This window comes from Acomys russatus, chromosome 28 (assembly GCF_903995435.1).
Source record: "Acomys russatus chromosome 28, mAcoRus1.1, whole genome shotgun sequence".
NCBI classification, from domain to species: Eukaryota; Metazoa; Chordata; class Mammalia; order Rodentia; family Muridae; genus Acomys; species Acomys russatus.
Window position 1 is genome coordinate 18,135,375 of NC_067164.1, and position 67,162 is coordinate 18,202,536.

Sequence of the window (67,162 nt, forward strand, 5' to 3'; positions counted from 1 at the left end):
TGCTTTGAGTTTCTTTCTATTTAGGCTGGCATTGGTCTTGAGCTTGCTCTAAACTGCCTTTATTGTCTTTAGGTATGTCCCTCGTATCCCTAATCTCTTCAGGACTTTTATCATGAAGGGCTGTTCGGTGTTGTCAAAAAAAAAAAAAAAAAAAAAAAGCCTTTTCTGCATCTAACGAGCCTGTCGTGTCTTTTAGCTGTGTCATGGTGGATCGCCCTTCTTGCTTTTCTCTATTGAACCATCTCTGCATCTCTAGGCTGCTCTAGGATTCTGTTTGGAAGCATTTTATTGAGAGCTTTCACACCTATGTTCATGACGGGAGAACTGGTCTGTAACTCTCCTTCTTTGTTGGATCTTTGCATGGTGTAGGGATCAGAGAAATTGGCAATGGTTCTCCCGTTTACATTTTGTAGACTAATTTGAGGAGTATTGGGGTTAATTCTTTTTCGAAAGCTTAGTAGAATGCTGCACTGAAACCACCTGGCCTTGGGATTTTGGGGGTGCTGGTGGTGGCATGGTTGGACGCTTTCAATGACTGCTTCTGTTTCACTAGGTGTTATAGGTCCAAGTATGTGCTCAGTTTTGTAGAAAGTTCCATGAGCTTCTGAGAAAGCGGTGTATTCCTTTGAGTAGATGAAATGTTCTGTGACTATCTGCTAGGTCCATTTGGTTTATGGTGTCACTTAGCCCTAGCATGTCTCTACATAGTTTTATCTGGATGCTCTGTCTATTGGCGAGAGTGTGATATGAAAGTCTCCCACTGTCAACGTGTGAGGGTCAATATGTGATTTTAGCTGTAATAATGTTTCTCTTATGAACATGGGTGCCCTTGTGTTTTGGTGCATGTTAAGACTGCAATGTTCTCTTGTTAAGTGTGTAACTTCCTCGTCTCTTCTGATTAGTTTTAGCTTGAAGTCTAATTTTGTTAACTATTAAAATAGCTATACAAGTTTATTTCCTAGGTCTGTTAGCTTGGAATATTTTTCCCATGCCTATCCTGATGCAGCAGAAGGATTGATGCTGGTTTTTAATCCCATCTGTAAGTTTGTGTCTTTTTTTTTTTTTTTCTCTTCAAGATTTATTTATTATTATGTATACAGTGCTCTGCCTGCATGTACTCCTGTAGGCCAGAAGAGGGCGCCACATCACATTACGGATGGTTGTGAACCACTATGTGGTGGCTGGGAACTGAACTCAGAACCTCTGGAAGAGCAGCCAGTGCTCTTAACCACTGAGCCATCTCTCCAGCCCTAGTCTGTGTCTTTTTATTGAGGAATTGAGACCATCGGTGGGGAGAGTTACCGGTGGGCAGTGTTTGTTGATTTCCGTTTTTGGATTTGGCCTCTTCAGTTTGCCAGATTTCCTGGATGTTTTGTGTTAGGAGTTTTTGAAAATTCAACATTTTCTTTGGCTGAAATATCCGTGTCTTCTATACCTGAGATGCTCTCTTCTCTCTCTTGTATTCTATTGGTGAACCTTGCCTCTGAGTTTCCTGTTCAAGTTCCTAAATTTTCCATTTCCAGTTTTAACTCTATTTGGGCTATCTTTCTTTTTTTAAATTGTATTTCCACTTGTAAGTCCTGAATTGTTTTCTTCATTTTGTGCCATTGTTTGCTTGTGTGTTTTTTTTTTTTTCATAGATTTCTTTAAAGGATTTATTAATATCCTATTCAAGGACATCTAGCATATTCATAAAGGTTATTTTGATGTCTGATGCCTCAACTATATAGCATTTCTCAGGACCGGCTATGGTAGAGGTGCTGGCCTCTAATGGAGATATCTGGTCCTGATGTTACTGTGTTTTTACCCTGAAGTCTTGGCATCTGGATTTGGGATGAATCTAATTCTAGGTGCTGATGTCTGGTCTTGTCTTTGTTGGGTTGGTGGTCCACTTCTTGGTTTCTGTTGCCCTCTCTGGGTCTTAGGAGGGTGTAGTGGCTATGTGCTGCCTGGTAGGGAGTGCTTCTGAGTCCCTGCAAGTGTGGTCATTGGGAGTACCAACTAGAATGCGTTTCTTGGTGTTAGGAGCTGACTGTGGGCTGTCTGTGGGCTAGAAGGAGGGTGGAGAGTGGGGTGTGGCACCCGGATCTGCTTGTTCCTCCTGGGAATGGGGGTACAAAGGAAGGAGGGGCACAGCAGGCGGTCTGCTATAGAGCTGAGGCTGTGATTGGGTGGTTGAGTGGGAGGGAGGGGGGAGAGTGAAGATGTAAATATTGCCTGTCTCCTTCCCTGGGGTGGTTGGTGGGTTCCAAGGGAATTCCTATAGGAGTTGGCAGTCAAAGGCGTGGGGGTGGCGGTGGGGGAGCCCATAGGAGAGGGCCTGCTAGAGATGGGGGCAGAGAGGAAGGAGGGGCATAACAGATGGTCTGTTACAATCTGGGGATGAGACTGGGGGATCAGAGAGAGAAGGAAATTGTCCACCCCCACCTCTACCCCCTATCTCCCCATCCCCCACCCCCCATCCCCTCCACTCCATCCCCACTCCCCTACCCCCTCCACCCCTCAAAACCCCCTACCCCCAGCTCTTCCATCCCCACCCCCTTAAACCCTACCCCCACCCTACTTTCACCCCTACCCCAGCCCCCTACCGCCTCCACCCTCACCCCTACCCCCTCCACCCTCACCCCTACCCTCTCCACCCTCAGCCCTACCCCCTCCACCCTCACCCCTACCCTCTCCACCCTCACCCCTACTCTCACCCACCTGCTTCCTTGGCCAGCACAGCTGCTGGATTCCCCGGGGACTCTCCATCCTGTGAGCCTTGCAAAGGTGGCCCGCAGAGCCAGCTTCCTACCTGTGAGAAGATGACCAGCGAGGAGAGGGAACTTGTGTAGCGTTTATGGGACAGCACCTGATGTGAGCTTGAGGGGGAATGAGAGATAGGTTTTCCCTTTGAATTCCCAGTGTGGGGAGGCTGTAATGAGGGCATTTACAGGAGGGTACCCAGCCAGAATCTGTACAAAACATTCAGAGTTTGAGCCCGCCATTAAATGTCGCCATGCAGAGAGTAGGCTAACATCCAGACCACAGGAAACAAATTAGTTTTCTCAACTATCAGAGCGGCACAAGGTTGATTTGATGGGAGGCCATGTGCAAAATGGAAGCTATGTTTCTCTGTATTGAAATCAGCTCAGTTCAGAAACCTCCTTGTCCACTAATGCTAAAAACATGGATTTTCCCAATGAAAATGTAGTTAAGTGAGACAGTCTGATTTTTTGTTGTTTTTTTTTTTTTTTTTTTTTTTTTTTAGGTTTTTTGTTTGTTTGTTTTTGTTTTGGGACAAGGTTTTTCTGTGTAACAGCCCTGACTGTCTTAGACATGCTTTGTAGACTAGGCTGGCCTTGAACCCACAGAGATCCTCCTGCCTCTGCCTCCCAAGTGCTGGGATTAAAGGCGTGAGCCACTACCCCCTGCCTAGGTGAGACAGTCTTGAAAACTTAAATTCAGAGGGTTTTCTAAGAGTAGAGCCAAAGAGTCCAGTCATTGGAGAGACGGCTCAGAGGTTAAGAGCACCGGCTGCTTTTTCAAAGGTCCTGAGTTCAACTCCCAGCAGCCACATGGTGGCTCACAACCATCTGTAATGAGATCTAGTGTCGTCTTCTTCTGTGCAGGTGTACATGAAGGCAAAACACCATATACATAATAAATAAATAAATCTTAAAAAAAAAAAAAAAGTAAGAAATGGACCTATTGTGTCCTGGTGCTGCCCTCTGGTGGTCACTGGCATATGTACATGCCATGGCATACCCATGTGTGTGCGTTCACACACTAATGGTAAATAAAATAAATACACAGTTTTTTAAAAACAGTTTTTTGAGATAATATTCACACAGCATAAAATTTACCTAATTAAAAATGTATAGTTCTAGGCTAGGCGTGGTGGCACACACCTTTAATCTCAGCACCAGCACTTGGGAGGCAGAGGCAGGCAGATCGCTGTGAGTTCGAGGCTAGCCTGGTCTAAAAAGCGAGTCTAGGACAGCCAAGGCTACACAGAGAAACCCTGTCTTGAAAAACCAAAATAAATAAATAAATAAATAAATAAATAAATAAATAAATAAATAAAAAAGTATAGTTCTGAACTGGGCATAGTGGCATATGCCTGTAAACCTAGCACTTGGGATGGACGCAGGGGGATTGTGAATTTGAGGCCAGCGTGGGCTGGCCAGTGCATTTGAGTCTACTGAAGAATAGCACGTGTGCATTTCAAAGCATTAGGTCGGCTAGAAAGGCAATCCCCAAAGACCGCACGGTGGGTTCTATGATAATATTTAAGTGGCACAGCAGAGAAAGGCACAGCGGTGGTGACAGGGAGTAGATGTGCGATTGGCGGGGTCTTCGGTCGGGGGGAGGTGGATGCAGAATTCATAAGGAACCTCCTCCCTTCGCTGCTGCTTTCATGGCTCCGGAAAGGAGCCCACACTCAGCAGTTTCCTTGCTTCCCTCTCACCCCTTTAGAGACATGCTGTCTCCATGCTCCGCTGCTGCAGGTATTTTCGTACAGTGTAAACGCGTCAGCACTTGTTATGTCATAACAGTTGAACAATGCTCTGTTTGCTTATCCATTCCTTAGAGGGTGGACACTGCAGCTGAAATGTAGAATTACAAATATTATTATAAATAGTGTTGCTGTCATAAATAACACTGCTATTAAGAGAGAGGAACAAGGGTGAGTGAATGAGGTATATTAAGGTGTCACAATGAAGCCAGTTATATTATTCATATTGCTGCTTAACTTTTTACCACCACCTCCACCAATACCAGGTTTAAACTAAAGCCCACCAAGAAAAGCCTGACTGGTTTTTGTGTGCATGCACACGTGTGTGTGTGTGTGTGTGTGTGTGTGTGTGTGTGTGTGTGTGAGAGAGAGAGAGAGAGAGAGAGAGAGAGAGAGAAGAGAGAGAGAGAGAGAGAGAGAGAGAGAGATTTTTTCAGTGGGCCTCAGAAACTTTCTTTTGAAAAGCCTGCCTTCTCTCCCGAGTGTGTACTTTAGTTTACAGTAAGCCGCTCTCGGCTGGGCGGTGGCAGTGCATGCCTTTAATCCCAGCACTTGGAAGGCAGCAGCTCAGAAGGCAGAGACAGGAGGATCTCTGTGAGTTCGAGGCCAGTCTGGTCAACAGAGTAATTGCAGGACAGCCAAGGCTACACAGAGAAACCCTGTCTCAAAAAAAATCACAAAAAAACCCAAAACCAATAAGGCTGTCTCCCGTCTGGGCACGGCAGCTTGTCATATTGTAGATGTCACTCTAGCATGTTTCTTTTTTTTCATTTTTTATTTTTTTGGTTTTTTTGGTTTTTTGAGACAGGGTTTCTCTGTGTAGCCTTGGCTGTCCTGGACTCACTTTGTAGACCAGGCTGGCCTCGAACTCACAGCGATCTGCCAGCCTCTGCCTCCCAAGTGCTGGGATTACAGGGGTGCGCCACCACACCCGGCTTTAGCATCATTCTTACATAACCATCTTTACAACATGCTTCTCTTGGGGCCTGACAGCTTATTGTTGTAATACTCTTAGCGAGGCCTTTGGCTTCTTGGCAAGGTCTGAACTACACCAAGTGGGGAAAGCGCTGGGAGGTTTTATATGAGTTTGTATTTTTGTTTTGTTTTGTTTTGTTTTGTTTTGTTTTGTTTTTTTGAGACAGGGTTTCTCTGTGTAGCCCTGGCTGTCCTGGACTCACTTTGTAGACTAGGCTGCTCTTGAACTCACAGCAATCCGCCTGCCTCTGCCTTTCATGTGCTGGGATTAAAGGCGTGCGCCACCACGCCCAGCAGTTCGTATGTTTCTTAATAACACACCAGTTACGACTGATCATTTCATTAATGTCGGATGCAGAGACTTCAGTACATGCGGATGTGCCTGTGTCTGACCAGAGTCGGACGTGCATTTTACTCTGTGAAATAGGTGTATAGTTGTGTTTAGCTGGGCTCTGCAGACACTTCATCTGCCCTCAACCATTTGCTTTTTTAAAATAATATTTGGTAGCTAGAAGCTGAGGAGATGGCCTAGTGGTAAAGCACTTCCTGTAAAAGCATAAGAGGCCTTGAGTATGTATTCCCAGCTCCCATCTAAGAAGCCAGGCATGGTGTTTTGTGCCTGTAAACCCTCGCCATGGGAAGGTAGAGGCAGGAGGTCCCCTGGGACATGCCAGCCAGCTAGCTGGATGCACCGGCCCCGGGTTTCCCAAGAGATCTTCTCTCAAAAGATAAAGTAGTGAGAGAAATTGAGGAAAACACTTGACATCAACCCCTGGTCTACATACACACGCACACACATATGCACAAACACAGAGACAGAGGCAGAGGCATAGAGACACAGGAAAAAAAAAAAACCACGCATATAGCTTCTTTGTTGCTTTCTTGAAGTCAGGTACCAATTCTTCAAATTAAAAAAAAAATCTTTACAAATCTGGATGTAATAATTTATATAAATACTTTATTTGTACATCCTGGGAAGGTTTTATCCTAGACACTGAGTACAAAGCTTATTGCTTACTACAGCTGGATTAAGTAAACATGAAGCCGGAGCTGGTGCCTGAGTTGAAGCTGCCCCTCTTCTTGTCTCCTTTGCCACCAGCTCCAACTCTGTATCCCAAGGGTGCTGTTGCTTCTTCTTTAGAACGGATACCTCAGCCTGTATAGAGTATTACGGTATGAGCTGTTCCACCTCAATAGCAGCAAATGCTATTTTAACATTAAATTTACAGAACACACAGCTAACTAAATTTCTTACCGGAAAAGGAATCAAAGGTGAAGGAATGAGTTTGGTTCAGGAGTTGCCTCAAGAGGTCTCCCCTCAAGAGGTCTCCCCTCAAGTCACAATGGAAATCAAGCAAAGGTGGGGCACACCTTTAGTCTCAGCGAGTGAGTTCAAGACATCCCTGGGGGTGGGAGGGTGGGGGGAAGGGGTGGGAGGGGTGGGGCTGGGGGGGGATGAGAGGGTGGAGGGGTGGGAGGGGGTGAGGGGGTGGGGGAATAGCTGTGGAATGTGGGCCCCTTTGTTCCCTGCTCACATTGTCTTTGCTAAAACTGAATGTTATAGTTTATATAAATGCTTTATTTGTACATTCTGGGAGGGTTTTAGCTGTCTGTTCCCAAGGGCAACCCTCTTTGGTCTCTGAAAGTAAGGGTCTGGCTTAAATCAGAATACCAAATCACACCAATAAACAGAGGAGTCACACACATCAGCCCTATGCCACAGAGGAGAATGGCAGTTTCTATGTGGTCACAGGTGACAAATCAGGTATAAGAAGTTAAGGTAGCAAGCATGCAAAGTCTGAACCAATGCACCAAATAAATGAAAAGCAAGGTGCAAATTTAGTGTCATTATATACTCTGCAATTTTCCCTTACTTGGGACAAAATTAAGTAGTATAGCTATAAATTACAGTGCTGATAAATAATTTAAAGACTGGTTTCTGGTTTGTTTGTTTGTTTAAGTTTTAATGTACATACACATAATAATGTGCATGCAGTACCCTTGGAGGCCAGAAGAGGGCATCAGATCCTCTGGGCCTTAAGTTACAAATGGTTGTTGGTCTTAGTTAAATTTTCACTCAGTGACAAAACGCCATGACCAGGGCAATGTATAAAAGAAAAAAATTTGATTTGGATTCCAAAGGGTTAGAGTCCGTGGTGGGGGGCATGGCAGCAGGGGGCCAGTCGTGGTGCTGGGGCAGAGGCTGAGAAACTCACATCTGATGCACAAGCATTGAGCAGAGAGACTGGGCCTGGGGTAAACTCTGGAAACCTCAAAGCCCACCCTCCAGTGACACACCTCCCCCAGTAAGGCCATGCCTCCTAGTCCTTTGAAAGGCTTCCACCAACCAGGGATCGAGCACTCAAATAGATGACTCTACTGGGGCCGTCTCCTTCAGACCACCAACGACGGCCATGTGGGTGCTGGGAATCGAACCCATGTCCTCTGGAAGAGCAGCCAGTGCTCTTAACTGCTGAGCCATCTCTCTAGTCCCAAAGACCCAACCCCACCCCCAGCCCCCCGGGTTTGCTGTGTAAGTGCAAAGTTCAGAGTTCAGCTTTCCAGCCCAGGTAGAAATCCAGGAGTGGTGGTGTGCACCTGCAAATCCCAGCACAGGAGAGACAGGGACAGGAGAGTCCCTGGAATGTGCTGGCCAGCCTTCCTGGCCATGTCATTTTAGGTTCAGTGAGGGGCCCTGTCTCAAAAAGTGAAATGGAGAGTGGTTGAGGATGGCACCTGGGTCCTACGCAAGAGCAGCAAGAGCCCCTAACCACTGAGCCATCTTTCCATACTCATTTTCTCTGCCTTTTAAACGCTCTATTAGTCATGTATTGTGTACATGCTTGTGTCTTGTGTCAAATTTTGTTTTTGAGATTTGCCTACATAGTTATATATGTGAGAGTTTATTCTTTGTGTTGAGACAAGGTTTCTCTGTGTGGCCTTGGCTATCCTGAAACTCACTCTGTAGACCAGGCTGGCCTTGAACTCAAAGATCCACCTGCCTCTGCCTCCCGAGTGCTGGGATTGCAGGCATGTGCCACCATTCCTGGCTGAGTTTATTCATTTTAAATATGATGTCAAATTCCAGTACTTATATTTCACAGTTCATTCCATTTGGAGATATTCCAAGCAGGTCATTGTCAGCATTCTAGTCATGTATCTCAATGCAAATATACATTAATTTCCGAGGTCATCTGTGCTGGATGATTTTATGTCTTGACAGTTATGGTCATCTGAGAGGAGGGACCTCAAATGGGGGGAAAAAAACACTGCCTCTATAAGATGGGGCTGTCAGCAAGCCTGCAGGGCATTTTCCTAATTGGTGACTGATGGGAGGGGTCAACCCACCCCCCACTGTGGGTGGTGCCATCCCTGGGCTGCTGGTCCTGAGCTGTATAAGTCCTGGGCAGTCTGAGCAAGCCATGAGGAACAAGCCAACAAGCAACATCCCTCGGCATCAGCTCCTGCCTTCAGGTTCCTGCCCTGCTTGAGTTCCTGTCCTGATGATGAACAGGGATCTAGAAGTGTAAGCCAAATAAACCCTTTCCTCTCCAGGTTCCCTTTGGTCATGGTATTTCTTCACAGCAATAGAAACTCTAAACAAGACAACATCTCAAGGGGTTTTTTTTTGTTTTTTTGGTTTTTTTTATTCCTAGTCACCGAGGGTCGGACATATCCTTTGGCATTGTTGACTTGGCCATGACTGCTGTTTAGTTAGGGTTTCTGTTGCTGTGGGGAAAAAAAAAATCAGGAAAAGCAACTTGGGGAGGAAAGGGTTTATTTCATTTCATACTTGCAAGAACACTATGTTACTAATGGAATTTAGGGCAACAACTTAAGCAGGGCAGGAACCTGGAGGCAGGAGCTGATACAGAGGCCATGGAGGAGTGCTGCTTGCTGGCTTGTTCCTCATGGCTTGCTGCTCAGCCTGCTTTTCTTTCTTTCTTCCTTTTTGGTTTTTTTGTTTTGTTTTGTTTTGTTTTTTGAGACAGGTTTTCTTTTTGTCATCTTGGCTATCCTGGACTCACTTGGTAGACTGGGCTGGCCTCGAACTCACAGTGATCCACCTGCCTCTACCTCCCTGAGTGCTGGGATTAAAGGCGGGCGCCACCACTGCTTTCTTACAGAAGCCAGGACCACCAGCTCCAGGGATAGTACCACTCACAGGCGTCTGGGCCTTCCCACAGCAGTCAAGAAAATGCTCTACAGGCCAGTCTTGTGGGGGAGTTTTTCCGATTTAGGTTTCCTCTTGCAAAATGACTCTAGTGTGTGTCAAGTTGGCAAAACTAGCCAGCGCCTGTGCCTTAGTCAAAAGCGTTTTAGATGCAGGCATTACCAATTCCCTCCCTTGTCAGCATTCTCATAGGGCCTCCATTGGGCTTTGCTTACTCTGAGCAGCTGTTAGCTGCTTGTGTTTGGGTACATACGTATACTGGTTTATTTTCTCAGATTGTGGACGCTCTTCAGTTCTTTATCTGCCTGTTTGGGTATCTGAGCACCTGGACGGTTCCTGACATATAGTCAGCCAGTCCAGCGAGTGGTGACAGTGTTTAACAGGTGAGCCTGTTCACTATGGCTGTCACCTAAAAAAGGACAGGCCAGCCTTGCCTCTGAGTATCGGAGGGTCAGTGTTGGAAAGTAACTTCTCTCTCTAAAGGGAGTCCCGGGTGGGGGGGGGGGGTTGGGCTCAGATCTGAGTGTGCTTCGCATGTCAGGGGCCTTTGCTGCGGATTCACAGGCCTCTTGGAGGTTTAAAGCGTTAACAGCGGTGGTTCCAGGGCAGTGTGGGGACCAGATATAAATAGCAGAGCACAAGTGGGGTAATGTGCCACTGCCAAGCTACCGCTAGGGGTGTTATAAAAGGAAAAGCAGTCCCAGTCAGCTCTCACTGTCAACAACATCCCCTCTTGGAGGGAAGAAGGTCGCCAAGTCTGAGTGGAGACCGGCTGGGGACTGGGCATCATTTAAACCTCCTGCAAAGGCATACACACCAGGTAAACATTTTGATTTATTTGCAGCCAACCTATGGAAATGGAGGCAGGGAAACCCTGGCTCACCGCTGGCTTGACACATGCTGCCTGTGTTGTGTCCCTTACACTTTTTTTTTTTTTTTTTTTTTGAGAAGGAAGTTTGACACAGAGTAGCATTTTAAAACAGCTACAGATGTTTTAATAGTATTGATTATAAAATAGTATTGGTGTTTTATTTTATTTATTTATTTTTGATTTTTCGAGACAGGGTCTCTCTGTGTTAGCCTTGGCTGTCCTGGACTTGCTTTGTAGACCAGGTTGGCCTTAAACTCACAGCAATCCACCTGCCTCTGCCTCCCGAATGCTGGGATTAAAGGCGTGCACCACCACCGCCCGGCTGGTATTTTTAATAATAAAAGAACTTCTTGGAACCTGGATCCAAAATGAGCTATAGACAGAAAAGCTGTCCTTCCTTCCCCTATGCCATTCATTTCCTCTTTCAGAATCTAGACTATGATGATTGGTAAAAATAGAGGAAAATAAAGGTTTTATTTGTGTTACCGCAACGCCAGCTTTGTTTGGAGCACATGTATGTGAGCGACTGGGGGCCAAGAGCCTGCATCACTTACAACCGAGCAGGTTAACGGCTCTGAATGGCTTCGGCTGTGAGGATTCTTGCCCTCCCCGTCTTAAGTATCGGAATGGATATCGGACGCCCCGCCAGTAGAATGATCGCATCTTGTTAAAATTCACTGCCTTCCCTGGGCTCCTTAATCTGTTCCTAACTCCAGAAAGTTACGCACCGGCTTAACCTCTGGCTTCTGCTGGTTGAGAAGAGTTGGAGGAAGGAGGTCACCTCAGGCAGGCAGCTCCGCGCTGCTGCTGACCTCGTATCTCCGCTCCCACCCCTACGGGCATGCTCTAACTTGCAAAGCAGGTGGAGGGAATGGAAACTGCACTTGGGAAAGCTTCTAGACAGTTCTTAGAAACTGGGCGCCCAGGGAAGCAGTTGGAGAACGCGGCGGGGGGGGGGGGTGGAGGGTGACGGGACGGGGGGGTTAAGTTTGTTTCCTGCGCATGCTCAGGAGAGATTTAGAGATTGGAAAAAAATGTGCCTAGGCATGAGTGACTGTGGTGGGAGAGATGTGTCTAGAGCCGGAGGTGGACAGATTGATCTTGGAAGCGTGAAAGTTCTCTGAGGTTTCACGTCCTTGTCTCTAGAATGAAGTGTTAGGCCTCTAGATAAAAAGCCAATGGCTTTTGCAGCCATAGGAATGTGTTTGATAATCACTCCAACCATCACAGTATCTACCCAGAATGAAAAAAAAATGTGTATATATATGTACACACATATATACCATCATGTTATCTTGCTCTGTTTCCCTAAACCTCTTTGTAAGTCTACTGAATTAAAATTTTCATTCTAGTTTAGAAGAGAAAAATGAAGATGGAACATTTTGAAATGGTCACCACGCTGCTGGCAGCCATGCTCCTAATGGACGCCTTCCAGGTATGCTGGGAACGGAAAGCGCGTGCTCAGAGGGATGGGAGCCCTGTTGTAACCCTGCCCGAGGCATCTCTGTGGACCCGCAGATGCCAGGCTAGGCAAGCTAACTTGTTGTGAGTAGCTTTTCCTTCATTTGGCAGGTGACACATATGTCAAGTGTAGAAAGTTAAGGAATTAAAATTAAGCAAAGAGGACAGAAAAATTCAACCATGAAGTCCCTCACTCAGAGGAAGAGCTCTTAGGGGATCGTGTGGAGAGCCTACAGGCCTTCTCTCTGTGTGTATAGATTTATTCTATATATAGTGCTTTTCACCTTGCCCTCAAGTAATACGTCACATTTCCATGCCAATAAATATTCTGGAAACACCATGTGTTCTCCAAATAATGCCACAGTGTTTGACTGTATGTTTGTTATTCAACTATGTAATGACTATATCCTTGTCTTGTTGTTGTTGTTGGTTTGGCTTGGTTTGGTTTGGTTTGGTTTGGTTTTTCAAGACAGGGTCTCTCTATGTAGCCTTAGCTGCCCTGGACTCGCTTTGTAGACCAGGCTGGCCTCAAACTCACAGCGGTCCCCCTGCCTCTGCCTCCCAAGTGCTGGGATTAAAGGCGTGTGCCACCACGCCCAGTTCCTTGTTGTCTTTTTACTGACAGAAATTTTATCATTTTATTTGCTATTTAAAAACTGTAACACGCTTTATGTGCCTATGGTAACCTCCGTCACCTACACACTGCGGTGTTGGTTCCTTTACTTGAGACATAAAATGGAGATACCCGTAAAGACATTTGAGACCACACACCTCCTCGGATGTTAGCATCCATATGGTGCTATCCAACAGCAACTTTGGACTCGCCCAGCGCCTTCCATGCTCTCTAAAGAAGTGCTTTGCTTATTGGAAGTTAGCGCCACTTCCTGTCTCCCATTCTCTGGCAACCAGTGAGGTTTGTGGACATCCCGGCAGAGTGGAATCTTACAGCACACGGCCTTTGGTGCTTGCTTCCTTTGCTTTCAGAGCCCGTTCATGTTGCAGAGAATGTTTTCATAGTGACACCAATAGCAGGGCTGTGGCACATCTTCTGTATCCATAAGGCATTTGGGTTGTTCCGCTTTAAAGCAACTAGTATTGTCATGAACGTCTGTGCATGGGTTTCTGTGTGAACGTTTTTGACTCTTTTGGGACAGCTCTTGCTCTCTGGGGACCTATACAAGCACTATTGCTAGCCTTATGCAGTAGTTACATAGCTAGTGCTACCTATGTAAGTGAACATGAATTAGCCAGGGCTGCGTGCTACCTTGTGCGGCAGAATTGTGCATTATTGTGAACACGCGTTTCACTTGAGTGTGAATCTAGAGTAGTGTCACTGGGTCATGTCATAACTTCATGTTTAACTCCTTGCAGTACTGCTGAGGAGCCTTCCATGTAGACTGCACTCTACAACACTCCCCACCCTCCCCCCCCCCCCCCCCCGCCCAGCATGGACCAGAGCCCCTGTTCAGCTGCCTCCTGCTGGCTTGTGATTTTCCAGTTTTACCCTAGTTTTTGTTTCGTCATTATTTTCATTGGGGTGGCTATGAAGTGGTGTCTTGGGTGGTTTTCATTTGCCTTTTGTTTGTTTGTTCTATTTTTTCGAGACAGGGTTGCTCTGTGTAGCCTTGGCTGTCCTGGACTCACTTTGTAGACCAGGCTGGCCTCGAACTCACAGAGATCCGCCTGCCTCTGCCTCCCAAGTGCTGGGGTTAAAGGTGTGTGCCACCACGCCCGGCTTCATTTGCCTTTTAAGTGTTGGTTTGCAACACATCATTTTAACACACTTCTTTTATTAATGTTTTTCGGTTTAGTCGGTTCCTCTTCGGAAATGCCAAGATCGTGTCCACTTATTTGAAATGAACGTGTGGCCATTGAATTTTGTTGCTATGAGCTTTTGCTTAGGTCGCTTCGTCAGAGGAAGGCAGGAGCATCAGCTGACTCACCCAGTCTGTACCTGCGCCTTCTCAGCCATTCATTTGCCCTGGGTGGCGATGGCATTCGGAGCTTTGCCACTGCAAGGCACGCACTGTACAGAACACACAATCAGCTACGGTGTCTGGCTAGAGCGGCTTGCTGTCTAAAATTAGACATGTGAAGACTGCTTTGAGGCGTAGGGAAAAGACAGGAACACATTGGATCAAGTCTGATAGGGTGTGAGGAATGCGGGAGGCAGTTTCGGGTCCAGTGTCTTATGTTGCAGACTTCAAGATAGATCACGCTTTGGTGCTCAGGCTGAACTCTGGGATGTTCTATGCCAGAGAGAGAAGTGCACTTCTTAACTGTGAGGCTGCAGTGTCTCAAATCCTATGTCAAGAAACTGACCTACAAACCCAGGCATGCTAGGCTCGCTGACACCAGCTGGAAGTACTGTGGTTAGTAATCGGTTGCTGGTGTTGGCCCACTTAGTAATCTCATTAAAACGTTTTTGTTTTGTTTTGTTTGGTAAAATTACATTTTTTAAAAAGTGCTATATAAATGCCAAGGGCTTCATCACTGGAAACTGGAACTGTTCTTTCTTTCTTTCTTTTTGTCTTTTTTTTTTTTTTTTTTTTTTTTTTTTTTTTGAGACAGGGTTTCTCTGTGTAGCCTGCATTTGCTGTTCTTGCAGAGCATGTGGGTTTGGTTCTCAGTACCCACATGGCTCACAACCACCTGCAACTCTAGTTACGCTGCCTTCTGCCTTCCTTGGGTACCAGGCACTCATGTGGTAACTTATGTACACACACACAAGCACTCATCCACATAAAACAAGATAATTAACCTTTCAAATAAATGAAACAACGGGATGTTAGTGACAGTACCCTTCCCAAAACATGAGGTAATTCATGTGAAGCCTTTGGTGCTAGCCAGGCACATAGATAGAGCACACATAGAAAAGAGATGTCAGGCAGGCCTAGAAAGGACCGGTGATGACCTGAGTGTCCACAAATGGCTGTATGAATAGGTGGCTGTTACTAATGGTTGTAGGCAGGTATACATTTGGTCTTAGGCATGGGTGACAGATCTCTGGGGGCATCCAGACAAAGGGATCAAGTCGGCAGTTGACATAAGGGTCTGGCCCTTACAGTGGCATCGACATCTTTACAGCTTCTCTTTCAGTTTTCTTTGTTGCTCTCCTTCCTAACCATGTGCCCTGGTAGGACTACCCCTGTCAGAATTCCTAAGTCAACACTAGTCGGAGGCTTACAGATTTAAAGGAAAAGAGATTTTTTTGGGGGGGGTGGGGGGAAGGGTGTTCTGATTGCTGGGCCTCCATCCGGAGAGAAAGGTAATATTTGTCCTGGTGCGTTTTTCTACCATGTGCAGTATCTTATACACGATACTTCAAATTATACAAAACAGTCTTGAGAGCTGGAGGAAATGTAGCTAAGGACACTGTTCCAGCCTGCACTGCCTCTGAGGTGTTCCGTTTCTTCGGCACCACAGAGCTTAGGTGAATGAGTTACACGGAGACTTCCTGCCCATACCTCTCCACCGATGTTTTTCATACGAACATTGTCATGGCTGTGAAAAGCTATCCACAGCCACGGGACAGAACCCATAAATAAAAGGGGATGAGCGAGTGGGCACAGGACCGTCAGAGGACATGTTATCAAATACGTGATCTCAAGAGCCGTCTCTTTCCTTTTGCTTTGAAGGTGAAGGCGCAAGTGGCAGACGAGGCAGAGTACGCCTTTGACGATGAGTACTTGAAGTGCAGCAAACGGATGGAAATGAAGTTTGTCCCCCAGCTCCTCAAGGAGGAGATGGCCGAATCTGACCCCCTGAGGGCGATATGGGACCATGCTGCCACCAGCTGGGAAGCCCGGAAGGCTCGGATCGCCCAGCCCTTGAACTTCAAGGACACTTATGGAATAACTCTAATGGCGTACATCACCGAGGCGCAAGAGAAGACACCCTTTTACTACACGTTCAACACGCTTGTGAAGGTGGCTGGCAGGTCCCGAGAAGATTACGTCTACACCTTTCCATTCAAGGCTTTTCATTTTTACCTGGTAAGAGCCCTGCAGCTGCTGAGACGACCCTGTGAGGAGAGTTATAGGAACGTGGTGTACAGCAGTTCAAACATCTCACTCGCATTCAACAGCAGTATACTTCCGGACATTTCACTCACACTGGGAGAGCAGAACCAAACCAGGCTGGACAGCTACATACTGGCCTATTCAGCCAAGCCCCCAACAGCTGACAACCAGCGAGTGCTGACCATCCGCACCTGCTTTGGAATTGCTGTGGGAAAGTTTTTCAACAAAGAAAGGGAAGGAGCTGTTTTGATACCTCTGAATGAAGTTTTTCAAGTGTCGCGGGGAGGAACTGCCAACGACCTTATCCTCCAGAGCATAAACAAGACCTGCAGCTACTTCGAGTGTGCGTTCCTCGGGGGTGAGTGCATCTGTTCGTGGCCTAGCTTTGTCCGGGGAGGAAAGGAGTCGGGTACAGGCCCAGGAGAGCAATGGGTGTTTGCAGGGAGAGATGCTGTGGGCTCCAGTCTCACGCTGTTTCTCTGTCCACAGCTCAGCTGTCAGATAGATATGTGTATTGAATTGCTAACGTTAGGCAAGACAGCACCGTAAAGCAGGGCCCATTTTGCCAGTGCAGGATTTGGCAGTGACCTGAAACATTTTTGGTTGTCACAGCTTAGGAAGGGATGTGGTTGTTATTGACCAACTATGGCTAACCGGTGCTTATGACCCTGACCTAACAAAGGATTATCTGGTCCAAAATGTCAATAGTCCCAGTGTTTGTTGAGAAATCCCACCACAAGTCATGTGGTTAAAAACAGTCCCACCCCATTTCTTCTTCTTTTTTTTTTTTCTTTTTTTCTTTTTCTTTTTTTTTTTCCCCTGAGACAGGGTTTCTCTGTGTAGCCTTGGCTGTCCTGGACTCACTTTGTAGACCAGGCTGGCCTCGAACTCACAGCGTTCCGCCTGCCTCTGCCTCCCGAGGGCTAAGATTAAAGTTGTGTGCCACCACGCCCACCCACCCCGTTTCTAGGCCTCACTGGCATCCATTCTAAATCATCTTAAATCTGTCCACTCCCCCACCCCCCGACATACCATCATGTTTGTAAGCAAAGAGCATGTGTTTATTATTTCTGAATTTAACTTTTTTTTTTTTTAAGATGTGGTCTGAGTATTCCGTTAGAATAGTCAGTCCTCACACAGCATGTACCCTGTAAGACTTCTTTATTGCTGCCAGGCCAACGGGGCAGGCTTGTAATCCCAGCCCTGGGGGTTGGTGATGGAGTAAAGACAGGCAGTCAGGCAGGCAGGCAGGCACAGAGAAATAGCTATAGTCAAGAGGTCTGGGCTCTCAATGGAGAAACCTCAGAAGTTCTGAGTGTTTGTTATACAGAGTTGACCAGAGAGGCAGGGTCACTGCATACAGGGTTATAACACACCGATGGACAAGGAACCAGGCTGTAAGGTCTACAGCTGGATCAAAGACACAGGGATAGCTAATCTTGGTAGGAGCTGTCTCTGGGGAAGGAGTTCAGTCTCTGAGCTCAGGCTGTAAACAGCTGAGGGGAGGAAGCCATGGCAGGTGTTTTCTGCACACACTATTAACTCTCATTCGTGGTCGCCATCGCTTCATGCCTGAGGCTATGGGATCCTTGACATGGCTGTAGAGGCACTCTTACCATTCAAGGTTTGGAGGAGTGCCAGTGTGGCTTTTGTTTTGTCTTGTTTTTTTATGTTTTGGTTTTTGCTGGGGTTTTGTTGTTGTTTTGGTTTGTTGCTTTGGTTTTTGCTGCTAGGGATGAAACCTGGAGCCCACAAGATGCTGGGCCAAGTCCTTTATCACTGAGCTACATATAGGGTGTAGCTGAGATGCCCATCTCAAGCTGCGACCAGCCTGAGAGCCAGCCATCCGTCTTATTCTGGCTCAGGTAGAACGTTTTCTGTATTTGCCACATTCTGGAGTGCCGTGCTTCTGTCCCGTTCTTCCTCCTGTGAAAGTGGCTGGGTCCCTTTGTAGCATTTCTCCATAATGCACTAATGACAGAATGGCAGTGCTCTACCCAACACTGTCTATAGTAAACAAAGTCCTCGGTGGTGAGGGCAGGGGAGAACCTACCTTCCTGGGGCAGAGAGTCATAGCTGTCATCATCCTGAAAGTGATGCGATGTGTCCACACTCTGTCCCCATGGAGCCTGGAAGCAGAACAGAACTCTGATGCTGATCTGTCCTAGAGTGGTCCGTTCAAGAGTTACTGTCTTAGATGTCATGAGATCAGAGAGGCCTTCTACATGACCCGTGAACCCCGCATTCTGGTAACTATGGAGGGTGGGGCTAGAGACCATTTATAGGATTTCAGCTGAGGAGACACCCTTGCCTGTGTCCCTGCATCTTGAGCCACTTTGCGTTCTCTGCAGAACACAGTTAGCGAGGAGCTGGCCTTCAGGCCCGTGTGACTGTCTGACTGACCCGAAACCCATTACTGCTGGGTCTAACAGCGAATGCTACGTACGGTTGGCCTCAGAAACAGGGAAGACTTTAGTCAGACCTTGACTCAGTGTGCCCAGCGTACAAAGAGATAACGGGGTGGGTAGGACGTGCCGAGGAGACAGCGTGCTTGCTTGGGAGGCTGGCGTGCTTTCAGCTGCATGGCAGAAGCCACATGGCTGCTGCAGTGCCTACAGAGGGTGTAGGCTTTCAGCAAGTGTTCCCCGGGGCCTTCCACTTTGACCTCCGGCACCTCCGTGGTGTTGAGAGTGAGTGATTCTGGACACCTTGCCTGCCACATCCCTGACCTGCATTCAGGTTGCACCTGATTCTGAGCATTTTCCTTGCGATGATGCCAACACAAACGGGCAGGTTACGGTGAAGCTCATTCATCGTGCAGTCCCTGTCTGTCTATCCGCCATGACCCCAACCAGGCCAGCCAGAGCCAGCCAGAGCCAGCCAGAGCCAGCCAGAGCCAGCCAGGCCAGCCAGAGCCAGCCAGAGCCAGCCACAGCCAGCCAGGCCAGCCAGGCTAGCCATAGCCAGCCACAGCCAGCCATAGCCAGCCACAGCCAGCCAGGCCAGCCACAGCCAGCCAGAGCCAGCCACAGCCAGCCAGAGCCAGCCAGGCCAGCCACAGCCAGCCAGGCCAGCCACAGCCAGCCAGGCCAGCCAGAGCCAGCCAGAGCCAGCCAGAGCCAGCCAGAGCCAGCCATAGCCAGCCACAGCCAGCCAGAGCCAGCCAGAGCCAGCCAGGCCAGCCAGAGCCAGCCAGAGCCAGCCAGAGCCAGCCAGAGCCAGCCAGGCCAGCCAGAGCCAGCCAGAGCCAGCCAGGCCAGCCACAGCCAGCCAGAGCCAGCCAGAGCCAGCCAGGCCAGCCAGGCCAGCCAGGCCAGCCAGAGCCAGCCACAGCCAGCCACAGCCAGCCAGGCCAGCCAGGCCAGCCACAGCCAGCCACAGCCAGCCAGGCCAGCCAGGCTAGCCATAGCCAGCCACAGCCAGCCATAGCCAGCCACAGCCAGCCAGGCCAGCCACAGCCAGCCACAGCCAGCCAGGCCAGCCAGAGCCAGCCAGAGCCAGCCAGGCCAGCCAGGCTAGCCACAGCCAGCCACAGCCAGCCAGGCCAGCCAGGCCAGCCAGAACCAGCCAGAGCCATCCACAGCCAGCCAGAGCCAGCCAGAGCCAGCCACAGCCAGCCAGAGCCAGGTTTCACCAGGGTTACACCTTGCCCCTGTTTCTCCCACATCATGGTGACTTAAATTTGGCCACAATTATTTGCTATTTCTCCCTTATCCATGGAGATGGCGTGTTCCAAGACCCTCACAGGTTGCCTGAGAGCATGGATTACACCAAATCCTACATGTCCTGGGTGTTTTCTATACATCCATACTTAGGGTAAAGTTTAATTTATAAATTGGGTACATTAAGAGTTTGATAATAAAGTCAGGCTCAGTGGCTCATACCTTAATCTCAGCACTCAGAGAGACAGAGGCAAGAGGATCTCTGAGTTCCAGAACAGCCTGATCCATAAAGCGAGTTCAGGACAGCCAAAGCTACACAGAGAAACCCTGTCTTGAAAAACAAAAAAAGAAAGCCAGGCGTGGTGGTGCATGCCTTTAATCCCAGCACTCGGGAGGCAGAGACAGGCAGATCTCTGTGAGTTCAGGACAGCCTGGTCTACAAAGTGAGTTCAGGACAGCCAGGGCCACACAGAGAGACCCTGTCTTGAAAACCAAACCAAAACCAAATCAAAACACAACAACAACAAGAGTTTGATAAGAATAGAATAATGGGGGCTGGAGAGATGGCTCAGCGGTTAAGAACACTGCCTGCTCTTCTAGAGGTCCCGAGTTCAATTCCCAGCAACCACGTGGTGGCTCACAGCCATCTATAATGGGATCTGATGCCCTCTTCTGTCATGCATGCAAATAGAACATTCATATAAAAAAAAAATAATAGAATAAGGATAACAGTGTGGTATAATAGGAATTCTGCGCGTGCCATCTCTCTTTTTTGAAGGATTATTTGCAGACTTCAGTTGACCACTGGTAACTGTTAAACTGTGGAGAAACGGGGAACTTGGAGATGAGCAAATGCTTCCTTGGTGACGAGGCCCCCTTCTCTCCCCCTGAGCGTGCCTAATTCTCTGGCACAACACAGTCAGGAACCCAGTGGCACCTGGACTATAGAAATCAGACCTATTTTGGTGACCCCGATGGATTCTGGCAAATGGTCATTTATGGAGTCCCCGGTCATACAAAAGTTCTGGTTACCAGCCATGCTTAGCGCTAGTGCCTAGCTGATGGGCTGCTGTGGGTAGAGAGACCCGCAGATTCCATGTTTGTGAGTGGGAGTATGAGAAAACGAAAGATATAAGGAAAGGTGAGCCAGTGGACTGACGCTGAGTGAGTCAAGACACTCATGGCACATTGTGAGCCCGTCTAAGAGGGCAGTGAGGACACGGGGAGAGGCCGTTTCCCGGGTTAACGTTCGGCTCAGCCATGAAGGAGGGAGGCCTCTGACCAATTCAGCTGCTGCTCTCAAATGTGTTGGTTGAAAGAAGCCCAAGGTTTCACCTAGCCTGGAGTTCTCTGCTGCCATCTAGAGATGACCAGTGGGAATGCATGGTCAGAAGCTTCCTAAGGCTAGCTGTAGGCGTGGCTGAGGGGTAGGACGCTTGCTGCTAGCAAGCAAGAGGCCCTTGGATTCCATCCTCCAGCACCAGGAAAGCAGACTATACCAACAACAACAACAACACAACTATGGTTCTGGGTGGAAAATGGCAACATTTCCACGTTCTGGGAGGAATCCAGCAATGTTTCCAGGTTCTGGGAGGAATCCAGCAACGTTCCTAGGTTCTGGATAGAAACCGGCAATGTTTTCAGGTTCTGGGTAGAAACCGGGAATGTTTCTAGGTTCTGGGAGGGAAAAGGCTGTGTTTCTAAAGTCACTGACATTTGCGAGACTTAAGTGTGCTAGACACAGCCCTATGTCACTGTTAAGAACTTAGCTCTGATTTCTAACATAAACGTAGAGCGTGGATCTTACAAAACTTGGCTAGCTAAGCAAGCAAACAGCCAGCCAGTTCTATTTGTCAGGAAACGGAAAGACTAGTTCCTGGTTATTGGTCTTGTTATCAACCTAAGAATAAAGACCCTTTCCTTTCTCAAGAGAGACTACAGCCGGTCAAGCAGCTTAGATATCTATCTCTCTGGAAAACTTGGCAAAGATGGAACGTCAGCTGTGTGATCACACTAAACTCCTTATCATTAAAAGTGATCATTTCCCCATTGGAAAACTGTTAACTGGATTTGGAGGGCCGTGGGTCACGTGTGAATCGTTGACAGGAAGCCCGGGCTGTACGATTTCTCACGGCCTGCAATGCAAATGCAACATGGCCTCCAAAAGACAACTTACAAGCAGAGAAACAGAGCACGCGCGTGCCATCCCCCGGCCCTAATCACTCTGGCCTGGTGCGTCAGCCATGTTTCTGTTTCTGGTGGGGAGTGTGTGCGTGTGGGGGGGTGTAGGTCTGAATAAGGCTTTACATACTTACAGAGTGAGGGGATTCAGGAAATACCATTCCCTAGTTGAAAACAGTACTCATTAGGCAAGAGGAGCCTTTGGGCTCTGGTAGCGGGCATAGCCTGTTTTTGGACTCACCGAGGCATGCTGAGCCAGATCCCTGCTAAGCCATCAAAAGGAGGGGGGGAGAAAATGGGTTTGTCAGGGTGTCCAGATTTATATCTTACATGTCTCTCATGAGGCTAGGGATACTGAGGCAGAGGGCTTGCCTAGCCACTGCGTAAGGCTCTGCGTTTCCTTCTGTACTCAGACACAGTTCCACCCACACCAGAGTGGTTATTAAATGTGCATTTCATTGTATCTAACCAATACTTATTAGCACTTCCTGGGAGTGCGGAAGTTCGAGACTGGGCATCAGTTCATGCACTGAACTCACCATTATGAGAGGACAGACACCTAGAACAGTTTGGAAGAAACAAGCCCTGTGCACCAACTAGCTTTGGTCATCACCATCTGGTGGAGCGAAGCGTCAGAGACGAGGGATGAGGGACGAGGGATGAGGGATGAGGGACGAGGGACGAGGGCCGGGAGGAAATGCATGTTTGGATGATTACTGTTAGGCGTTGGTTGCCTTGCCCTGTTAGGGGTCTGGCCAGGCAGACCAGGCAGGTCTGGAATCTTCTTGTTGGGCTGTGAGGCCCAGCAGTGGGAGCTCAGGACAGGATCGTAGGCCTCTCTCCACAGGCAGAATTTCTTTCTGGAAGCTCCACCTCGCCCCTCTCAGCCCTTCTGTTGACCAAATCAGCCTGCACAGAGGATTTTGGAGTTAGATGCATACAGACTTTAATGTGACTATAAAATATAACTTCGTAGCAGTCGCTAGATGGGTGTTTTATTGGAATAGCTGAGGACTAGCTGGGCCCTAGACAAATTGCCCAAAAACTTACCTTCAACTTGTGTTAGTCATCCTTTCCCGCATAACAAATTACTCTAAGACAACGGTTCTCAACCTTCCTGACGCTGCAACATTTAACGCAGTTCCGCATGTTGTGGCGACCCTCCAACCATAAAATTATTTTTGTTGCTACTTCATAACTATAATTTTGCCAGCTCTGAAGAGTAACGTAAATATCTGTGTTTTCCAGTGGTCTCAGGCAACCCCTGGGAGAGGGTCATTCTATCCCCAAAGCTGTCACTACCCACAGGCTGAAAACTGCTGTTCTGAAATGTAGCTTACAAGACATGTCTTACCTTGCAGTTGCTGCACGGGCTGCGCAGGTGCAGCTTGCTCCCATTCTTTCAGCACTTGAGTCGGGTTTGACTGGAAAGGGATCTGTCTCTGGGACACAGTTCCTCATGGCAGCTGGCTGCAGGCCTCTCTTGGTTCCTAAGCCACATCGGCCTCTCAGGCTTACAGCATAGGAGCGCTTGTCAGTCTGAAGAGAGCAGGAAAATGCCATTAAGTCAGTGAGTGACCTAACGGTTGAACTGATGCCTCTTGTCTGCTTGATGTACGCACTGTTCCACACACACTCGACAGGAGAGGATCACATGAGTGTGAAAGGGAAGACCTGCAGGAACTGTGTCAAAGCTGCTACTACCATAATCCCAGCCCACTAGATCTGTCACCTCCTTTGGGGACAACCGGCTTTGTCCTTTACCTGTAACAGTGAGCTCCATCCATGGGGCATCTGGGAGAAGAAAATATTTGCCAGAGAACCGCTGATGTCATTTTCACGAACAAGTGTTTGTGGTCTGGTTCCTGTGACTGCCTGAAGCCATATGAAATGAATTTTCATTTGCTGAATTAAAAGCAGGCCACGGCACACTAAGCAAGTGTGGCCCCCGCAGCATGTTCTTCCTCCATTTGCCCTTACACCAACTCCTGACTCCCAAGTGCTCAGGGCCTCAGCCAAAGCAGAAATTAGCTTGGGTGAATTCATGTTACAAACAGCTGAAGCTAGCCTTCAGCGCTGAAGTGTAGAGGAATGTTAATTCAGAACATGGCTGCTCTGGCAAGAGGTCATATCCAGAGACCTTCTAGGTCTGTGTGATCGGGCTGGAATACAAACAAACCTTTAATCCAGGAGACAGAGTTGAGTTCAACTCTGGTACAGAACAAGTTTCAGGTAAAGCAAAGCTTAGGTCCGGGTGTGGTGGTACAGGCCTTTAATCCCAAACAAAGGTAGTTAGTTTGTAGAAGGAAGCACCCATGTTTGAAAGTGATGTCTAATTGAGTGCCAGAAAAAGTGATGAGTCAGAGAAAAAATTGACAGACTAGGCTACACCCGACTCTCTTGAGAAGAGAGGGGAAAGGGAAGCTACTTAAGGGGCAATGCAGAGAGAAAGGGGGGGCGGTTTTAGAGGGACAGCAATAGAGGGATGGGTTATAGAGAGAGAACTCAAGTGAAGACTGAATGAGCCAGAGAATGAGAAGGAGCCAGAAGATTAGAGCAGATTGCTGGAGTTAGTTTGAGGCCAAGCAGAACAATTCAGAAGCTGAGAGAGAGAGCGAAGCCAGATTGACTCAGTCATCTGGGGGAGGAGTTTGAGCCAGAACAGCTGAGTTGAAGCAGCCAGCCCAGAGCTCAGTAAGAACAAGAAAGGGTGAGCTTATTCAGTAGTAAGTCTCGGAGACTGAAAACATTCTAGGCCTAGGTTAGATTGTATGGAGGCTAGAAGCTTCCAGGACTAGGCCTAGGTTAGCAGACAGAGGCAGTAAAGCCTCTGAGACAACAACTGAAGCAGCAAATGGATGTTCCTTTTACACTGAGGAGATGCCCCTTGGGAGAGTGGTACAATTGGGGTGGTTTTAGTGGTTATTGTTTTCTTTTGAGACAGGGTCTCACTGTGGAAGGAGGGAGAAGGTATTCTCCTCTGTGCTGTGGTGACATGTGTAAGTCCAGATCAGCCAGGTGAACACAGCCAGTAGGAACTTTGTTTAGGCAGCCTGGTCCTTTACAAATGGTTTCCTTCCTGTGCAAGATTCACTCATAGATCCCCTGTGTAGGAAAGACAGCATCATGGACACCTCATGTGCTTCGTGAGTCTCCATGTGGCTTCTTCAAATGAGGTCATGCATACCCACAAAGATTCAGTTCTCAAGTTGTGCCTGCTGTGAGCATCCACAGAGAAACACCTAAGACGGATTTCTCTTCAGAAGTGCGGTTCCGAGTGTCTCAGTAGACTGATCATATAGCAAAGGGCATCCATGTTGCCAGATGAGTCTCCGTGTCAGTCAGGTTCACAGAGTTTTCCCCTCCAGGACCACCATTTGTAGTCTACAGCAAAGGACACTCAACGCCATTGTAGCACACCCCTGCAGGATTGCTTTTACTCACTATGGAGACTGTTTTGTCATCAAACTGCATTGTCTTTTTTTTTTTTTTTTTTTTCCAGGCATCCAGCATTGTAGCAGGGCTCCCACTGTGCTTGGGTGAAGTGGGAGGGAAGGATGTCTGGTACCCCAGGCTTTCTCACTTTGTGGTGTGCCTTCAAGCCTTAAGTCCATTCACGGGGACCCCCACCCCACCCCCTGCAGGCCAAATAGAATAACTGGAAGTTTTGTTTCTTTTAAGCAAATTAGACAAATCAGATACACCTAACATTTGAGCCATTACCAGAAAAGATAAGGAAAGATGTGGTTTTAGCACGATTCATGCGAGGCATCTTTAAAAAACCACATTGTATGTGCGTGCACGGCTTGGGGAAGGCATGCATGCCACATCTGTGCCACAGAGGTCAGAGGACAACTTTCTAGAGTCGCCTCTCTCCTTCCATCTGCACGTGGGTGCCAGAGATTGAATTCCGGCCTTTGGGTCAAGTGCCTTCACCCTGTGAGCCACATGTCCAACCAAGTGGCTGTCTTTAACAGTCTTGTTCATGATAGGCTAGTGTAGTTTCTATGTAGGGCAGGATCTAGTCAGCTGTGTTGAAACCTTTGACTCAGTGAACAAAAGACATAAGTTGAGTCCATGAAAGTGTCTCTGCTTTTCTAGCCCCTTCAGTCTTTTCCTATTTTCTTTTTTTTTTTTTTTTTTTTTTGCTGTTACTGTTTTTTGTTTGTTTGTTTTTTGAAACAGGGTTTCTCTGTGTAGCCTTGACTGTCCTGGACTCACTTTGTAGACCAGGCTGGCCTCAAACTCACAGAGATCTGCCTGCCTCTGCCTCCCGAGTGTTGGGATTAAAGGCGTGTGCCACCACGCCCAGCTTTTCCATTTTCCTTACCCTGCTTCCCACCTAGTGCCTAGAAAGTCTACAGTCATCTCATCTACATTTCCCCCAGTTGTCTGCTAAACCCCAGGTGAGGTGTGGCCACCACCTCCTCCTTGGAACCGCATTGTGTGGCAGTCACCAGAACCGTTCTGCTTTGTCATAGTTCCATTTTAGCCAGATGAGCATGCTTCGCGTTATATGGCTGGCTAGATTCTTCCCCCATCACTGTGATAAGACACTCTGAGGAAAGCAATCTGAGTGAGAAAGGGTTTACTTTAGCCCCTAGTTCCAGGCTGCAGCCCACCGTGATGGGGAAGTCAGAGAAGCTGGAGCCTGCAGCACTGTTTGGTTCCCTTTTCCCATCCACACAGTCCCAAGACACTTGCTGGGGAATGGCGCCACCCACGGTGGACAGGCCCTCCCATCTCCAGTGATACAGCTAAGACAACTCACTGCAGACAAGCCCAGGGCCCCACCTCCCGGGTTGTGCTAGGTTCTCTAATCTAACAGACCTGTTATTTCCTGGACAAGTGGGAACTAGAACAAGTTACTTAGACTTCTGGCTTAAATTCTAAACATGTTAAGGGGGCTGAAAGCAGATGAGAGACGAGAATGCTGTCATTGTGGAGTAGGGCTCTCGGGGGCTTACTCTTGGGTATCCAGACTTCAAGATTGAATCCATGAATCAGACAGGTGCAGAGAGGAGAGCAGGGCACTCAGACCTCCACGGGCACTTGGGCAGCCTTCCACGTGGCCTACACTGACATCGTCATCTTTTCTCACCGACCTACCAACGTTAGGCCGACTGGCAGAGCCCTGCTTTGTCTTGTCCAGCAGGAAGCACCAAAGCGTTGGTGGTAATTCCCTGTGGCATCCACAGTGCAGGTACTTGGAGCTGCCTAAAGCACTGACTGTTACACACCACATTTATATTCTCCTAAGAGCTTAGGTTTTCTTCACATACAGAAGTGTGTTTGGGAACATACCAACTATTTTTTGGTATGAAGAGAATCTTTGCTCAAATGTTAAAGAGCTCTTGAAAATACGGTTGAGACCTCCTTTTCTCCAAAGGGTGGGGAAGACTGTGTAGAGGACAGGGTAGAGCTTGCTATCTACAGAGAGAACCGAGTTAGAACCTGTAACTTGTGCAACTATCCACAGACATAGACTAGAACGTGAAGTGTTAGCCCTGTGAGGTAAAATTGGATACCTTAAAAGGTATGCACTGCGCTCAAGTTCATATCGCTGCTTCGTGGCTGTTCTGCGAATACAACAACTATGTTCCTGACATTTTGCATCCCACTAAAGTATGGGTCTGATAAATGAGGTGTTTACAGACTAGACTGGCAACACCTGTGTGCCAATACTGCATGTCTGCCATTTGTGGAACAGGTCTCTCAGGGCCTTATCAGACCCTCTCAAACTTGGCAGTGTAGGTCATGGCTAACTACAGTTTTATCTTTGTGTTTCAGGTCTAAGAGCTAACAGTTGTCTTGAGAACCCAGGTAAGATGTGTTTAAAGGATCATCTCTGTCATGGGAGTCTTGTTAGTTTTGTTGTGTTGTGTTTTGCTTTGTTTTTCTCACAAGTACGGGTCAAACTCCAGTTTTGCCACCAGATACACGCCACCCCCTTGTCATATGCTGTCAGCTATCACCTCTTAAGGCTCAAGTCTGCTCTTGTTAGTGGCTGGAAGTCCATTAGTGCTCCACTCTAAAGCCAGCATTTGGGGATTAAGAGTTAGTAGGAAGAAAACCAGGTTTATTCAAAAAGGTTAGCACCTTGAGAAGATGGGAGAACAGTTGTTTTGGGCTCATCTCGGTTACTTAAAGGGGCTTTACAGGAAGGTATGGAGGAGACAGGACGGTCACGATGAGTCACATCAGGCTTGATCGTCTTTGCATCTTGCAGTATGCGTCCCCTTTTCTTCTGGGATATCTCCTTTTCATCTCCTACGCCAGTGCCTGTAACCCTTTGACCAATGCATTATTTCTCTGCAAAGTAAGCAACTGCCCGATTTATAATTAAAGATTAGTACAATCAAGACCTTGTCCCACATTTTTGATGTTATCTGAAGACCATCAGGCAGTCTAGGTAACACTAGGTAACCCAGGAACACGTCTAGGATGCGCAGACAAGTGTCTTTCTGTCTCCTTTTCCTATTGTAAATAGCTGACTAGTGTCTCAGTCATTTGAGGGCAGTTTTCTTGAGAATTTACAGCGCTAGGTAAAGGAGAAATGTAGAACAGCCTTACACAGGGCACTTTGCAAAGTGTCTTTGCCTGTGGCTGTTCTTTCAAACACTGCTTGTCCTGGGCAAGCCAGGGACATGCCACTCTCACTTAGTCCTGCCTTACAGGAGCTTAAGGACTGGTGAAGGCCCTTACAGCTTTACCTACTTCCCCATGTGGTACCTGTGCAAGGAGCTAGACTCTAAATCCTTTATTTTGGTATCTCAGGAAACAACATATGGGAGAGGAGTGGAGGAATGGAGTGAGCATGGCTTAAGGCCTGGTGGGACCTGGACAAGGTCGGCTTCAGTTTCCTTGGGGGAGAAATAGGAAGATGTAACAAAAAGTAACATCTACTAGGAGACAGTAGGAGGGTTGGGAAGGTCCACAGGAAATTCTGAGCACATTGAAATCAGTATCATCACATATATCAATGATCACAAAGTGCCAAAGAATGCCTTCAATTAATATACTGTCAAGGAACCGTCTGGAAGATTTCCTCATTTAAATGTTCAAAAACAAAGGTCCATTTCTAGCTGTCTTCCTGCCTAGCTTTTCTTTGCATTATTCTTTGGGTAAAAAAAAAAAAATCTATATTGCCGTATTTTTCTATTGAAATTTATGTTTCCTATAACTACACTTTGTAGATTTATTGAAAGTAGGATAAGAGCCGGGCGTTGTGGCGCACGCCTTTAATCCCAGCACTTGGGAGGCAGAGGCAGGTGGATTGCTGTGAATTCAAGGCCAGCCTGGTCTACAAAGTGAGTCCAGGATGGCCAAGGCTACACAGAGAAACCCTGTCTCAAAAAACCAAAAAAAAAAAAAAAAAAGTAGGATAGCTCGAATCCTTATTGTTAGTAGGCATTTAAAAATAGGCTGAACTTGGCATTGCATCCGGGCACATGGATGAAGATGTATTTGTATTTCAGAACATATTGAACCCGTGTACGTCTCCAACCCTGGTGAGTATGCACTTTTATGAGCAGCCTGGCAAGGATGTTCAATAGCTCTTTCCTGTTTGGTAAATGCACTTCCTACTTGAGTGAGGCAGTAATTTGGCAGGTCCAAAGGAGGGAGGGAAATATGTTCTGGGAAATGCGCTCCTCCCTTGAGTTTGCTCTGTGACCCTCCGAGCAGCCAATGTTGTGGAGTAAAGTCGGGGTATCCACAGAGCTGTTCACTCAAGGCGCGTGTGGGGCGTCCGCAGCTCTGTATTCCACTGTTGGGATAGTGTAGGTGACACTAAAATTCCCAACATATGTGCCACTCCCAAGTAGCACATTTAATGTGTCCACAGAGCATCATCAACCTAGTTGAGAACACAGTACATTTCACTTATTTTGAGCGAATTAGGATTACTGTATAGGCAAGCACAGGTTCATGCCATCTTGAAAGTGCGCGCTGCATTTTTATAATGTGACTTACAGCTTTAAAAGCCTCCTCAGTGAGGAATTAGGCTCCGTGTTGGCAACAGTAGGCTAGGCAGCCTCATGCTCCCGGTCCTGTGGGAGGAAGGGCCTGCTGGACAAAAGGCCAACAGAAGGCATGGGGGGGGGGGCACGTGTGAAGTCTACGGGGATCTGACTGATAACAGCCTCCTCACGCCATCCGAAGTGCCCTCAACAGGGCCTCACTGTCTGCTCTTTATTTTGACCGGTATCGTTTGACTATACTAATGGGGTGATTAGATTTTTCTGAGTTTCCACATGTGGACACTGACACCTCGTTCTTTCCATATAAGTTCTTGGTTTCACATTGGGATTATTTGTCAAAGAGGGGGGAAACCCCACCCAAAAAGCAAGACAACCTTCCTTGCCTTTAAGTGTGTCACTTTCTGTTGGGGAAGATTGCTCCTGTCTCCACAGAGGCAAAACCGCTCACGCCCTGAGGATTTGCCTAGGGCCCCAAATTCTGACCTTTGTAGAGAACATCGGCCAGATGTTCAAATTAGACATTTCCCCCCCCCCCCCCCGCCTCCTTGACACTCCCAGGAGACCAGTTCTGTGATGGTTCATCTCAGTGCAGGTGTCAGTGCAGGTGTCAGTGCAGGCCCATTGCCTAACATACGTGGCGGGGACTCTAGGTGACACGTCCAGTAACCGCAGCCAGCAGATGCACCTCCTGGTTCTTTACAGTCAGCTCTTTTCACCTCGCGTTAAAACTGATGCATTTTGTTTGTTTGTGACTTAGAACTGGACATTCAGAAGCTTGAAGACTCTGGTAAGACATTCTTGCAAGCTCTGGGACTTTACAGTTTGCAGGCTATGAAACAGGTGGTAAGAAGTGGGGAGAAGCCAGTGCCCATCTTAGCTCACTAGTTTAATCTATCACATTGAATTCTTAAAAACAAAACAAAAACCCAATATAGCCCCATGTGTACTCATGCCCATTTGATGAGTACATTCCAAAGCATAGCTTACTCCAAAGTTTTAATTAAAAAAAAAAAAAAAATGGGGCTGGAGAGATGGCTTGCTGCCCCTTTAAAGGGCCCAGGGTTAGTTTCCAGCATCTACACCAGGTGTAACTGCAGTTCAGTGGATCTGCTGCCTTCTGGCCTTGGCAAACACCTGCACACAAGTGGAACACATATAGTCACTCAGGCCTCACACACACATTCACATAAATAAAAATAAACGTTTTTCTGTGTGATTGTGCGTGTGTGCATGTATGCTTGTTTGCATGTACGTGGGCACATGCCTGCGGAGGCCAGAGGTTGATATCAGGTGTCTTTCCAGATCACTCTGTATGCTGAGGCAGGAGCTCTGCGAACCTGCTAGCCTAGTTAGCCAGCAGGTGTTGGGGATCCACCTCTCACACACAGGGATTATAGGCTGGCCACGACACCCACGTGGCTTTTATGTGGGCTCTGGGGACCCAAACTGTGGTGCCCAGGCTTCTGTGGCAAACACTATGCACCGAGCCATCTCCCCCAACTCCAAAGCTTTTATTTTTTATTTTTTAAATGTTATTGCCTTCAAGTGCTAGGGTAGAAAAGTTCTCAAGTTACTGGAGAGATTACTGGAACATTTTTCTATTTTCTTTTTTTTTCCCATGGTGCCTGGAATCAAACCCTGGCCACCCTGCATGCTAGGTAAGCATACTGTTACTAAGATATACCAGCAGCCCCGGAACAATTTTTCTAATGGTTGATTTAAGATTATGTGTTACTAACCTTAAAAATGAGTACCTTTAACCTGGTTATAACTTGGAGACTAGGACAACATAGACACATAAACGTAAAACCGTTGCCTCCCAGTGTGTCTCAGGCGCATGCTTAGAAAGGTCAGTGCTGCTAGCAGGTGTTTTGTTTCTCAGGGCAAGGACTGGCACTTGGCTTTGTGCATGCTAGGCAAGTGCTGAACCACTGAGCTCCATCCCCAGTCCTCTTTCTGTTTTTTAATTTTAAGACAGAGTCTGAGCTGGGCATGATGGTGCACACCTTTCACCCCAACAGTTGGAAGGCAGAGATAGGCAGGCATCTATTAGAACTTTAAAGCCAGCCTGGTCTATATAGTGACTTCCAGGACAAAGAAGGTTACACCCTGTCTCAAAAAACAAACATACAAATAAACAACCCAAAACACCAAAAATTCAGACAGGAACGGATTAGATTGGCTGGCCTTGAATTCATTTTGTAGTCCAAGCCTTTAACTTTCAATTCTTGTGCCTCTGCCTTTCAGTAGCTGGGATTTGCAGGCCTATCCCACAGGCCTCAACCTATCTTATATTTCTTTAAAAGAGGCCCTATGGACTCAGAAAGATAGCCAGCTGTGGACAAGCCATGGCTCAGTGACTCTGGACTCAGTGACTGCCCAGAAGCTGACCCAGCTCAAGTAACTTCTGATCAGGCCAAAAACCTGAAGGTTATGCCTCCCCCCTAGAGCACAAAGTGACATTCCTTCACACACTACCCATGTGGTTTGGGTATTATTAAATAATATTAACATTATTAAACATGAAACCTAAAAACTAGGCTTTAAAAAGCATTTAAAGATCCAAGAAAGTAGTTAGAATAAATGGAAATTGTAAGAGTGGGTGGTCTAGCTTAGTAAGTAGAGTGCTAGAACAGAAAATATGTAGTCCTCCAGTTTCTCTCTCTCTCTCTCTCAGAAAGGGTAATGGGAGATAAATGTGATCAAAGTACATCACAGGCATACATGAAAAGATCATACTTGAAACATTTCTATATTATTTAGTGTGTGCATGTATGTGTGTCACAGCACACACGTGGAAGTTGGTTCTCTTCTGTTACATGGCTTCCCCAGCACTGAACTCAGAGGGCCAGCACCTTTGCAACTGAGTCATCTTGTCAGCTAAAACCCATAATTTTGTACGATGAATATACTTTAAAAGTGTGGTGGTCCAACTTATAATCCTAGCACTTGGGAAGTTGAGGCAGAAGGATGTTAAGTTTGAGGGTAGCCTGGGATGCAGAAAAAGACCATCTCAAAATTAAAGAACAACAAAACACCCCAAAACCTGGATTTGATCCCTAGTACCATAATATTCTGAAATAGATATAACATAAAGGATCTACAATTATTAAAATGCAAATATATGTATATATGTAAAAAGATTAAAAGTAACTATACTGTTACTAATGAGTATCTGAGATCTGAGCTTAATTTTAATCAATAATTTACCATATTTTTGTTTCTACAATTGTCATGTATTACTTGTATGTCCAGAAAACAGTATATATGTGCATGCATGCATACATACACACACACACATGTATATAAAAATGAAAACTTTGTGTCAGAGACTTTGGATAGTTTTTACATTACTATTTCTCTCTCTCTCTCTGTGTATGTGTGTATGTGTGATGGTACATGTGTGGAGGTCAGAGGACAACTTGCATTAGTTAGTTCTCTCCTTTCACTGTGTGGGTTCCAGCGATGACCCAGGTTGGCAGGCTGGGTGTCAAACGTCTTTACCTCCTGAGCCATCTTGCTGGCCCTGGATCGGTTTATCTTTAATGAAGCATTGTCTGCTTAACTGAAGAACTGTCCTGAGTGACGAGCTGTAGTTGTCCCCTTCTCTTGTCATTGTCCCCTGCTGGATTTTTGACTAGATCTCATGTAGCTCAGGCTGGCTACAACTTGCTATATGGTAGGTTTTGACCCTGAACTCTGATCTTCCTGCCTCTGCCTCTCAAGACTGGGGTTCCAGGCACACACAGGCTCCCACGTTGGGTTACATCCTACCCCAGGATGTCTGTGCGCGCGCGCGCGCACACACACACACACACACACACACACACACACACACACACACACACACACACAAAGTTCTTATTCTTGGCCTTAGGAATAAAAAGCCAGGGGCTAACCTGGTGAGTGAATTCTTTTCTTCTTCTGTCAGACTAGCTGCCAGGTTAAGCTGCCAGGGACTCCTAGGACTAAGAAAGTTTTGGGAATCAATTAAGCCATTATAGGTCAGAAGGACATCACTTTTGAGAGATTTTAAAATATTTATTTATTTATTATTTTAAACACTATTCTGCCTACGCACCAGAAGAGGGCACCAGATCTCATTATAGATGGCTGTGAGCCACCCACCAGTGGTTGCTGGAACTGAACTCAGGACCTTTGGAGGAACAGACAGTGGTTCTTAAATTCTGAGCCATCTCTTCAGTCCCTGAGAATTTTTCTTAAATGCTCTGTGCCGTGAATCAAGCATTTGATGCACTATTTCCATTAGTCCTTACTTCTTAGAACCTACAAGCTGTTTCTTTTGCATAAATGAAGACTCCTAGCCAGAGCCAATACCTACAGAGAATGGAGGTAAACCAAGCAGGCTTCAGCCTGGTATTCTCTCTTAAAATGGACACCTCGTTCTAAAGAGCTAAATTTAGAGTGATGAGAACTGAGTCATAGATGCTTCTGAGACCTGGCTTAATGAATTTGAATTTCACAGTGTTGTTGCTGTTACATTTATGATGTTATTAGTTAAAGTTTGGAGATGGGAGAGAAAGGGGGACTGTTAGCAATGCCGCTCAATGAACACTTACCAGCGTTTATTTCTGCCTTTAGATAGGAAACACGCTGCATCCACCGGATTACCAGGTAAGGCTACCCTCTCCTTACACCACGAGCTGGTCTGAGCACTGCAGAGGGTGTCTGCACGGGGTGATTGAGGTGGTAGTTTCTCTTCAGAGGTGTGCCAGTTGTCTCTACCGATTTCTCTGGAGAAGATTGTGGCAGCTGTGCCCACCCAGCCTCCCAGGCTGCTGGAGTACTGGCTCTGGGCAGGACAGCTAGCTGTCTGGAACATGGCTCAGGGCTGGCTTGCTGGGAACTAGGTGCAGATGCTGCTCTGAGTACACAGGCCTGCCTTAACAAGGCAGCTCAGTGAGGCTCTGCTCACAAGCCCCTCTAGTTTGCTGTGGGTGTGCACAGTGAGTGCTCAGGGAGCCAGAGCAGTGCTGCCAAGAGCCTGAAGCTATAGTACACCGGGGCCTTGGGTGCTGTCAAGAGCGTATAACACAGAGGCAACCAGAGGCCACTTAAGTTCTTTATTTAGAAAAGAAAATTCCAGGACCTTTTCTACCTCCTAGTAAGCAATGGCATACACACGAGAGAGAGAAAAATTAAAATGCCAACATGGGGTCAAAGACTTATAACTGTCATCATTACATGCTGCAGGAAGTCTAAGAACTTTGCACACAATTACATGTGAGTGAAGGACCTGGGTCTTTTACTGGTCCTTAGTGCCTGCATTTCCTCAGTGTTTTCCACTATATTTACCATGATGCACGTAACCTGCCTTCCACAGCAACCATGAAAATGAGAAAATTTAAAAGTAAGAGGGGCAGGTGAGCGCAAGCACTGAGGGGCTGTGCTCCTGTGATCAGGGAACTAGAGCTGACTCTGGTAAAACTCCTTGAAAGTTCCTTGGAGCTTTATGCTGCTGGCGGGGTGGGGTGGGGGGTGAGGGAGATGAAAAGCAAGAGGACACATTTTATCAGACAGTGCTGAACAGTAATTAGATGCCTCTGTGCTTCCAAATGCCTTCTTCCAAATGTGTCCACCCTTGTCACAGTAGTGTCACAGGAGTATAAAGCCACAAGGCATTGCTTCATATCTGTCCCACTGGGCTCAGTGATTTAAGATTTGCTTCTATAGATTTTGTTCATTATGGGCATGATCACCTGTTAAAATATTTAACTATTCATTTAATTACTTAATGGCATTGAGCCTAGGGATTACGCATGCTAGGTGAGTACTCTACCGTTGAGCTATATTCCTCTCAAATTTAGCATGTGCTAAATTATATCCGTGGTTGTGATCTTTGCTGGACGCTGCTGTTTACTTAAACAGTAGGCCATGTAGAAACATCGCAGTCACTGAGAACTCACGGAGCATAGACACAGAAAGCAGGTCCAGCAGCTCTTTCCTAACTGACCTAAACGGGCACTGATACCAGAGCAGCCACACCTTGTTCCCCTACATCACTTCCTGTCTTTGGGCTTGAGCTTGCAGTGCTCTCTGTGGTGTTTTCAGACTATAAGTCTGTGGCTGTCTGAAAAGCAGCCTCTAAACTGAGTGTGGCAAACAAATGTGAGCTGTGTAGACAAGCTGGCATTGCTAAGTCCCCTTTGCCACCTGCCTCTGGCAACTAAATTACATCACTTTTTGGAGCTTCTTCCATTGTAAAGTACAGATGTTTCCACCTTTCAGGACAGAGGGGAATCTGATGACGAAACTACTGGATGTAACACACAGTAGTAAAATAGTAAACTGAAAATCCTTCTTGTTCATTTAGGAATTCAAGTGCTACGACCAGATGAAAATTTTCACGTACCGGATCAAAAGCCTGGTAACTCCTCATTGTGGGTGGAGGTGCATGGAATTCTAAGCTCTTTCCCATCATGATTCGGATAGCTCAGGGTCTGGGGAAGACACCGGGCCTGAGGAGTTTCTGACATCTCATCCTGATGTTAGAAGGGGTAGGGGAGGGATGCTGGGAACTCATTTCTGTGTGAGCAGGCTGCTAAAGTCTAGAACAGGGTAGGTGGCTTGACACTGCACAGTGACATCCATCCAAATACACTATTGAGAGCGGCAGTGAGAGCCTTACAGCATCCCCATGCAGGACCATGCTGCACTGTACAGCATCCCCATGCAGGACCATGCTGCACTGTACAGCATCCCCATGCAGGACCATGCTGCACTGTACAGCATCCCCATGCAGGACCATGCTGCACTGTACAGCATCCCCATGCAGGACCATGCTGCACTGTACAGCATCCCCATGCAGGACCATGCTGCACTGTCAGCTTATCTTGTCTTCCTCAGCCCACCAGAGACCATACATTGCGCCCCTACTGGAAGACTGTGTGCTTTTTAAGGCTAGGTTCATCTAACCCAGCATGGAAGATAAGATACTGTTCTTTCAGAGGAAAACTAAGGGACGACAAGGGCAAAAAGAGACAGCCAGACCAACACCCATCTACTCTGGACCCCTCATCTCAGCATTTAGATGTATGCCAAGGCTAGCCACACCTGGTGGTGGTGCAGCATAGCAGCTGGGAGCAGAGTCAGACATTGATCCCATATTTCTGATTCTGTGCGCATTGTACCCCAGACAGTACAGAGGACTGGAGCAGTGTCCTTAAGGTGCAAGGTCTGCCTAGTAGGACTGTAAGGAATTTCCTGATATGCCAGCATTTGGTAAGCCGAAGACAGGTGGCTTGTACTTGGCAACCTGGGTTCAATATACAGAAAAGGGTTCCTTTGGTAAACAAACCACATTTAGTGAAAACATACACATTCATGGGGGAAATTTTTCAGAGAAGATGGGTAAAATCAAACCCACCCCTAACCTCACATGTGCTCTGGGCCAGTTTCTCTTGGCCTTAGGCCCATTCCCAACGGGGGAACAAGATCTTTATGAGATCTTTCTTGTGTGGATAAAATACATAAATGCAGTAACTCAGAATCTCTCTATGTTCTAGAAAACAAACATCAAGGAAATGCTGACAATCTTAGTAAGAAACACCTCTTCTTTAGCTGATACTTTGAAATATAAAAATGTGGAACTAATTTTTTCTCATTAAAAGGTGACAAAGTTGCATGCATTTGGGGTGCCTTAACAGTGTGACATCATCCAGATGCATGTGCATGTAGTGAGGGTATCTGTTCCCTTTAGACCACTGTTTAGAGACTGCACTTAGAGAACATTTTCAGCTCTCTCAAGCCATCCTTTTTCAAATCAGCAACTATTTCCTTAAGCCTTCATAGCACCATGCAGTAAGATGTGCAGTAAAATGTGCCTAAAGGAATTAGCATGTTCCGACATATTTTATAGTTACATGTCTCAATGCATAAATGGTAGTAAATTCATAAAGTAGACAGGTCCTATGTGAAAATTTGGGTTAAGGGCATACTGGAAGTTATTCACATAAGATCAAAGTGAAGAAACAGCAGACAGTAGATAAAAACTGTTTAGTGTTAATTAAAACTATCAGAATATACTTGGTTTATATGGCGAGCTCCTCCAGGTTGTGTGAGCACTGGAAGAGATTTTTTGTTTACATGTGACTGGCAGCACACTAAAAACATGTTTCACTGTACAAGGTTATGCTAAGTGTTTCATATCTAGCTCCTAACAGTAAAAATTAAAACAAAACACACACACAAAACAGTTTCTTTCAGTGGCAGAGCTAGCACATGTAAGGCCCACCCGCACCTCACCCTGGACAACTTCAGGATTGCTTCTCAGTGCAGTACTGGCCAACTGTGACCACCTGTCTGCAGTAGCATCCTGAGACACGCGTGACCCACCTTCCTACCGCTGGCCACATGACCGCATGTCTGCAACTCTGGCAAGCAGAGCAACACGAAGCTCGAGGAAACTTCCTGCTGGTTCTCTTGGCTTCGTGTACGGAACCTGAATGGGTATCCCAGCTGGAGAAACTCCCAGAGAACTCTCCCTTCCCTGTGCTGTCGGCTTAAACAAAAAGGTGTAAGGAAGCTACCCATTTAAAGCAGTAAAGCAAGCCACCCGGATAGCTCTGCTGACCAGCTGAAAGGGACCCAGTCCCCCCCAAAGCCATGTCCATGTGGAGGCAACACCCTCACCCGCCAAGTCGCGAGGCTGTGTTTTAGGATGCAGTTCTATCCGTTGCTTACACACACTGTCTTGGTTTGAAACAACACACTTGAGCTAAACTTTACATTGTATCATCGAAAGCAAATGGAAAGAGAATTGAGAAGCAATTCTCATGCACCTGAAATAGCTGTCTTGGCTAACTATATAGATTAAAAAAACTCCATGAAATCTGAGAAAAACCATAGAACAGTATGCCCTGAGGAGACATCTGGAAATTTAGCCCTAACCCTGGAAGCTGCATGTATGCACACGCACACGTGCCTGACTGAGGCTCTTTCAGTAGGCTTCTAATCCAGCCTGTTGCTGCTCACACAATTGCACTGCCTACTCTGGTGGAGGATACCCTATACATACTGCAAACTGATGTGTCCATGACTCTGTTCTCTTTAACAGGTCCAGGTACAGTTCCACGTCCCAAAACCCACCCTTCCGCATCCTCTGGCCACATGCTCCTTCCATCAGTCACAGCATCCATCGTTTTAACCATCGCTTCTGCTGTAAACGTATTCATTGCTCTATAGCATGAAATGGTATCTGAATCTTTATTTGAAAGATGCTATGGGGACCCCACAGGTCACTTGGGCAGACTTACTGTATATTTGTCCCTTGTCCAGATAGTGTTATAGAATTAACTTTACATTTCTGTATTAATTTTAGGATTGTAAAAACCCCAAAGCTGTATACTTTTGATTGAATAAAACCTTTATTAAACATTTTCCCACAGAATTGCCAAGTATTAAAAGCCCATTACTAATGTTAGTCATTAACACGACTTAATGCCAGAATCAAAATGGGAATACCTGTCTCCTCCTCTGGAGAATCAAACCTCCAATTGGCAGCCGGGGACAATGAGCATGTGCTCCTGCGATGGCAGCCTCTTGTCTCCAGGAGACCAAGCAGGCAGGTAGAGGCCACTTGGGGACCTGTCAGACTGCCAGCTCTGGGACCCCTCTCTGTCCCACTTCCTTCAGGTTTGCTTCTGTCTTTCCTTCTTACCAAATGAACCTGGCAAATCTCCATTATGCTAGCAACATCCGAACACACAACATGGAAGGTGAGATGAGGTCCTTGGCTAGCCGCCTACCCACTGAGGATGAGCTCAGTTGTCCTCGGAAGGGTATGCAGAGGGCCAGACACTCTTCTCTGCACTTGGCTCCGTAACTTCTGAGTCAAAGTGAAAATGAGCTCATGCAAAGAAAACTCTCTCTCAAAGCCACTGGGATTGCAACAAGCAGGGAAGTAAGGTGCAAAAAACCCGGGGAGAAGTGGCGTTATGCTTGCATGCCACAAACTCACAGCAGTGACTATAAAATCCTAGCAGTCAACCCGGAAAGTTTTAGTCTGTATTCCTTACAGTGTAACATCGTCTGCACCAGGAGAATTCTAGCCACACCCAGCACTTTCCCCGCCACCTGGTGCTAGTACAACAGCAAGACTCACCGTGCAGTCTCTCCTAACACCCCTCAGTGTAAGCCAAATGGACCACAGAGCACAGATGTAGTTACAGCATTTGGAGAGGCACCAACAAGCCACAGCCCAGGTACATCTGCAGTCAGAAGTTGTATTTAAAGTTGGTAGACTATGGAAGAAGCACATTATATTGTTCAACTCAGCCATTGTTTTCAGATGCTAATATAATGTCAATGGTGTCACCCTAGTCAAAATGTCAGCACTGACAAGCCTTTAAATAAAACACCAGGCAGAATTACATAAAACTACAAATTAACAATTTATTTTAAGGACTTCATTTTTATAAATAAAAAGTTTTTTTAAAAAAAGCTTGCAAAATGGTGATTTTGTTATATTCCAATTGGCTAGGTATTTTCTGTAAGTTCCAAATAAGTAAAATAATATAAAAATATATTTGAGTCTTCATAGAACAAAAAGGAAAAACCACACAAATCATTAAAAACTTTGGAATTTTCTTTACTCCCCAGATGATTTCACAGATATAAAAAGCTGAAATCATCTACACTCTGCACCATGGTCTCCAACAGCCACACCATTAGTTTATTCTGTTATATAGGAAGCAGCTATGTTTCATTCTGCGCTATGGAAAATCAGAATGGAGAATAATCATTAAGCACAGTGACTATGCTTAATGCTGTTGTAAAATGTACAACAGAATTTATACTTTGGGTAAGTGTGTACTTTTTAAAAAGTAAATACAGCTTTTAGATATAAATTTTTCAAAGATTCTCTTTGAAGAGCTTTGTGGTGACTATTTCAGGTTTAATGTACAGTAACTTCTCAGGCACCTCAAGCATCCCAGTGAAGAAGAGGACCCTTTTGCCCGCCCATGTGGTCAGCGTAACGAAGGTCTGATGTAGCAAAATGCATCTTGTGAACCTCTGGAAACGCTTGGAAATGGTCAGCTAAAGACGCCGCCTCTGCTATGGATGGTCTCATTCAACCCATGCTCTACCAGCTTTATATCTTCTAGGTCATCTTTTATGATGCTAATTAGGTGGCTAAGGCCTTCCTGTTGTTGTTTCAAATGCTAGAATGAAAGAAAATAATTGTGAGTGTACTTTTCTGTTAAACTGTAAGCTACTTACATTGCAGTACTTAGCAACTAAAAACAAGCACGCACAGTGAAACAGCTATAACCAGTAGTACAAGATACACCTTAAAACCAGGTAAAGCCAAACAAGCATGCACCAACAATATCTGTAAATTGTAACTTCTGTATTTGTACAGAACTCCTGGTCCCCCACCCCACCCCATGCAGGGATGTGGGTGTGCACTACCCACCACACTGTTTATAGGGTGCTGGGGCTTGAACCCTGGGCTCTGCACATTCTACCAACTGAGCCACATCCCTAGTCTCTCAATTTAATACGCATACAACCCATTCTAGAACGTGATCAAATGCAGCTGAGAGGATTGGGGGAACCCTGCGCTTTACCACCCCACTGACCTGAGCACTGCCACTGCCTGCACTCTGAGGCTTCTATGATCTAGGTAATATTCTGGGGGGAGGTTGTTTGGCTCTTTACTGTGGCATAACAGTATGTGGACCATTTTTAGTGTACAGAGATGCTGTGTACTTTCACATCATTGGGTGGTTCTGTACTGTGTCACAGAAGGGGAATCATACAATACTTGTCCTTGTATGCCTGCACATTTCACGGTCTATCTATGTTGTTGCACCTTTTTAGGAGGGAGGAATACTCCACTCTGTGTATGTACACAGTTGTATACATGTCTGTGTAGTTACCCGTCTTCAACTTTTTGGGATATATATATATATATCTCCATCCAGAAGTAGAACTGGCTGGGTGTGCTGGCATGTACCTTAAAATCTCTGCACTCAAATGGCAGAGACAGACAGACTCTGAGTCCAAGACCAACCTAGTCTACATAGCAAGTTGCAGGACAACCAGGGTTACATAGCGAGACCTTGTCTCTTGGAAGCAAACAAGATGTAGAACTGCCAGATGACATGCTACATTTACTTTTAGTTGTTTGAGGAAGCAGTGTTTTCATATTTTCTGTTACTTAAGGGTCTACAAAGGTCACAATTTCAATACAGTCTAAGGATTATTTCTGCTGTTGAATAGCCATTCCGACAGATACCCGGTTGTAAGCTGATTCTTACCTGCTTGATTTCTCGTAATAGGTCTGCATCTATGTAATACCTTTCTTCAGATTTCACAGCTCCAAAATGATTCTGCATCCTGATCTGGGACATCAGTTCATTCAGTCGACCCTAAAAGTGAGTCAGAAACAAGTGCTAGCAAGCACAGCTGCTCCTAACGACTGTTTTGAAAAAATGGCTTCAAAACCACCAGTTCAAACTCCCACATCTTGGGTTTGAAGCACTAATGTGAGCCAAAGGAACCATGACTGAGGATGTATTTTCAGAAGTGTTGACTACTGTGAACAAACGCTAAGGCTTGAGACACACAGCTCTACCCAGAAGTCCTGTGAAACGGACGACTGCTTAACACTGGGGTCCAGGTCCACCTCAATTGCTGACCGGGCAGACTCAGAAGCACTTACTTTGAACTGAGTAGGCGCATTCAGTTCACCCTGAATAGTATCTAGCTGAACCCGCAACTGTTCTTCATCAGCCTGGATGGCGTAGCCACTTTTCCTTTGAATTTCCTGTTTGATTAGGACCTGTAAAAGATAAAGACATCAATACTATCCAGTAGAACACGTTTAAAAAGCAATAATGGGCTTGCTGAGAACTAACACAAGGGTGCTTTGAAATACACTTGAAGGCTATATGGTAGGAGGAGCACAAATCTGAGGTCAGCCTGAGGAGCAAAGAGAGGTCTAGACCAGTTTAGGCTGCACAGCTGAGACCCTGCCTCAAAACATTAAAAAAATAAAAAATCCAAGTGCTTTATGCCTACTCTTGAATAAAGTGCCTTTATATGCCTGCCTACATTCCAATTAGATTTCCCAGTCAAATAAAGTTCTTTGTATAAAATACAGTAACGCGGCTAAAAATCAATGTTGTTGGTAAACTTTCTTTTTTTGAAGTTGAAGACTACTGGAAAAAAAGATAAACTTTGTTGAGACAAGGTCTCATGGAGCCCAATGTGGCCTCAAATTTGATCTGTGGATGACCTCGAACTCCAGGTCCTCCTGCCCATCTTAAAAATGCTAGGTTTATAGGTATGCGGCACAGCATCCACACTTAGCTTCAGTGAAAACATCTAGCTTTCTGGTCAAGTGGGCATCTCTTCAATCTCCTAGTCACACATGTAGCTAAGCACAGGTCAAGGCTGCCAACAGATGTGAGCAAATAAATAGGTAAGCGGCTCCTGAGAGCATGGGGATTCTCTGTAGGATAACAAAAGCACCCAGACACTGATCAGACTCATGGGCGGTATATCCTTTAAAGGGTTAATATATGGTATGAGAATTATGCCTGGGGTTTTCCATGTGGGTCTTAGTAGTACTCCGTCCCGCTTTCTGGGCAGTTATCAGTTTCTTCACTTTGCTGCACATTACTTTTGCTAATCTCCCCTAGGGTTCAAATCTGAAAACGCACACTGCCTCTTATTCCTTAGGCCTGTGTGACAGTGCCTCTCTGACCTCAGCATCCCTCTCTCTGAGTTGGTTATCCATCTTGATGGAGGTTGACAGGAACAGCTTTTCAGTCCTTTGCACGGTCACTCTGAATGTCTCATGGGTTTCTCACCTCTCTCACACAGGTTTCAAGCTTACCTTGGTATCTGTATAGTTTCTTAACAATTAGCTCACTATATTTTTATCTGGTATTATTTGGATTTTGCTTGCGTGCCTTCGGATCTGATATGTAGCTCTTGTTTTTATGACAATTTATGACTTCAGGTCTTACTGCTATTTTGTTCTGTCTGTTAAACTGGCAATTGGTTTTAATCTTTAATACACAGTCACATTCCCTCTGCTGGTACTCAAAAATGTTTTCTATTTTAAGAAGCCAAGAATCAGTGATTTTATACATTTCCTTGTACAAAATTGTTTTTGTCACCCTGTCACTAAGATACAAACTTTAGAATATTTTTACTCTCATCTCCTACCCATAGGAGCTTTCCTCCCATTTCTGGGTCTTTTTCCTATTTAAAAAAACATTCCTTATTTGGCCTACATTTCACATAAAACATCTTATAAACATTGGGGGAATTCCAATTATTACCTGTAAAGTCCTATGGGAGAGATCCATGAGTTTCCTCTTGTACTGTGCTATTTTGGCTATAGTTGTAGTTTGATTCTTTTGCAGTTCACTAATGTCTTCAGATATGATCTGTTGAGAGAGAAGTCTGAGGATAAGTCAAGTAGGCTACAACAGGCACACCTACATGGTCAGATAGCACTGTGACCAATCTCTCAAAACATAGCTGTCTTTAATTTCTGCATCTTATTATTGTTTTTACATTTTCCTCTTTGTATATATGTATGTGTCTCTGTGTTTGTGTATACATGTGTGTAAAGTTGCATTAGATGTGGTGGCTTGAATAGGTGTGGCCCACAGGGAGTGGCACTATTAGGAGGAGTGGCCTTGAGGAGGAAGTGTGTGACTGTGGAGCAGGCTTTGAGGGTCCTGTGCTCAAGCTATGCCCAGTGTAACACAGTCTACTGGTGCCAGCAAATGAAGATGAACTCTCAGCTACTCTTTAGCACCATGTCTGCCTGGACACTGCCATGCTTCCCACCATGATAATAGACTAAACCTCTGAAACTGTTAGCCAGCCCCAATTAAATGCTTTCCTTTACAAGAGTTGCCTTGGTCATGGTGTCTCTTCACAGCAATGGAAATCCTACCTGAGATATTAGAGTCCAGACAGGGTACTGGATCCCCTAGAGGTGGGGTTACAGGCAGCTGTAGGAAACCAACCTAGGCCCTCTGTAGCAGTACGTGCTCTTAACTGCTGGGCCATTAGCCAGCCCCATAATTCTGTATTTTATGTTTCCTCTCTTACATGTCCAAAAAATAAATTGTGCTACTCAAAGATTGATTCTTTTAAGATATTTAGTGATGGGGCACATACTGTTAAAAACAATAACATTTCAGAACTAAGTATTAATTTGGAATATAACCAACACCCAGGTCTGTGAGATGATGTGGGCTCCTGGGTTTAGGTTTCATGGAGGTTTGGTCGGAGGCTGGCAGGGCTAGGAGACCAGTGTAGTCCATACACTGGCACACCTGGAGGGATGATCAAGGTGCAGAGAGAAAGCAAGATGCAAACCCTAAAAGTGAACACACATACTTTTCTCTGGCTGGTGGTGTTTTCTGTCTGCCCTAGACTCCTCCTGCTACACCCCATGCCATCTTAGCCATAACCGGGAAGGTTTAATTTGTGAGCGCACACACGTGTTCTTTGAGTACAATGCACATGTGTGTATAGAAGCCAGAGGACAACCTCAGCTGTAGCCAAGGAGGCCAAGCCAGATGCTTACTTCTACCTCCCTAGCATTGAGATTACAGGCCTGGCTTTTTCATGTGGGTTCTGGGGGCGGACTGAAATCAGGTCATAATGCTCAGCATTTTAACAATTGTCCAGCTCAAAACACAGGTTATAGTCTCTCCATTACATCACAGTATTCCAATCAGGTTTAATTCTATTATTTTATCTATCATAATTAATTTCTATGCTACTGAAGTGTTAAAGAGGACAAAAAGGTTGTACAAGCTACTTTAGTACATCCACCTATGTAGATCACCTTTGGCTGGGGTGGGAGATGGGGACATACTGGGGCTCTGAACCTAAGGCCCACTATCTGTGACACAGCACTCTACCACTGAGCTACATCCATCAGCCCCTTTCTCAGTTTTTGAGACAAGATCTACATTGCCCAGGACTTGCCATCCTCCTGTCTAAGCCTCCCAAGTAGCTGAGATTATAGGCCAGTACCAACAGGTTTGGCTTCATTCCTTTTTAATGAAACACCAGGACGTTGCGAGGGACAAAGGACAAAATTAGGTTGCTGTGTTTATCACTCACATTTATTAAAAATCTGGGAATCAGCCAAGAAAGAATGTATAAGATTTTAAAGAGAATATCTACAAACTAGTTTAAAGGATAGATGCCTCAATGTTAAAGGCTGCACCATATCTAAGGATGAAATGGCTTAATATTAAACTCAAGTCCCACCAGGTGTAGTGATGCACATACTTTTAACCTTAGCACTTGGGAGGTAGAGGCGTTCAAGGTCGTTCTTGGCTACACAGTGAGTTTGAAGCTAACAATTCATTCTAAAGGTGATATGAATTCAGTGTTTATAGCCTAACACAATGAAGTGTCTGGAAATTATGCAGAGAAATCATGCTGGAATTTGCGACAAAGAAATGCTGAAAATGAAAATTAACTATGTGCAAATATCTCAGGACGCACAGTCACCACACACACAGAAATGCCCTGTCAGCATACAGAAGAACTGCACTGACAGAACTGGCTGACGACAGAGTGGTCCCTTTGTAGACAGTACGCTCGCTCCCGCCTAATGAGATTGGAACAGACGTAAGAGAACATGGAGGGATCCGCAGTCAGGACATCGTACTGTGCTGGATCTCGTTCGATTTTATAAGTTAATCAGAGTTGGTCCTGCTTGGATTAATTAAAAAAAAATAAAGGTGACTTTGAGTAAATCTAAAACATGTCAAATCAAATTTATGGGGCTAAAGACTTAGTTCAGATGTTAAATAGTCCTTGCTGCTCTTCCAGAGGACCCCAGTTCAATTGCACACTCACAGCAGTTTTAAATTCCAGTTCCAGCGTATCTAATGCACTCTCCTGGCTACTAAGGGCACCGCGCAGTATGTGGTGTATAAACATCTCTGTTGGTAAGTCATACACATAAAATTAAAAAGAAAAAGGTAGAAATGAAGAGGCTGCTACCATAGAGAAAGCAGCTGCACCAAGCTGTTACTGTTGTCTGCAGTGTACTCGTTCCCTGTAGGAGCATATAGCACACATGGTGAAAACGGCCCCCACTCTTTTCTTTTTCACTTTCAAGACAGAGAAGGAAAAGAGAACTCTTACATCTAATCGGGTCTGATGCTGCTTAGTCATCTGATCTTGAACCTTCAGTCTTCGAAGCAGTTCTTTGAAGCCCACCATCGGTACAGGAATTAGCCTGAAGTGCAAGGTCACTTTTCAGAACTTATTACTAAAACCAACGAGATATATTTCATAACAGACCTCATGCAGTTTTACAATGACCTTCTAAATGCAGCAGTTACGTTACTTTATTCACCCTCCCTATTTTACAAATGAGCAAATATAGCTCAGTCAAAAACTTGTGTTCTAAGTGCAAATGTACTAGGTGACTAGGGTTCAGATCTCTCCAGCCTACCTAGCTGCACTTCATCACACTGTCTTTACCATGGTACAGCTGTTTAAAAAGCAAAGAGAATACCTCTCTGCAGATGCAAGAACACAACAGTCCACATTTGTTGGCTTCCTTTCTGGTAAGTATCAGTTGTATATGGAATAAGAGGGTGATACACTTACTTTTCAGAATCCGGGTTATCCACCTTGGCCTGTTCCCAAATAATAGGATCAACACCTACCACAAACAAAAACATTCTTTTAAAACATATTTTTGTTATATTTGTATATTTCTTAAAATTAGAGTTCATAAACTGTAACAAGGAGTTACTTTTTAAAAAAATGTTATATGGAGTTTATTAAAGGAGCATGGGGGGAGAAGGAAAGGGGAAAAGGGGTACCCCAGAGAGAGAGAAAGTAGAAAGACAGGAAGTAAAGAGAGAGGATAGAGAGAGCAGAGAGCACGAGGAGTTACTTTTTAAAAAAATGATCACAAGGCCAAGTGTGGTGGCGCACGCCTTTAATCCCAGCACTCGGGAGGCAGAGGCAGGCTGATTGCTGTGAGTTTGAGGCCAACCTGGTCTACAAAGCGAGTCCAGGACAGCCAAGGCTACACAGAGAAACCCTGTCTCGAAAAACAAAACAAAAGCAGAAGTGATCACAGCCAAAATTTTATAAGTACAGATGAAAAGGAAGCATCTGCAACAGGCAGCATAATCCCTCTAGGACTCGCATAACAAACCCACAACGAACCAAGCAGGAGATGCATGAAGGACAGAAAAAGGCTATTCACAAACACGCATGGAAAGACATTCAACCTGGTCATCAGGAAAATTCCGACTAGGACTAAATCTTTAACTACTTTGTTGCTATGAGAGACAGAACAGAGAAAAAGAGACAGAGACTACATTACAATTATAAATATATTGGTAGAAAGTTCTTTGAAGGGCAATTTGTCAATATACCTAAGAAACATAAGTGATTAAAATCTCACTGCCAGAATTTTATTCTCATGGGCTGTGTGGTCTGAGGGGGTGGGAAGCAACAGTGTCACTCGCTGCCTAGGCTGCCCTCAATTCACTATGCAGTCCAGGGTGTCATCTCCCCGAGGGTGAGAGCACAGGTTTGAGCCCTACACGCAGATCTTACTCTAACAAACTACACACCCACGTGCTCTGCAATGAACTTCACGGATGTTAACTGCTGCTTATTTTGGAATGATGAATACATAGAAACAATACTGAATTTAAGTTAAGGTATGTATCTGTAGGATACTATATAATGTTTAAGTAGAATAAAATTTACTTTCATGTACTAAGATGAAGAATCCTAAGAAATACTACCAGTAAAAAGGCAGGCTGCAGCAATGTACAGAGCAGAGCCTTCTCTACTACTGCACACATGCTTACACGTAGAAATCAAAGACACAGATCAGCAGAGTCCACCGCCTCTGGGGGAAGGGGGATGAACTAGGATTACCAGTCTACTTATTTTGGACACCTAGACTTTGTTTTTAGTGTAAATATTTTATGTTTTACTTAAGTATTCAGTTAAAACAAAGATCAAAAGACCCAAAACAGTTCAAGTGAATTAATTACCTGTAGGTAGGTGGGATTACTAATTATTTTTATCACTTCCACAAAATTTCTAATAAACACATTAGCTATATAATTTAAAATTTCTCCTGACTAAAACACAAATATTCAACACGAATATACATTTGGAATAAGCAGACATGTGTAAGCTCACACATAAACAACCAACCAGCCCTGGCTCCAGCGCATACCAGCGGGAGGGTTCTGTAAAAGCTGTTTGATCTGAGCAGGAGACAGTTCTGTTCTGGTCATAGACAGGGTCACCCCGAGCTGCTGCAGCTGCGTTTTAATGTTGGCTTGTTCAAAGTGGGCATACAGTGTTGTCGCTGGGACTCTTCTTGAGGTGCCATTTGGAGAACGTTCAACAACATAAATGACAACTTCTGTCCTGGAGGATAACAAGCCACTTATAACATACTGACTATAACACCCCAAGGCACAAATACCAACTTACAAATGTTAGGCATACTTGTAAGCCAACTTAAATGACAGAGGCCAAAATGAGGTAGGTAAGTAAGAGTTTCTTTTTTGAAAAGATGTGCTCAGCAGTGTAGTTTATGACAGCCGTCCTCCCCCTTCACCCCGAACTATTTGCTCTCGTGGCTCTGCCATAACTTAGGGGCTGCTTGCTGCAACCAAGACCCAAGAAATGCAACCTGAGTTAGTCGCTGGATATTACTAACAACAATAATGATGTAATTCATTTAACCTCCATTATCAAAAAGTATCTTGCACCCAAGAAGAAAACGCCAGAAGGGCATGGGAACTAGAGCAATGGCACTGCCCACAAACGGGCAGAGTGATCAAGCTGGACCTGGGGCTGCATGTCTGTAACTCCAGCTCACAGGAGACAAGAGAAGGCTAGCCTGGGCTACAGGGAACATTTCTGAATAGCCAGTACTATATAAGCAAGACTGTCTCAAACCCACCAACAGCAACAGCAACCAAACCAAACCAAACCAAACGACCCCAGACAGTTATCAGAAGGTTCCAGTAACACCTTATGGCATTCATCTGCATGCAGCCCTGGTGCTCCCCACTGCTCCTGAATGAAAATCTACATACGTAGTAACCACCAACTTAAATCAATGTTCTGCTGAGATTTGTGTTTCAGCAGCAACAAAACCCACACTGCACAAGCCATACGTCTGTATACTTACTGATCATCTGGCAGTGTCTTAATGCCCTCCACATTGACTGTAAGGGTCTGGTTTCCTCCCAAAACTTTATGCAATGATTCTACCAACTGCTGTTGTTGGCCTCTTATATCCGTTTCCTTTTTGTTGAAAACTAAAACCACTAGTCCATCTTCATCTTTATTATTGGGCATACAACTATAACCCACAGCCTGTGAAAGAAACAAGATAAAAACCTCAGAAGTGTGAACAGATTATACCAAAGGCCTCATGACAGCCAGTGTCTGCTGAAAGGATAGAGATGGTAACAAGAGGTGATTCTTCATCACCTGTCCCCGATGACATCACTTATTATAAACAAAACTTCATTTCCCAAGACTAACACGAACAGTGAAGTTAACATTTCCTTTCCAACAGGCCAACTAAAGAATTTTCTTTGAAGGATTTTGATATGCATGTATTTTTGGAGGTTTCTGACTCACCGAAACAACTCTATCATGAACACAATTGCAGAAGTGATGGACTGATGCTCTTACTTCACTGTAGAGCTCATTCATGAACCTTGAGCTCAATTTTAAAGAATTTACAAATCAAGTATGTTTAATGTACAATAACACTGTCAAGGTACTAGCTATAAACAATCTCTATTATGTTATAATTTCATGTAATAAAACTTGATGAAATAGGTTATTGGTGTAATATTTAATGAGTAAGAGACTACATAATATCAAGTATGAGAAAAAAATAGTTTATATATGGGAGCTTTTTATCCTCTGTTACCACTTATATGTAACTTTTAAAGAAGTATTTGCAGTCATTCATGTGTACATTATACATTTTACTGTGTATGCTATATAGCAACCTTTCCTTGTTTGTTTTTTCCCCAAGACTGGGTTTCTCTGTGTAGCCCTGGCTGTCTTGGACTCGCTTTGTAGACCAGGCTGGCCTTGAACTCACATCAATTGCCTGCTTCTGCTTCCTGAGTGATTACAGGCATGCACCACCACGCCCAGCTTATAGCAGCCTTTAAGACAAGATTTTAAACTGATACTTCAACCTACGTTTACTATTGTATACCTTATTGCTAAACAATATTTAAAATTTCAACAAATGCACTCCGATGATACAGAAATTAAATATCCCTAATGCACAAAGCTAAACTACAAAGTGTTCGAAATTTTGAACTTTCTGGTGTCAATATGACATCCAAAGTTAAAAAAAAAAAATTCTACATATGACCTTGTATGAGGTCATAGCATACAAGCACACTAAAATATTGTATAAAATTATCTTTAGGCTATATGTACAAGCTGTACATGACATGTAAACTAATTTCCTGTTTAGGAGAGTCCCATCCCCAAGGTATTTCATTACATACACAAATATTCCAAAGTCCAAGAAACCTAAATAAAATCTGCAACACTTCCCTGGTACTGGAGTAGAGGTCAGTGGCAGAACATGTGACTAGCATGCATGAGAGTCTGGGCTTGATTCCCAAGCATCACTGCACGCCAAAAAACAAAACAACAACAACAACAACAACAAGCTAACCAACCAACCAAAACAAACAAACAAACAAAACCAAAAATCCCCAACAGGGTGAAGTATAAAACTTGACTGTAATATCTTGATTTGTTATGGCAAATACACTGCCAGCCGGGTGTAGTGGTGCGACCCTACAATCCCAACACTCAAGAGGCTGAAGTAGGACGGTGATGAGTTTGAGGCCAGCCTTGGCTACACAGTGAGTTAAGGTTGGCCTGGGCTGTTATAGGAAGGTCCTCTCTTCTGTCAGCTTTTCTTTGAGGGAAAAATCATTGGTCACGTACTTGACCACTTCCACTGTCTAAAGAGCAGGCTACCTGAGGTAACGTGCCAATAGGATGGTCTGTTTACAGACAATGAGGCCTAAAAATGACAATGGCCATTACTGTTTTATTGCCTTTGGCATATCGCTATAACAGCAACAGGGCAAGGAGAATGCTGTGCACTGACCAGGAGGCACTCCTTAACCAGTATTAGAAGAACACAACCTAAGTCTAGTAACCTTTAAGGTGACAAGCAGACCACAGCTCCTGTTTTGTTTTTACATTTATTTAGGAGGGGGCACGCCATGGCACACACATGGTGTCACAGGACAACTTGTGGGAGTCCATCTCCTTCTACCATGCGGCTTAGGGAGAGTGTCAAACTCAGACCATCAGGCTGGAGGCAAGCACCTTTACCCACTGAGTCACTTGCTGGCCCTGGGGGCTTTTAAGAGGGGGTCAGCTGTGGCCTGGCTACACCCTGCTTTGCAGCTGAGCATGACTGACACCTGGTCCTCCTGTGTCGTCTCGTCCCCCCCGCACCCCCTTCCGCCCCCGTGAGAGCTGACTCAGGTGTGCACCACCACAGCCACCACAACCAGCTTACCATGGTTCCTCTTTTGCCTGCACCTTCTTCAGTCCTAGTCTGGTCTCTAGGATCACTCTGAATCATACATAATACTTTTTCAAAAGTTACTTTAACTTTATACATTTTGTAATTTTAAAATAAAAAGTATAAAGCCAGGCACAGTGGCAGACGCCTGTAATCCCAGCACTTGGGGAGGCAAGAGGCAGGCAGATCGCTGTGAGTTTGAGGCCAGCCTAGTCTACAAAGCAAGTCCAGGACAGCCAAGGCTACACAGAGAAACCTACCTCGGAAAACAACCAACCAAAAACCAAAAAACAAAAAACAAAAAAAAACCAAAAAACAAAAAAAACAAACAGAACCCCAGAAAAACCAAAAATAAAAAATAAAAAGTATAATCACACCATTTTTGAGAAATACTAAAAAACCAAGCAACCACTTTTTAATGTGAAAGTTACTGTCTCTTTTATATTCACTCCTTAAATGAAGATTAAAGACAACTGATACCTTAAATCGGCAAAAGGGATTCTCCTGTGTAAACTCCACTGGAGGGATGTTATTGTTGAAATAGCCTTTTCCTGTTCCCCAGAAAGCCTGCAGCTGGTTCCACTTTGCCAAAATAGCATCTCTCTCATCTCCCAATAACGTTGGAGCAGAAAGAGCACTGGCAGTATTGATCAGCTGGTTGGACTGGGCAGGAGCTTGTGTAGGCTGACTGAAGAGACCACCTAAAGCTTAAAAAGGAAAAACAAAACAAACAAAAAACAAGCCGAGAAAACTTAGACCCAAGGTACGGTGAGCAAAATAACACCCCATTCCTAGCTGTCCATATTCTGACTTATGGGCGAGAGTACAGCCAGGATAGGAAAGAAACAGGTAAAGCAACGAGCATTGGCAGTCCAGAAAGCCTCTAAGAATGTCCAGAATGGACTGGAAATGGCTGAAAGGAAGACTAATGGGCAATACCGTGTGGATGCTCACTTTAGTGACTTCAGAATCAGACCATTTTTAGATGCTGTCAAGGTCTCAAGTGCAATGGACCGCTCTGAAGTACAGGGAAGAGGGCATGGCTAAAACAGACGCTACAATAACCCAAACTAGTGGCATAGTTAGAAAAAAAGGTGAGACTGCTAACATACAGTCAGAACCAGCAGACACTGAGACCAGATGCTTCAGAGCTAGTGCAGCTGATGGCATCTCAGACAAGAAGGACTTTAAATTAAAACAACAGTGCCACAATTCAAAGTTTTTCTTTTAAGTTGTATCTGAGAGGGTTAAACAGAAAACAGCACGTTCAACCTTGGGCAGCACCTCACACCTATATAACAGCACTTGAAAACAGGTAGATGATTGGTTGGAGTTTGTGGCCAGCCTGGGCTACATAGTGAGTTCCACACCAACTAGGCTACAGAGTGAGACACTATCTAAAAAGGAAAAACAAAACGCAACCCATTATGCCCACTGAATAATCGGATTTCATTTAAGTGTTGAGAATGTTTAGTGAACAGCAAAGACCTAGGGGCACTTACTAAATCTTACTAGAATAGATTAAACAAGAATTAGGACATAGGCGTGGAGAGATGGCTCAGAGGTTAAGAGCACTGACTGCTTTTCCAGTGGTCCTGAGTTCAATTCCCAGCAACCATATGGTGGCTCACAACCATCTATAATGTGATCTGATGCCCTCTTCTGGCCTGCAGGTGTACATGCAGACAGATCACGTGCTGATTATATACTAATAAATAAAATCTTAAAAAAAAATTAGGAAACAAACTTTATCAAACATTAGCCAACCTTTAAAATGGAGAAATTAGTATGTAACTGTCAATAAGAACCATAAGTGTAAAGAGTCTTATGTCTTCAATTAAGATGCAGACAGGGGCTGAGGAGGTTGGCTCAATGGACAGAGTGGCTGCCATGCAAGCATAAAGACTTGAGGACATAAGTGGGTGCAGCAGCACACACTGGGGAGGCAGAGACTGGGGGATCCTGGGAATCTGCTGGCCAGCTGGTCTAACCAAACCAGCACACTCCAGCTCCAGTGAGAGACTTGATCTCAAAAAATAGAGACCAGCTAAGCGTGGTGGCACATACCTTTAATCCCAGCATTCGGGAGGTAGAAGCAGGAAGGCCTCGGTGAGTTCAAGGCCAGCCTGCTCTACAAAGCCAGTCTAGGACAGCCAGGGTTGTTTTACACAGAGAAACCCTGTTTTGGAAAAAAACTAAAAACAAATAAACCAAACCAAAAATACCAGAGAACAATTAAGGAGGATCACAGAGCTGACTGCATTACCCAACATTAAAAAACCAGAGCCACATAGGTGAGGTGACATTCCTGACATGAATTCCAATAAACAGACAGAAGGAGAATCCAGATGACGATACTACTTCTTTACCTTAACAAATTAACTGAGCTAGGAAATAATTACCAAGGGCCGCTACAGATTTAGAGATTACAGCTCTCTTGATAAAGGATGTATGACACAGTCTTAGAAATAAAAAGCTGAACTATCTATATAAATAAGGCCCTAGGGCCCACTCAACAGTCAGGAGATACAAAGGACAAAGGCTGCAAGAATGACTTCAGTAATTTTCAAGACAAAGATCCCATTTCTTTCATGAATTGGTAATATAAAAGAACCTGCAGAGATCTAAGAATGACAAAGCTAGACAGTCATGTTCACGTACTTGAGTGACAGAACTACAAAGAAATGGAAGAGATTGTACAAGATGGGACAACATTCATCAGCGCAGCAGTGGCTAAAGGAGAGCATGGAGTCTGCTCAGACCATGCCCGACATGACAAGGGTGTGCCCACAGATATTGTCTAATAAATTATATCCTTATAGATTCCTCCACTTGTATTGTTTTTAGAAATAACAAAATTAAATGTAATGACCCCAAACCCAGGGCCCTAACACTTCTAATCATGCCATCAGTCTTTCCCCTAATTTCTGTCATGCATAAGAATAAAAGCAGCTTTCGGAATTCTTTGGAACATATGTGTACTCCTTGAACTAAGACAGCCTGTATTAGAAGCAAGCATGCTAGCTGTTGCTGCTACACGTTTACAGCTGAAGATAAAACCCCACTTACCAGTCTGCTGTTGCTGTGGCTGCTGCGTATTAAATCCTCCAAATCCAAGTCCGGTTCCCAAACCAGTGCCTAAACCAGTGCCAGTTCCTGTCGCTGTGCCAAAACCAGTACCAAAGCCAAAACCTTTGTTCTGAGTGCCACCGAGAAGGCCTTTGAATGAAAAAAATCAGAATTGAGTACCATGTCTTTAACCTTTACCATATGACACCTCCAGATGAGGGCTGACAGTCTTACCTGTGCTGCCTGTGTTTGTTGGGGCAGAAAAGCTGAACGCAGAGCCTGCGGTTGTAGTGGTGGTTCCAAATCCTCCAAACCCACCTAGTTAGAAAACGGTAACACATAGAGGTCTTTTAGTGCACACAGAGGCAATTTTGTCTTCAAACTGTTTTGTAAGTAGTTGCTAAATATAATGGACATATCGATCTAAAATTTTCTTTTTTAAAAACATAATTTTAAAAATTCTACATTACTAATCAGAAAGTCAATACACTGCAAAAAATAAATGACCAAGAATTTAAAATAGAAATATCACAATGCAATACATATTCCTTTAACTAAATGAGTAACATGATTGAAAAAAAAAAGACTTTTGCCAATAACTCTAAAATGATATGCATGAACTTTTAGACTAGCTATTACAAATTCAGTGCCCACACATATGATTTAAATTAATAAAATTAATGAGACTAAGTGTCTGCTGATGGTGGAGCAGTTTAAAGTGAATTCCTTAAACGTGGCGCAGACTCTAGATCCCAGCGACTACTGGAAAGTGTGTGAGAGTGTCACCATTCGCTTCTCCCTTCCCCAGCAAAAACAGTACTCTGTGTTCTTTGTCTAATACCTGTGGAGGTTTGCAGCGTCTGGGACGGAACACAATGGCTAGGTAAGCGCCCTACCCTGAACTCCATCTATGGCCCATTTACAGTCCTTTCAGATACTCCTAGTTCACCTTTCGTGTTTTGCAATGAATTCAACTGTTTAAAAAGTAGTGCCAAGCATATGATGGCAGCAGATGGCTTTGCCAACTTGCAACCTTAATTTTCGTGAATTAAATAACATCTATATTAGCTTACACTTCTCCTCTCTGGGTGAAGTAGCTTCAAAGGAAACATACCAACAGCTTACCTGTGTAAAGTAAGAATGTCTTTCTTGAAGGAAGTAAAGGAAAAAAACAAGTGGAGGAGTGACAAAAAAGGCAGCTAAGGCTGCCATGGGCCTCTGCATCACATTGTGGCAACCTGGCAGATTTTACTTTTAACTAAGTATAGAAACAAATTAACTTTAACACATCTAAGGATATATGAATAGAATAAAATGTCAGCCCAAATTTTAAAAAAAGTACTGGCAGTGGTTACCTAGTTATAATTACGCTGTCAAAGACTTTCAAAACGACATCAGAACCATACATGCTGAGCCACACGCCAGTTTTCTGAGATTCTAACCTGAACCTCATAAATTTCTTGTAAGACAGCCTCATCAAGATTGCAACAGATATCCAGAATAGTATACCCATAATAGTATACGCCTGTAGTCCCATCAAGGGAGATGCTAGCGCAGGAGGATTGCAACTTTTAAATGAGCCTAAACTACACAATGATAAGCTATCGCAACGAAAATTTTAAACTATTTTTTTTTAAATCAATTTTGTGGTGCTGGGCATCAAAACCAGGACCTTGCGGGCATGAGGCAGACATGTGATCTACCACTATGCTATACTCTTAAACCCTTAACAATACAATTCAGATTTGGAAATTTATTGAACAGGCTATCGCACACATGTATCTTATAGATTCTACCACCTTGCTGCTGACTAAACATCTTGATGAAACACCTAAAATAAGAAGTACTGTCTTTAGGCCCTTTTTAACTTGCTGCTTTCAAAGAATAACTATGTTATCCAAATTGGCTACATAGTAAAAAAACCTCTAGTCAGTATCTTATCATGTTTCAAGTTATCAAAAATGCCTTACTAGTAATAGGCAACCTGCATGGATACAAAAACATGTTAACTGTTAAAGCGCTTTGATGAAGGCCAAGTTAATTAACATATCTGAAAGCAATCAAAACACAATTATATTTGTACAACTCAAAACTCAACAATGACGACTTCAAATGGACATGAAACCAAGCAAATACAAACAGGTTTATTTGTTGCTGTTGAACCATGTGGTTTGCTTTATTCTGAAACATAAATTTCAAAATAAGGTTTGTTTTGCCCAGTGCCAATTTTAAGCAAAGGAGGAAAAGTAAACACACCAAGGGCACTTTATCTTTGGAATTTTCAAGTATTTCCCACATTATTTTCAACTCACAGGATAGGGTGACATAAACAATGCAGAATCAAGTGAATAGACAAAAACACCCGACTTTCCAAGTAGGTTTAGGAAGTAACGTTTACCAAATGCATATAATTGGCATGGGCCGAAGTGACATAACAGACTATGTACGGTAAATTCATATACGAGCAGCCAAGGATCAAGATTGTTCTAAGGGTCATTTTAACTCATAAGCCTACTTTAAACTGGGACACACATCCATTATATTTGTGTTCTGAAAAAAATTTAAGGATCTTCAAACAACCCACAGATTAAAAAAAAAAAAGAACTTAATAATTCTTTTTGAATGCAAGGATGTCAAGCCTACTTCTTAAAACTCAATGTCATCCGGTAAATTAAACTGCTCACGGGGAATGTCCCAAAAATCCAGCAAAGCATTGTAGATTCTTTCTACAATTGCATGTATCATGGAGATACATCCTAATGTGTTGAGTTGATAGAAGAAAAAACATTGTTATACAGATGGAAACAAAACACGTCACTGCTGTTCGTATAAGACTTGTTTCTCTTGGAAACACAAGGACAGTAAGATGAAATTCAGATGAAATATGTATAAAAAATGGAAAATGACTGCGGGAGTCCAAGAATCCCAGGGAAACACTGAGCTTATACTACAGCTAATAATTTGAAAGACATTTTATCCAAAATAAATTCCATTCCAAATTCGTATCATTTTGAAGCTGTACTCTGTAGGATTAAATGCAAACCCAACAAAGGAACATTCTCTCTCTCGAGGCTTTCCAAAACCCCACATCTTTTAAGACAGTCAAAAACTTATATACACTTGATTTGACCTTAGGAAACGAACCCCTTCTCTTATTAGACAAGTGCCGTTTCCCCCCCCAACTCTAAGGAACATCGGAACATTCTTGGACTCCTGCCCCCGACACTCGTTAACACACATGACCCGCAGTATCTACCTGCACTCGCCAGACTGTTACCAAAATTGAAAGGAGTCGCCGAGGTAGTAGAAACACCGAAATTCCCAATATTAAAGTTCACTGCAGGATTAGCAGTTAATCCGAAACCCCCAAAATTAAACCCACTGGCGGTGGAGTTGGCAGTCTCAAGCCCACCAAATCCTGATTGGCGTGGAGGCAGAGAAATAAAAATTTGAGAAGGTGAGAGGAGGGGAAGAGACAAGGAAAAGAAAGCAAGGTAAGAATCAGCAAAATAGGTTTCACAGCGTGAACAAACCCGACCGGCGCTGGATCGGATGAAGAAAGCAAAGGTCTGGGGACAGACAGAAGGAGCGAAGGACACCAGGGGCCGGGGCCGAGCATCCCCTCCCCCCACCCCTCACCCCTCCACGGGATAAGAAGGGGACAGAGGGAGCAGTCTGGCTCCAGTCTTACCCCTCTGGACCCGGAGGCCCAGGTGGACTAGGGGGACTCAGGGTCCCAGGAAGGGAGAGGGGCGTAGCCTCCGGCCTCTCCGGGCCGGCCTCTCCGATGGCGGGAAGCGACGCTGCGGCCGGGCCACGCTGGACGCGCGCGCCGTGCGAGCCCCAGGCCGAGCCTAAGCAGTCCGCAGGCTCCCCCCGCCACCCCCAGCCTCTTCCTCCGCCACCCAACCTTTCCACATGTCCCCCAAGATGTCCCGCGTGCCAGGGCAACCCCAGGACCCCTAGCCAGGTGGTGTCGGACCGAGGGGGCGGGCCCAAGGCTTCCGTTCCTTGGAAGAAGAAGGTCCCCGGGCTGACTTACCCGCCGGTGCCGCGGTGGCTGCAGAGGTGCCAGAAGTGCCCGAAGGAGCCCCAAAATTGAAAGCCATGTCGCGGGAGCAGCGTCTAGGTGGTCCCGGCTCCCGCGGCGCTCCGCTCAGTGCGCTCCGCTTTTTCCGTCCGGCTGGGAAACCTCGGGCCGTACCATTGGTTCCTTCCCCCTTTCTGACCTAAGCGGAGGAGGAAGGGAACCAAGGATGGGAGTGGGTGGAGGGTAGAACGGGAACGCCTCCGTCCCGCTCACTTCCGGGGGTGTGTTGTGGCTTCGCGTGGCGTGGGGCGTCACAACGGAGGAGGGTGGGGGGTGGTGATGGGAAGCTGGGCGTGGATTGTGGCCTGTCAGCTCCTAGAAGCCGCCTTAGCACGGTGGCAGGCTGCGGGGACTGCATGCACTAGGGTGTGAAGATGTTGCCCTTACCTCCGAGGAGTGGGCCTTCCAGGGGTGGGGGTGGGGCTGAGGTTTCAGTAGATGAAGCAGTTGGGAAAGAGCCAGATAGGAGTGATGGAAAGATCATGGGAATAGTACTAACACGTGTGCTTACTATGTGGCACACGCTGCCGCACTCTAGGTTTTGCATACGTTAATTTAGAGGCTGGCCCGAATGAAGCTGATGAGCTCTCTAACTGCTAAAGTCTGTGCCCTGCATCCCACTTCCGGGAAACATTTAATCCTCAGCCCCCGCAGAGAAGACTCTGTCATTGACTAATTTGCACAGATGAGATGAGAGAACTGAGTAGCTAAGCACGGTCCCCAAAGCCATTTTGTTGGTATATCCTGAACTCAAGTTTGGAACAAGGGTTTTCTCTACTTAGCCCCACTTCTTTTAAAAAATATTTACTGTACGTGGTACTGTGCTACATCGGGACATTTTGATACTAGTATATATTGTATTTTGGACATATATTCCTATTCTTAATTTTTTTCTTCTCCTCACCCCTCCCATTAGTCCCCCTTTGTCCCCTAGCAGTTTTATTTCAGTTTCCATGCCATATATATTTTATGTGTGTATTTAAACCTAGGAATCATAAATGAGAGAAAACATTTGTCCTTCTGTAACTGGCTTAATTCACTTAATATGATTTTCACCAGTCATATCCATTTTTTGTGCAAATGACATAGTTTCATTCCTAATGCTTAAACTTTTCTTTGTGTATATATACTACCTTTTCTTTGTGTGCATTCCTGCACGCATGCGCGCACGAGTGTGTGTGTGTGTGTGTGTGTGTGTGTGTGTGTGTGTGTATTACCACACAACCTTCTGTTGTTGGAAAGCTCTTGGTTTGTTGATGATTGTGACTAGACACTGATGTGCGTGTGTATCCATGACAGGCTAACTTGGAGTTCTTAGAGGTATAGCTGGGTCATGTGGTAGACGAAATTTTAGTTTTTTAAAGGAACCTCTTTGCCCCAATTTTAATGTGTGTGTATGTGTGTGTGTAGGATGCATATGCACATATGTGCACATGTGTGGAGGCCAGAGAGTGACATGGGTATTTTTCTAATTTCGTTTTATATTTTTTGAGACAAGGTCTTTCACTGAGTCTAGAGCTCATCGATTTGGCAAGAGTGGCCAGCCAGCAAGCCCCAGGGGATCCCTGACGCTGCCTGCCCGGTGCTATGGTTATAGATGAATGCCACTCTATTCAGCATTGTTTGTTTGATCTTACATACGGGTGATGAGGATTGAGCTCACCTCTTCAAGCCTGCTCAGCAAGCACTGTACTGACTTGTCTCTCCAGCCCCACTTAAAAAAAAAGTACCATTATGTTTTTGTTTCCTTATGTTATTTATCAGAATTTAATTTTTAAAAACAAGCATGCCTGTTTGTGCATGTGTACAACCTCCATGTCTGGGAGACAGACATGAGTGGGAGGGCTGAATCTAAAGCCAGCCTAGGATTCACAGTAGAAATGTATCAAAAAATGTTAATCTGTGTTGTATGTATGTTTACCTTCATGTGCAGGCGTGCATACTCATGCATGTATGTGGAGGCTACAGACATCCAGTGCTCTCCTCCTCTCCACCTTAGTCCCTTGATACAGCATCTTCCACTGAGCCTGGAGGTTATGGCTTTTCCATCAGTAGATCTCAGGGAACCTCCAGACTGTGCGCTGGTCAGCACTGTTCTTAGATACGCGTGGCCGCACCTAGCTTTTTACGTGACATCCGAACTCAGTCCTTACGCTTGTGAGGCAAGTGTTCGTTCTTACTACTTTGTCTCCTCGGCCTCCCAAACTAATTTTAAAATGCTTGGGTTTATTTTGTTCTTAATCTTGTGTGTGGGAACATGCCTGTGTGACTGGGGGGGGGGGGGGGGGGGGCGGCCCTCCCAGAATCTAGAGGAGAGGGTTTTGGATCACTGGAGCTGGAGTTACATGGTGTGGGTGATGAGAACTGAACTTGGGTCCTCTGCAAGCACTTGTTCTCAATTGCTGAGCCATCTCTCCAGCTAAGCCTACCCAAATCAACTGTCCTAAGATCCCTCTGATTATCATGGGGGCAGTTGGGAGGGGCCTGCGTATCTGTGGGAAGGAGAGCTTTCCATGGGTATTGAAGAGCCCAATAATGAGGAGATGACAAGGTCTTGGTTGTAGCTCTGACAAGTGGTGTTAGGAGGACAAATCTGAGAGAGAGAGAGATAATAAATAAAACTACATAGGATCTGCTCTATGGGTTCAGACCCGAGAAGGAAGGACTCAAGGAAAGTCCCTGGTTCCTACTTGAGTAGATGGGTGAGTGGATGGCCGCTAGTCCACTTCCCACGTGCTGAAGATGCCGACTGCCCACCGCCCTGCTGTTTCTCTATAAGAGAACTGCTTCAAGTTCAAATATGTTGCCAGAAATTAAAAACTCCAGAAAGGAGTTGTATACGAAGGCTAAGATCACACCAAGTGAAAACTTAATAAAAGCCGGGTGTGGTGGTGCACTCGGCAGAGGCAGAGGCAGGTGGGTTGATGTGAGTTCGAGGCCAGCCTGATCTACAAACAGAGTCCAGGACAGCCAAGGCTGCACAGAGGAAACCCTGTCACGGAGAAAAGAAGAAGAAGAAAAAAAAAAAAAAAAAAAATCAGAACTCTCACTGAAAGTGCAAATATGGACGGAGCCAGTTTCTTAACTGACCCCACAGTTTCTGGCAACTGTCTCAATTCATTCTTTACTCCATGGGTCTTCCTAAACAATCCTGTTGTCTCTTTCACCTTTACAGGACACTTCTATCTATTTAAAACTTCCAACAATTTCCAATTGATTTTTTTTGTTTGTTTGTTTTGTTTTTCGAGACAGGATTTCTCTGTGTAGCGTTGGCTGTCCTGGATTAACTTTGTAGACCAGGCTGGCCTCGAACTCACAGTGATCTGCCTGCCTCTGCCTCCCGAGTGCTGGGATTAAAGGTGTGCGCCGCCGCCGCCGCCGCCGCCGCCGCCGCCGCCGCCGCCGCCACCACCACCTGGCCTCCAATTGATTTTGAAATAGGTCAAAACACCAAAATCTTTAACATGGGGGCTGATCAGCTCTAACATGGCATGGCTCCTGATTCCTTCCCAGCCAACCTCGCTGCCTGTTGTTCTTCCCTTCCTGAACCCCAACCAAATACCCTTGTTGTGTGTAGTGTTTTAGTTACTTTTGTGTTGCTTTGAAGAGATGCCCCTGCCCAAAGCAGCTCATTCAGGAAAGCATTTCATTGGTTTCAGAGGGTTTGTCTATTGTCCTCACGGCAGGCAGTGGCTAAGAGTTTGCATCTGATCCACAGGCAACAGGCAGAAAGAGGTGGGGGAGGGGAGAGGGAGAGGGCAGAGGCAGAGAAAGTCTGGTCTTGGTTCTTGAAACCTCAAAGCCTACCCCCGCCCCCCACACACTAACATACCTATTCCAGCAAGGCCATATTTCCTAATCCTTGAATAGTCTACCAGCTGGGAACCAAACATCCAAACACATAAGCCTATGGGGCCGTTCTCCTTCAAACCACCAGGTGTAGTGAACTTGTTCCCGCCTGTTCCTGGGTTCATCCTGCTCCCTCTATCCCAAAGCCAACTCCTAGTCCCATTCTCAGAGCATCGTGAATCATGGCTGATTTCCACTCTCTTGTATGACTATCCGGCCACTCTGTTCCCCACTAGACTGTAATTTCCATGTGCCTCTTGTGTGTGTACAGTGTGGGAGCAGAAAGCAGGTTCTTTTACATGAACTGTCTGGGAAAGGCAATTCTACACACAGAATGCAGATTAGTAGTTGCCAGGGCTAATAGTAGAAAGAGGGAGTGTCTAGAAACTAGCATAGATTTCATTGAGACGATAAAAATGTACAATTCAGCCAGTTTACTAATGCAGTGGCATAGAATGTGTCAAATAAGTAAATTTTATATTATGTAAAGTGAGTGTATCATGTTTAAAATCGTTTTTTGTATTTGATTAACAAAAGAATGAAGTTATTAATGGAAGTGAGACTTTTATCTTCTGCTGAATCTATGTACATATTTCTATACTATGTGTTTTCTGGCTCTTATTCTATATTATATGTTAAATACTATTCCTAGGTATGTTTTAATACCTTATCAGTCTTTTAAATATTCTTTCTGGATTCTTGTTCATGTTTTTGTTTGTTTGTTTGGTTTTCAAGATAGGGTTTTTCTGTGTAGTCTTGGCTGTCCTGGACTTACTTTGTAGACCAGGCTGGCTTCGAACTCACATCAATCCACCTGCCTCTGCCTCCCGAGTGCTAGGATTAAAGGCGTGCGCCACTACACCTGGCTTCTTTCTTGATACTTATAATCCAAGATTTGAGACACTTGGGCTCAGTATGGTACCTAGTCTAATGCGTCTCTGTATAGCTATGGGTAAGCAGTTGGTATGCGGAGCTTCCCTTGCGACTCAAGCTACTGAGATTGGGTTTGGGGTTCCTAGAAAGACATAGAGTAGAGCCCCCAAGTTCCTTCACAGGTAAGTGTGTCTGTAATGCTGACCAGGAAACCTTATGATGGCTCTGGCTCTACTCTGATTTCCGGAGTAAGGTGGGATGTTGAGATGGGAGGTTTTAAAGGAAATCCAAAGTTTAGGGCTAGTGACTTCAATCTAAATGTCCCCAGAACCAAAGGCTCCAGTTCCCCAATGCTGCCTGATCTCTGGCACCCTTCTTGGTAGGTTGTGAGCATGTCAGGTGAGGTGTTAGAGGCAGCCCAAGGTTAGGAAGTTAGTGCAGGTATGATATGACTTGGGATGAGAGCGCTGAGGGACTGGCAGGAAAGAAAAGGAAATGAGTAAATGTGGGAAGCAGTGCCCAGCTGGGGAAGGAGGCAGAGAGGAAAGGAGTGAGTGTGGAGGGACAGGGGGTGGGGAGAATACTCTTAGATCCTGCTAGAGAGCAGCTCCAGGCCAAGGAGCCTGTTATGACCCTGAGGCTGGGGAACTCATCAGAAACCAGCTGACCCTTAGTTCAGGGCTGCCAGGGTGTTTGTTATTAGCCCGCCTTACGTTGTCAGGAGGCTTCCACATCTCTGAGGAAAACCTTGAGGCCAAAATCAAGGTAAAGGGTCGGCTTGGATTGGCCTGTCTTTCACAGTTGGACAGAAATTACAAGTATCCCAAAGAGTGTAACTTGGGGCTGTGTCAGCTAAGGCAAATTTCTAAAGTGAGACTCCATCCAATGAGAGACAGTTCACAGTGCAACTTCATATAAACTTTTTTTTTAATTAGTGAAACATTTAATTGAATTATGGGTATAAATAAAACCAGGTCAAGAATCACAAGAAATGAACCAACAGCGTAAGCTACATTGAAACATTCTGATCTTTTTAAAAGGCAGACACAAGCGATTTCCACCACTAACAATTCTCAGAGGGCCTTTTTGAAGACTTCACACTACAAACAACTTGAGGTAAAAACTGTCCCCCTTAAGCAAGAACCCCAATAGGGGCTATCTCTGTAGTACATCTTCCATTTGACTGTTAGTGGTCTTTGTAAGACACAGGAAGTGGAGTCCTCCCTGGCAGAGCCTCTGTGGAAACGCCCATCCCCCACCCTGTGCTCTCCCAGGCCCCTGCCATCCTGTGGTGTGAGAACCACGCTGATGACTGCAGCCTTTGAGGCCTTTCCAGGCTAATGGCCACAAAAGAATGAACACAGAGAACTTGCTATTTTCAACTCCACACCAAGTGGGTACATCTGTTGTTAGTCAACCTATAATTCTGACTGTGGCTTGTGGCTTTGCTATGGACCTTTTAGAAGGAAAATAGCAAATGTGATTTTGAGCCACCACTATTAATAACCATGGCACTAACAAAAGGTTAATCTAGTTTGATCTCATTTTTCTGTGTAAGATTCAGTCGATTGCATGTATCATTAGCTGCTATAATGTCTGTGTTTAAAAATATCTCCTCAGAGATGATTATATCCTGAAAATAGGAATGAACCAATTAGTATGCACAAGCTTATCAGTTTATTAGTGTGGATAAGCAGTGGCATAAAGACAGTGAGGTGTAGTGCATGCCTGTAATCTCAGCACATGGAAGGCTGAGACAGGGGGGTTACCATAAATTCAAGGTCAACTATGCTACATAGTGAGTTCCAAACCAGCCTGGGCTACAGACTGAGACCCTGTCTCAATGCATGAAGAGTAAGATATGCCAGTTACCTAGTTAAATATCAATAAAGCCTAAAAATACTTGTGATTATTAAAGTCAAATATTTTCAATTTACTTTTCACATTTTGGTGATTTGGTGTATTCATATTCCTATTTTGAGTAGTAGGAAAGGTGAAAATTTAACACATTATCTCTTCTAGAAAGGAAACGTCAGCCAAGCGTGATCCCAGCACTCAGGAGACAGAGGCAGGCGGATCTCTGAGAGGCCAAGGCCAGCCTACTCTACCTACTGAGTTCCAGAACAGCCAGGGCTACATAGAGAGACCCTGCCTCAAAAATACCAAAATAAAAAACAAGGGAAGCCTCGCATATTGCTTTAGTGTCAAGAGAGGAAAACTTGGGCCTATATATTAAAGCAACATTTTATGTCCAAATAGGTATATAAAATCTGTTTTTAGCTTTGCTTATTTGAAATTCAGTTTTAAACAACAAAATTCAGTTTTCAGGAAATTCTATAAGTGGTTAGCCAGATAGCATATAGGGTTCCTTGTAAAAATCAATGGTGGAAGCTGGGTGTGGTGGCGCACGCCTTTAATCCCAGCACTTGGGAGGCAAAGATAGGTGGATCTCTGTGAGTTCAAGGCCAGCCTGGTCTACAAAGCAGAGTTGGGGCCACACACAGAGAAACCCTGTCTCAGAAGACAGACAGACAAAAAGTCAACAGTGGAGTCTGAGAATCAAGGACAATGCCCTCTAAGATGGCTGAGGTCTGACGGCTGTGACACTTACGCCCTCAGTCCTACACTGAAAGCCAGTGCCTTCCAAAGAAAAGCAGCTTGCTGTCTTCTCATGCCTCCTTATCTGAAGCACCCACACACTTGTCATTCTGTCAGAAAAATGATTGTCACAGGAAGCAGAGGGCACTTAGTGACAGTGAGCCACAATAGCAGGGGCTAAATCTAAGGAATGAAATTAAAGTTTTCTTTTCAGAGTTTTGTCCAGAAGAAACACGTCTCTAACCTGTACA

At 45.2% G+C, this 67,162-nt stretch overlaps 2 protein-coding genes across 9 annotated transcripts; one reads left to right on the plus strand and one right to left on the minus strand.

Moving 5' to 3' along the window:
- Positions 1–10,417: 10,417 nt before the first annotated feature.
- Art3 (ADP-ribosyltransferase 3 (inactive)) lies at positions 10,418–39,200 on the plus strand. Of its 7 annotated transcripts, XM_051170439.1 has the most exons (11): positions 10,418–10,467; positions 11,871–11,953; positions 15,618–16,359; positions 27,635–27,667; positions 29,323–29,355; positions 30,584–30,612; positions 31,448–31,484; positions 34,429–34,461; positions 36,161–36,214; positions 37,353–37,385; positions 38,903–39,200. In XM_051170439.1, the coding sequence occupies exons 2-11, from the start codon at positions 11,885–11,887 to the stop codon at positions 39,028–39,030; spliced, it is 1,191 nt and encodes a 396-aa protein (XP_051026396.1). In that variant the 5' UTR covers positions 10,418–10,467; positions 11,871–11,884; the 3' UTR covers positions 39,031–39,200. The 7 variants fall into 7 exon arrangements, with proteins under 7 accessions (XP_051026396.1, XP_051026399.1, XP_051026398.1 ...); XM_051170442.1 differs by lacking the exon at positions 31,448–31,484 and having other exon boundaries at positions 30,584–30,613; XM_051170441.1 differs by lacking the exon at positions 37,353–37,385.
- A 1,659-nt stretch (positions 39,201–40,859) lies between these two features.
- Nup54 (nucleoporin 54) lies at positions 40,860–59,739 on the minus strand. Of its 2 annotated transcripts, XM_051170333.1 has the most exons (13): positions 59,544–59,739; positions 58,758–58,919; positions 55,736–55,819; positions 55,502–55,651; positions 52,913–53,139; positions 50,036–50,223; positions 49,067–49,263; positions 47,464–47,518; positions 46,993–47,086; positions 44,145–44,252; positions 42,515–42,634; positions 42,111–42,221; positions 40,860–41,009 (listed from the first exon to the last, which is right to left on the minus strand). In XM_051170333.1, exons 1-13 carry the CDS (start codon positions 59,608–59,610, stop codon positions 40,881–40,883), a joined length of 1,692 nt encoding a protein of 563 aa, XP_051026290.1. In that variant the 5' UTR covers positions 59,611–59,739; the 3' UTR covers positions 40,860–40,880. The 2 variants fall into 2 exon arrangements, with proteins under 2 accessions (XP_051026290.1, XP_051026291.1); XM_051170334.1 differs by lacking the exon at positions 58,758–58,919 and having other exon boundaries at positions 59,544–59,737.
- Positions 59,740–67,162: the final 7,423 nt, after the last annotated feature.

Excerpts from the sequence above, each read along its gene's own strand:
- Art3 (XM_051170439.1), top strand. The coding sequence starts at position 11,885 with ATGAAGATGGAACATTTTGAAATGGTCACCACGCTGCTGGCAGCCATG. Across the intron at positions 11,954-15,617 it reads TCCTAATGGACGCCTTCCAG|GTGAAGGCGCAAGTGGCAGA; the intron begins GTATGCTGGGAA and ends TTTGCTTTGAAG. Across the intron at positions 34,462-36,160 it reads TGCATCCACCGGATTACCAG|GAATTCAAGTGCTACGACCA; the intron begins GTAAGGCTACCC and ends TTGTTCATTTAG.
- Nup54 (XM_051170333.1), bottom strand. The coding sequence starts at position 59,610 with ATGGCTTTCAATTTTGGGGCTCCTTCGGGCACTTCTGGCACCTCTGCA. Across the intron at positions 55,652-55,735 it reads AACAAACACAGGCAGCACAG|GCCTTCTCGGTGGCACTCAG; the intron begins GTAAGACTGTCA and ends TTTCATTCAAAG. Across the intron at positions 53,140-55,501 it reads GCCACAGCAACAGCAGACTG|CTTTAGGTGGTCTCTTCAGT; the intron begins GTAAGTGGGGTT and ends TTCCTTTTTAAG.